The 66,658-nt window shown below is 41.6% G+C and overlaps 6 protein-coding genes across 6 annotated transcripts in view; 2 read left to right on the forward strand and 4 right to left on the reverse strand.

Moving 5' to 3' along the window:
- The window catches only part of LOC109477658 (POU domain, class 4, transcription factor 3-like), a 35,231-nt gene extending 22,347 nt beyond the window's left edge, over positions 1–12,884 (reverse strand). The window contains exon 1 of the mRNA XM_019778996.1: positions 12,816–12,884. The gene's annotated coding sequence lies outside the window, so the exon portion shown is untranslated. The remainder of the gene's footprint in view (positions 1–12,815) is intronic.
- Positions 12,885–21,640: 8,756 nt separating this feature from the next.
- Positions 21,641–23,966, reverse strand: LOC109477523 (protein SOX-15-like). Its single transcript, XM_019778810.1, has 3 exons — positions 23,682–23,966; positions 23,230–23,347; positions 21,641–22,844 (listed from the first exon to the last, which is right to left on the reverse strand). The coding sequence occupies exons 1-3, from the start codon at positions 23,824–23,826 to the stop codon at positions 22,244–22,246; spliced, it is 864 nt and encodes a 287-aa protein (XP_019634369.1). The 5' UTR covers positions 23,827–23,966; the 3' UTR covers positions 21,641–22,243.
- A 2,873-nt stretch (positions 23,967–26,839) lies between these two features.
- On the reverse strand, positions 26,840–39,064 carry LOC109477466 (probable maltase-glucoamylase 2). Its single transcript, XM_019778749.1, has 23 exons — positions 39,013–39,064; positions 37,249–37,461; positions 36,239–36,292; positions 35,450–35,621; positions 34,921–35,029; positions 34,483–34,595; positions 34,059–34,184; positions 33,657–33,788; positions 33,106–33,219; positions 32,639–32,701; positions 32,109–32,222; positions 31,743–31,827; positions 31,444–31,561; positions 30,970–31,103; positions 30,638–30,672; positions 30,314–30,430; positions 29,671–29,819; positions 29,264–29,348; positions 28,982–29,038; positions 28,382–28,530; positions 27,715–27,803; positions 27,324–27,373; positions 26,840–27,025 (listed from the first exon to the last, which is right to left on the reverse strand). Exons 2-23 carry the CDS (start codon positions 37,428–37,430, stop codon positions 26,840–26,842), a joined length of 2,433 nt encoding a protein of 810 aa, XP_019634308.1. The 5' UTR covers positions 37,431–37,461; positions 39,013–39,064.
- A 983-nt stretch (positions 39,065–40,047) lies between these two features.
- Positions 40,048–53,660, forward strand: LOC109477467 (maltase-glucoamylase, intestinal-like). Its single transcript, XM_019778750.1, has 21 exons — positions 40,048–40,106; positions 42,967–43,357; positions 43,618–43,772; positions 44,089–44,260; positions 44,823–44,934; positions 45,330–45,442; positions 46,824–46,949; positions 47,328–47,459; positions 47,777–47,887; positions 48,326–48,388; positions 48,677–48,793; positions 49,101–49,185; positions 49,361–49,478; positions 49,852–49,985; positions 50,215–50,249; positions 50,614–50,730; positions 51,240–51,388; positions 51,935–52,019; positions 52,274–52,330; positions 52,797–52,921; positions 53,516–53,660. The coding sequence occupies exons 2-21, from the start codon at positions 42,992–42,994 to the stop codon at positions 53,658–53,660; spliced, it is 2,517 nt and encodes an 838-aa protein (XP_019634309.1). The 5' UTR covers positions 40,048–40,106; positions 42,967–42,991.
- Positions 53,661–53,946: 286 nt separating this feature from the next.
- Positions 53,947–55,830, forward strand: LOC109477655. The gene is made up of 3 exons (XM_019778990.1): positions 53,947–53,995; positions 54,411–54,575; positions 54,938–55,830. Exons 1-3 carry the CDS (start codon positions 53,972–53,974, stop codon positions 55,088–55,090), a joined length of 342 nt encoding a protein of 113 aa, XP_019634549.1. The 5' UTR covers positions 53,947–53,971; the 3' UTR covers positions 55,091–55,830.
- A 2,083-nt stretch (positions 55,831–57,913) lies between these two features.
- Positions 57,914–59,861, reverse strand: LOC109477468 (alpha-2,8-sialyltransferase 8F-like). Its single transcript, XM_019778751.1, has 4 exons — positions 59,737–59,861; positions 59,298–59,395; positions 58,747–58,995; positions 57,914–58,131 (listed from the first exon to the last, which is right to left on the reverse strand). Exons 1-4 carry the CDS (start codon positions 59,859–59,861, stop codon positions 57,914–57,916), a joined length of 690 nt encoding a protein of 229 aa, XP_019634310.1.
- Between the last annotated feature and the right edge of the window lie 6,797 nt (positions 59,862–66,658).

Here is a 66,658-nt window from a genome sequence, read left to right on the forward strand (position 1 = left end):
TGTTAACCTTCACATATATGGTCTGCTCTATTAATTCTTACTCAAACACATTCATATAGGGGGTTATAGTGACAGTCTAAATCCCTCCTGCTATAAAATTGCAACATGGTGTAACCCAACACTAGTACTAGTAATCATGGTGACAGACGTCTGGTTCAGGTCATTGACCTTATTTCTTTGGAGAAGAAAAAAAGTGAGCAAAAACAATGTTTTCCTTCGGTAAACATAACTAACTGTTAGACGTATTATTTGGCCAATTTCTATTTTTTCCAGCCCCCTCTGAAATCTGGTACAGGCTTTGCAGAAAAGTGAACCCGTTCAGTACAAGTTGAAATTGAAGTTGCGTGAACTTCCGGCTAATGTTATCTTATTACTGCTGTGATGTATGGCACCCGTGGTATAATTTTCCTGCCAATTTTCCAACTTTGCTATTGTTCGTCTTAAAAGCAATAAAAAATATGTTACCACATTAGACAACGCCCTGTGATTAATTATCATAAAAAATAATAATCTAATTACTCCCACTTCCTTTTAATGATAATATGCCTACAGGTGTCGGAAGCTCGGTAAAATTTCTACCGCATGACTGGTCCTGTTTTTCGTCTACACCCACAATGGCGTAAGTCATTACACAAAGAGCCCATACCTGACAACAAAGTGCTTTTTTTCTATGAGACTGACAACAAAATTTCTTTCCACATGGTTGTGTAGCTTTGTCACATGCTCCTGTATCTTATTATTATTTTTGCTTGATGTTATCACTCAAATAGATATTACCTTACCTGTCTCATACCTGACAACAAAGTGCTTTTTCTATGAGACTGACAACAAAATTTCTTTCCACATGGTTGTGTGGCTTTGTCACATGCCCTTGCATCTTATTATTATTTTTGCTTGATTTTATCATAAAGATAGATGTTATTAATTGCCTCACCTGTCTCTCCTTTATACAATGTAACTTATAACTGTACAATTCATATTGTCGAACTTATAGAATACTCTAAGCTTAAACATCTGTTATTTTTACTTAAATTGCAACACGGTTCTCTCACAAATGTGTATGTCAGCTATATGTTGGCAGCCGCTTAATGGAGCAGTAATAGCACAGGAGGGAACTATTCACTCACTCACTCACTAGCCCGCTCACTCACTCACTCACACCTCACTCACTCGCTCAGTCACTCACTCGCCCGCTCACTCACTCACTCACTCACTCACTCACTCACTCACTCACTCACTCACACCTCACTCACTCACTCGCTCAGTCAGTCAGTCACTCACTCACTCACTCACTCACTCGCTCAGTCAGTCAGTCACTCACTCACTCACTCACACCTCACTCGCTCGCTCACTCATTCACTCACTCACACCTCACTCACTCACTCATCCACACCACACTCAGCAGCGGATTCGAACCCAGGACCTTCAGTGTTTAGTCCACAACTCCAACCCCAATACCACATTGCCACCTTGCGTTATGTAGTAGTCTAGTACTCCAAAAGACCAAAGACAAGACATGTCACCGAGTCGATCAAAATATATCTACGGCCACATTTTAAATATTCATGTGGATACAACTGCATAGCACTAATATCACAGTTGTAGCACATATGATGTCTCAGTTTTAGTTACCGTGACAAATATTACCCAGAATAAAATATTTAAGGAATTTTAAACGTGAAATTGAAAAGGATACTGTACTTCCTTAGCCTCTACCAGGCTTTAGAGGCTGCTAGAAATTGTAGAAATTGATCAAATAGACAAAAAAATATTGGCAAAGGTAGTCAGTTAAAGGAGTTTAGTTTTCCGCTACTATCTCTAGTGGACTAACTCTGTTTGGCCAATTTCTACTCTATTCAGCCGCCTCTAAAGCCTGGTATTTTCTCACTATTCACACTTCACAGTAAAAAAAACACCTTACATGTAATGAATTCTTCAAGCGTTGCAACAGCTTTGGCCGGCATCAGTACTTGATGAATTGAGGAGAGGAATAAAAAATAAAAAATAAAATAAATGCCCAAAAGGGTGTGGTGACTACTCAAACTCAAAAATTCGAAGGTTCTGTAACTAATGGACTTATGACAGTGAAATAATGTCATTACCGTTATTAATAACATCAAATCATACAAAGTGAACCGCCCATGTACATGATGCTTTATGACCTATCAAAAAGGCCGTGACAGATAGCGATACCACACTGCATAACATAACATCATCTTAATTAGCAATTAAAGTATTGTATAGGCATTTGTGGGGAAGAATACCCTCCTCATTTATGTATGTATGAAATGCATTATTAATTTACAATTGTCTGTAGAAAGAGCTCTTACCCTCACATATCATACGTGTGTATGCGTGTTGAAAAGCACGGTAAAGTGGTACACACAATGTCGTTGGGAAACAGGCTATTGTTGTAGGGTTTTGTAGGATACTTTTGTAACTGTTTTCTAAGCCAACTGGAAAAAGTTATGCATGTTTACATTTAAAGGTATCGTTATAAACTACGTGAATATATAAAGAGTACATCCTGCAAGAATTGGGGAGGGAAGGCAACGAAAAAAACAAACAAACAGTCATTTGCACCAGAAAGTTGACCTTACAATTCTCAATTATGCGTCAAAAGCAACATGATGTGGTTATACATGATGCGATATGAAATTGTAATTAAACAATGATAATACATGTACTCTATTTTAAATTGCCATCTTAATCAGGAAGAGTATTAAATAAATAAAAAAGGCACCTTTATTTCCAAAAAAAATTGATCTATCAAAAAAAAAAGATCTATCGCCTAGCCGGTGGACATATCGGATTTCAGCGGGAATTCATCGCCAACTGTTTCCCCGAACCAATCGCTTGTATAATTAATAGTTTTATGTCATTGATTGTATTTTTTGTTCGTCGAAAGTCAAAGTTTCTTTCCACACAAAATTAGTAGTATTTTCCCCGTCCGTTTGGTTCCACCCGACCCCCCCCCCTCGGGTCCCAACACACGGTGCTCATTTGCCTGCTAACAAGGTTTTCCCGGGCATGACCGTTCTCCCCATCTGTATTAATCATCTCCCATTGTGAGAGTAATATCGTGTTTGTTTTCCTGAGATGGACGCCATAGGACCTGCCAATCATATCAACGAGAAACCGCTGTTTGGAACTGACCGTGAAACTCGGGCTGATTGTGATGGATGAAGGGAAAAGCGATGGCAGAAAATGAAGCACATTTTGTTCTAGAATAGTCAACACATGCAGACATGAGCAAGTCACTTGTTAGTTCCCTTCAACTTGACCAAAAAGATGGACATTTGAAGACATCCAGTGCAATTTTCAGGGCGACAAAACTGGATTTATCAAGTCAATTTTCTAGCCATTTCAGTGCTAGTTGAATCAACCCTATCCCATACCATACTGATATCTGTTAGGCATAAATGCAATGTCGCTGACGGAAAACTTGTTCTGTAACGTAGGCTGGTTCAAGCAATTTATGGGCGGTACCAAAAAAAAAAAGAAACCTCTCACGTAGCTTGTTTTTTTGGGCTGTTTTCTTTTTATTCTTTATTTCAGGCATGATTCGCCCATATAAAACATACAGATAAAAATACACACAATAATAACAGTAAAAATATGTCTATATGTACATATGGGTCCAGATATTGCTGAATATTACATCAGATTTGATCAGAACAGATTGGATAATGTTGTTTGAGGAGTTGTACAGATGGAATATGAAAGAATAACATTATTTGCGCCATGTAGCGTCAAAGATGTCTGTCTTATTGTAAACAAACATTTCACTGGCACTGCAAAATCTGGGTAATGACTTTATAATGCGAAAACAGTTGTTGTAAGCAACTCGACACTTTGAGACAACTCTAGTACTAGCTGTGTTCCGTAACTGTGCGGCAAAAGTTGCAAAAAGTTTTAAAATGTCAATTACTGGCTGGCTGACTAAATTATGACTGTGAGCTGTCAATCAAATAGCGATCCCTTCTGCCGCCATGAAATTCTACATCTGTACGGACCTGAACCGTGAAATACGTGAAGAAGACGGCAGACGTGAACACTGATGAAGCGGTGTTCTGAGAGTTTGAAACACGTCAGTCAGCTCTGACACCTGTCAATCATTCAAGCCCCTGCCGCACACAGTCCAATAAGGCCACACCAATTTGATTTGTTGGTTCTCGGATTTTTTTTTAGAAAATATGAAGCGACAGGGCGTAAAGAAAAATAAGAAATAAAAACAGGCAACGGTATCCTATGATAGCCCCAAATGCTACAGTAGGAGCCATGAAGTCAACATACGAGGCTGGTCTGTAATTGAACTATTGAATATCAAACTTTTATTCACTGTATTGATAGATGGATATACAGAAACAACTATGAAGAGGGTGAGTTGAAAAGTTTAAGGTTATACCCATATGGGAAACAATCACGTGGTAGCGAAGGGAAGGTAGGAAAGGGGTACATGTATTTGCTTCAGTGGAAGTGGCAAAACGTGTCCTTGCTGAGAATGTTCGAAGGGGAGGGCACTAGTGAGTGAAGTTCCGCTGAGCATTGTTTTGTAAGAATTAGGAGAGTAGAAACAGAAAGACACTCCTGGTCCCAAGGCCGGAATTCGAACCCACGACCTAACCCGAGCTCCAGCTTCAACGCCGACGCTCCTACCGATTTGGCTAAAAAGTTCTAGACCCTTCGGCCGGGTCAGTTGGTAGTGCCTATGAACCCCCCCCCCCACACACACACACACTGTTACACTTTTACCGTATACGTTTTCGATGATCGTGAAAGTTTGCGAGGGGCGTCCGTCTGACGCCAGGGTTCACAATATCGTTTGCGAGAGCTATCCATCAAATAGTTAGCCTTCGCGCCACCATGAAATTCCGAATCTGTCCCACCCTGAACCGTGAAATGGCCAAAGGCAAGGATCTAGATGGAGCACTTTCCTCCCGCTGCCCACGGAAATTCACAGAGGTGTCAATCTGGTGGCCAGCTAGCCGTTAGCAGGAATGATCTGTGAAATTAGTGTCATGACTAATTCAGGAGGGGACGCCAATGCCAGCGGCTCGCATTTAATTTGCCTTCCCATCTGAGATCAGACATACACGGTCCGCACAATAGTCGGTAATGGACGGATCGTGACACAAATTATGGCAATTGCTGTAATAATGGTGGTTAGGATTTAATGATAAAAGCCACACAAAGTAAATGTACACTTGATTGTTAATCCACGTTTGATGATAGACGCTAAGAAGATATGTTGAGTTTGAATCTGTATTGAACATCTGTTACTAGTTACTAGAATTTAAGTGTCTGTCGGTTTTCTCTTGTACAGCAAAATTGCATTGTCTAGCCTTACACTGCGATCTTGTTTTGTTTTTTCTATGTATCAATGCATTCTTTGTTCGCAACCTTGAAAAAAGCTATAGCCTGATTCCATATTTACTCTAACAGTACTAGGTGAAAAAGCATTACATACGTATCGCGATCCGCAACAAAACGTCTCGCTGACATTATTTCCTGTTCCACTTTGAAATAACAAATATTACAAGCAGTATGTAGTTAACAAGAAGGTTTTTATAGGGGTTTAAAATCATCTTTATTACAATGAATATACAAGATGAAAGGTTGCTTGGATAAATCCTATGACAGCCCTTTATCTCTTGTTAAGAGGAGGGCGCAAGGCAAGTAAGAAAAAATGTTAAAAGTTACAATGTGCATTGGGTATTTTGGTGTTTTAATTTGCAATCATTTTACACATAAATTGGGAGTGCATTTTATACATATGTACAAGAAAATACGTTTTAGGGATATTAAGAAAATCGAGCCTGTTACATCAGATTCATCTTCTACAAGGGAATAGCCCTGAAGAACATTCCCAAGAAAGAATTTTAAGAAAAAAATGCGTGTTTCTAAATAAAGTCTGCATGTGAACACGGCGCGGTAACTGTGGTTGCTTGACACCGGCCCTGTCCTTGGTACTGAAAGCCACTAGAACAAGTGTTAGTGTAGCTATGGTCGATTGTAACCCCACCATAACTGTGGTTTGACACCGGCCCTGTCCTTGGTACTGAAAGCCACTAGAACAAGTGTTACGGCTACCTGCGATTTTGATGTCGTAGATCTAGTATTTTAAACCAGGCTATGACGGAACTACCCACTGACAAGGATCAAAGATAACCTTGTCCTTTACAAAACAGCTGAACATTGAGGACGACTATACCAAGAATAAGAGCCTCGGTTTTGCAATCGTATGATGATCGCACGGCGTATGTAAATAGGTAGCTGTTATATATCGACGCCCTGGAACAAATAAAAACAATTCTTGACATAAGCAAGCTAGATGAGAGTAGTTGTTAATCGTCTATAATTTCTTTTATAATTTGGAAAATAACCAACGTAGGAAAAAGGATTAACCTTCTAACGAAAGGTAAGACAGATAAGATTATAAAACGTTCATTGTACATTTTATGCTACTAAAGTGATACATGTACAGGTATAAACTGTGCTGTACGGAAAACTTCCAGAAGGTAGAAACTAGGAAGTCTTATATCAGTCAAGTCAATCTGATCATGATAATGCTGGCTTTTTTTGTATTCGAACATTTCATGACTAGACATGGTGACAGCACACTCAAGTTATATCAACTTATTTTATGCCAACGCAGGAGACGAATACAGGACAAGACAATACTCATTTTCACTTGAGTTAAGTGAGGAAAGATCGGTGGCATGCCAGGACTCGAACTCGGGATCTCTTGGTTCCGATCAAGCACGCTACTGCTACGCCACACGACTCCACATCTTGAGCATGATTCTATAAGAGCTCATTTCAGATACTATCAAGCCTTCAAAACATCCACATCATTCTTTAAAAAATCTCAACCCTGTAAGAATTGAGACACCGATTCCCGTGATGTATCCTACATTTCCCAAGGTGTCCTTACGAATGCCAAGCCGCAAATTCCCGGACAGTCTCCCAACAAGACGCTAACCCAGCTCCCGGTATCGCCCGTATAAAACATTTACGCGAAGATTCCGGAGCGGACCTGCACATCTCTCTTCGTCAATGGGCAGAATCCTCGGTCCAAACAACCTCCTATCCAGGATAAGTCACTCTGTTACTCTCCAATCTAGCCCGTGTAGTCCCCATTGGGGCCGGTTTTGTCAACATTAACCCTACTTCTTTGAAGACCTTAAGCACTGTGGGGAGTTAATTAAGACTGTGTTTGATGACTCGTCGTTCTTATTAAATAGTTATGAGCGGGCTTTGCGTGGCCGTGTCGGGAGAGCCGAGCGGAATGGGGAGGCATTACCGGCGGGGAATTGGACCTCGCTACCCGCCAGGATCTCTTCTCACGTTCCGGGGGAAAATTACCTTAGCCGGATACTTCAACTTCTATCGATCATTTTAAAGTTTGATGGAGAAGGAGCGTGTGTCTTACAGCTGGGTCTGTACGGGAAGCAGGTCTGAATCAACTACTGGTGCCGAGGTAATAAATAATACTGTCTGGGCAGAAAAATGCAAAAAAAACTATTCTTTACGCACAACATAAAGCATGCGTAAATGTTTTGTTTCTTCACTCGCGTATGCTTTAATGTTTGCTTAAAGACTTCGTGTAGTTGTGCTAGCGTTTTTATCACAAAGAAACCAATTTCTTGTATACGAAAGAACATCATCCTTACACATTTCTGTCTTTTTTTGTCAAAAGATAGATATTTAGATACAGTAAGTCTTCTTCGATATCTGAAGATAGTTTAGACATGTTAGTATATTACACATAAGTGTTAATTTTGTGAAAAGATAGATGTTTAATATATACCTCCTCTTAGATATCTTTAGGTATGTTTAAACATTACACATTGGTGTTCAATTTTTGAAAAGATAGATGTTTTTCAAATAGAATTGTTGTCAGGTTGTAACTATCAGCATCGCAATCGGTATCTACATTTTAACGTTAACATGGATTTCGTCTTATACCAGATAATTTGAGAGAAAGAATGTATTGGTACTAGATTAAAGTACACGTCTGAGTCTGTATGTATGAGTTACATGTATGATAGGAACACGGTCAGGAAATGTAACTTTGGTTTCATACCGGCCCTGTCCTTGGTGCTGAACGCTATCACAACAAGTGTTAGTGTAGCTATGGTCGCATGTAACCCCGCCATAACTGTGGTTTGACATCGGCCCTGTCCTTGGTGCTGAACGCTATCACAACAAATGTTAGTAGCTGCTATCTATTATTACGATTCAGGTTTAACAGAACAAATATAGTTATAGTTCTGATGAAAGCCTTACCTGCCTTTGACTGGCATTCCCCTCGAAAACTACTAACCACAAAGAGAACACGGGAAAACCTGGGTATCATTTCGTCTTTCAATCTAATGGCTATTTGTCCACTTGTTTTTCATCTCTCTTTTTGGCGTCCATCTATTCCATCTCTCGAACAACTGTCACGTTTGCCCCATTTACAGAGATCTTGTTCCATTGGGCAGGTATACAGGGCTATTCAGGAGCAAAGATGGCGGCGCCTTCGCTCGACAATACATGTGTGTTCACCATGACATGGAATAAACTGTTACTGCACGTAATTCATGGATACATTTAACCGTGTTCTCCGTACATGTTTTAAGTATTATCGCCTAGGTATAAATGTGTAACTGACCTCTTCGCGCAAAGATATCAAAAGACAAGAGAATGAAATGTTAGATCATAACATCATATACCGTTTTCTCTGTAACGAACATTTTCTTTCTATGTATGTTCAAAATAAGAGACATGTTCACTCATCATCAGATTGTAAAGATGATATTTATAAGATATCCCCTGTATGCATGATTCAGCTCATTTTGGGTGCAAAGAGGAAAGCCTTTTTAAGCGACGTAAACCGAAGCCATTTAGGAAATACAAAGAATACACGTAGACGTTGCATTGCCCAAGCGTATAGTCCTCCCTGTACCGTGCTAGTACAGAGACACGGTATGTCACAGCCACATGCTGTTTACATACAAAATTAGATGATTTATTTGGCTCCTGTTCACACTAAGTGGGTTTACGAGTATGCATACTAAAATAAGGAGTCATAATGCAGTATCTATGTGATCTATAACTACACAGAATAACCTTGACATTTGCCTGATAATGTTGCCTGGCATTTATACATGTATTTGTTCTATATTACCATTCACAGTACAACAATACAAAAAACATAGTAGATATGCAATCGTACATAATGATACATAAGAGACAAAATAATTTTTTAACTTGAAAGAGGTTATCTAGATGATGATAATTTTAAAACGATGCCATTGTTCGTTGTGATGTATTTCTATAGTTTTGTTTCATTTGTTTCTAAATTTTTTTGATGAAACATGCATGGGTATATGCAGTATTTAGCATTAATAAGAATATAAAGTGCAAGTGTACTAGCATAGCGTGGATTTTCAATGATACCGTATACAATCATTTTTTTCCTCTACGATCAGGTCCTATTTTGTACAACGTTTCCACCAGCAACTCAACTGTTTCCAAATGTACACATGTATGGAATGGTACATTTCTGATTGTTTATCGTTGCGATTTCAAAACATACATAAGCAGGGGAAGACATGCTGTGCTAAAAATATATTGTTTCCAATACAAGAAGGCGTATTTATAATGGAAAATATTTAACATATCCAAACACAATGGTCCTCGAAGCAGTACGTAGCATAAAGGTATGAAAAGAAAGGGTCTAATCTGTGAAGAAAATATTCCAGGTTAAATAAGTCTTTTAATAGATGTCATCATCTTTTTGCTTGTAGGTGAATGATACAGTCTGTTACTATATTTCACAAAGAATGTGTGCAGTATGGGCAGTATACGAACAACATGTAGTTGCCATATTAGTACAAATTCATGGGGGTCTAATTTCAAAATTCATCCATATCATTACGTTTTCAAAGCAATGGTGTTTCCTAACGATTTATGGCAGTGTTTGAAAGTATAGTTTGTCCCGTGCCATTTTCTGTTCGATCACTATGTGCTGCGGTACTCCTCTTATTTACAAGGTTTCCGTAGTAGGAATACAACTACCGTCCAGATAATGTAAATGGTTTGGACAAAGAAGTTCTAAATTTCAATCGTTCATTTTAAATATTGCCCCTTTCCTTCGTGTTGTTCATGATAAAAAAAAATAACAAAGTAATAATTTAACGGCTGTCGGTGGCAAATGTGCTGATATTGACACATGCATTGGCGCACCAAACCCGAGGTGTGTTTTTGGCACAGTTAGACAGATTAGCCTAAGAGGGCGTCACTCCGTGTAAAGTGTCTTTCACAAGGGCACAACATCGGGTCACGGTGAGCATCGAACTCGGGACCTATTGGTTCAGAGTCCAACGCTCTAGCCGTTGCGCCACCGACGCCACTACTGTTGTCAACATAAACAGGAATTGTGACTTTAAACAAGTTGGATAATTCATCGGCAATTGTGATCGTGAACATGCATGGTGGATAAGAAAGATCACGATAATTTTCACAATTTCTTTTGTTTGAATAAGACAGCTGCACTCAATTAAAATACCGCATCATAAATCAACAAAAACTTACAGGTGTTTGACAGAACAATGTAGGCCCCTCCCTGTAACTCTGTAACAGGATACTCTACGTACAACCCCCGGGGGTTATTCTTAATGTCCATTCCATCAAGTTTACGAGAATGCTTTTGTTGATTTACAGGCGATTCTGTGAGAAAGGAAATAATTTCTAGCACGATATTTGCGGTACAGTTTAGGGGTTATTTATCTTACTAGTGCAGTGTGCTTAGCTATATTACATGCAGCCGCTTCAAGAAAGGAAAGAAAGAGTGGATATTGTAAGGCGACTTGTAGAAGGATAATATGACGACCGAGGGATAGATGGAATTTGATTGAGGCTACTTAACTTTGTTTTGTTAAATGTGTTCGTAACGATAAATATCAGCTACTAACACTTGTTGTGATAGCGTTCAGCACCAAGGACAGGGCCGGTGTCAAACCACAGTTATGGCGGGGTTACATTTGACCATAGCTACACTAACACTTGTTGTGATAGCGTTCAGCACCAAGGACAGGGCCGGTGTCACACCACAGTTATGGCGGGGTTACATCTGACCATAGCTACACTAACACTTGTTGTGATAGCGTTCAGCACCAAGGACAGGGCCGGTGTCAAACCACAGTTACAGCACAGTGTTCCTATCATAACCCATACATGCAGACTTACGTGATTTTATTGTAACAAGACATTCTCTCTCAAGTTATCTGGTATAAAACAATATCGTTGTTAACGTTGTTAACATATAGATACCGATTGCAGTGCAGACAGTTTCAAACCGATCGGACCTCTACCGGTGACACGTTCCTTGTACATTCACATTGCTAAACTTGTTACTGTTTAATCATGACAAGAATAGCGGGTAGGTGAAAGAAACAGAGCACATGTGAAGAAGTTGAAGGACGTTCGACGATGGATGATTATGCAGTGACAGATGTCCCTTTCTTTTTGCCACGCCTTTGTGGTTAATAAATTACTGTGGCTTTTCAAGCACAGGGCTAACAGAAGTCGTGAACCAGACAATGTCAATGTCATGACAGTATAATAAGGCTGTAATCTGAGACGAGGATTATCTAGAACAAAGCGAAACTTTACTGTACACCTGTCACACTTCTGTGTGCATGGTGAGCTTCGCACGCCAGTAAGACAGTCATAGTATTCACTAATACACAAAAACATATATTATAGTGTTACATTATACAGTCACAGTGTCTACTAATACACAAATGACATATATCATAGTGTTACAGTATATACAGTCACAGCGTTCACTAATACACAAACGACATATATTATATACTTATAGTATACGTTCATAGTGTTTACTAAGACACAAAGGACAGGTAGTGTGTTATTGTACACAGTTATAGCATTCACTGATACTCAAATGATATATACCTTAGATCTTTCTCGTCTGCAACTTGCTACGGACTAGAATAACAACATATTTTGTGTACATTCCCAGTGCAGATGGAAACTGAAACTATCAACAGTGCATCCGTCTGTTTGTAACAATGTCCCTGCCTATATCAATCCTGAAGTTTCCTTTTGCATTTTTATTCTATTCTACGAAGTTTCCTTTTGCATTTTTATTCTATTCTACGAAGTTTCCTTTTGCATTTTTATTCTTTTCTACGAAGTTTCCTTTTGCATTTTTATTCTATCCTACGAAGTTTCCTTTTGCATTTTTATTCTATTCTACGGAAGTTTCCTTTTGCATTTTTATTCTATTCTACGGAGTTTCCTTTTGCATTTTTATTCTATTCTACGGAAGTTTTCCTTGTGCATTTTTATTCTATTCTACGGAAGTTTCCTTTTGCATTTTTATTCTATTCTACGGAAGTTTCCTTTTGCATTTTTATTCTATTCTACGGAAGTTTCCTTGTGCATTTTTATTCTATTCTACGAAGTTTCCTTTTGTCATTTTTATTCTATTCTACGAAGTTTCCTTGTGCATTTTCATTCTATTCTGCGACTTCCCCACAGCTTATGTAGTGTATGTGGAGGAAGACCAAGTTAGTTCTTTAATCTGGAATAACAGAGCAGTCGGATTATGTACGGGAAAAACACGGAGTCACCCAGGCTCACATCAGAACCGTTTCCCTGACCAGAGTACTTACTGGTCTTCCATTTCCTGACCGACATATCAATTATCCAAACGATCTCTCTGTAAGCCAGATCGTAAACAGGGCCTGAAAAATGAATGAAAGGCTGGGAGAGAGGGGAGAGAGGAAAGCACCACTCACTTTTAGCACGCCGTTATCCCAAAACGCTTCCACGCCAAGCTGACGTCTTCCCAGAGAACTTTCAGGTCCTTCTAGTCGCGAAGCCATGGGGAGAAGTAGAAACAGACGACGCTTTGTGTACACACACGGCTAGACTGGAGGGTTAGCTACAGCTTCAGCTAGCGGCCAGGCCTATACACCTCTGGCTTCTACAGCGACCGGGGTGCAAGTAGCAACCGCTTAACAAAAGATGCCCCAAGGCTAGAAGTTTGAAAAATTCATGTGGCAGATAATTCTGCGCGCGATTGATATGTAGGATGGATGTTGTTGTCAATACCTCGTTAAGCGCGCTACCGGGGCTGATTGGGAAACCGGGGAGATCACGTCAGCTTAGGGCCAAATGTGCCAGATATATTTTCGATATTTCTTTTCTACAGTATTGCACGGAATAGCTTCTTAATGCTGACTAAGTTTACAGTATTTCATTTCATTAATCTGTAACACAAAAAAATGATCTATTAAACAATACTTCTAGTACGCAGGGTCACATGTTGGTTAAGGTTTGACTAGGTTTTTTTTGTACTTATATTGATACGTTTTCAAGCCGTCTAATTTCGTATAAATAGTGTAAGTTGTACTTGACACATGAATTAACGTTTATCCAACCAAGATACAGACTTAATTTTACGTGACACTTTTGAAATATTTACAAGAACGCAGAAAGTTTATTGTATAGTTAGTTTTCCTGTGGAGAATTTATGGCCTTTAGCATTATTTTCTCATTCAATCCTTTATTCTTTTCCGAGTCGAATAGTCTTTCATCTTTTCTTTGTCTCCTGTTATTCTCTCATTTTATCCGTCCTCAATTCAAGGCATGGCAATACACTTGCAAATAATCTGTATTCAACCGAATGTTTGTTTTCCAACTTTTTTGAAATGTTTAGACGGCCGGTTGAACAATCTACCGAAAACAAAGGCACGTTGTACTAGCCACGAGAAGTAGAATATTATCAGACAGATTATGAGATAATTCCGCCCACATCTCGTGAATCTCTCTGTATCTGTACTTAGCCTCCGCCAGGCTTTAGAAGCGGCTGGAAAGAGTAGAAATTGGCCAAATAGACAGATGATATGCTAGGAGAGTTTGTCCGCTAAGGGAGTACAGTCTCAGAGAGGCAAACTGTACTCCTTTAACAGACCAACTCCCTTTGAATATTATCTGTCTATTTGGCGAGTTTCTACTCTTTCCAGTCGTCTCTGGAGCCTGGTAGAGGCTACGTAACCTCGTCAGTTTGAGCTCGGGAAAAGAATGATCAGAACCTCCTGAATAATACAGGCGGGCGAGTATCCTATCACACCCCGGGTACTCCCGCACAAATCCCGCGGCGCACGGCGGAACGCGCCCGGGAATGAAGAGAAGAAGTTTTCCATTAAGGCCTCATTTCGCGAATTTGCCTTTTCCCGTGAATATTTCATGATTTAATAAAGATGAACATACCCCCGCCGTCCCCATGTTAAGTACGCGGGAATTCTCCACCCCGCTATCGGGATCACACAAACACAATTACCGGGATGTCGGCAGTCTTATGTTGACAAAACCGGCTAAGCCGCACAGCGGGTTGATACCTAAACATTTGTTAGAGTAAGGCAAACGGCAAATCTTGGAATTGGGATGTCATCAACATTTCATAGGAAGAGCTGGGAAGAGTGAATAAAAACGTATGTCGGTTATGTGAGCGCAGGGATTTTTGTATTCATCGGCAAGTTTCGTTTACTATAAAGTATGCAACTGTGATATGTAATTATCAATTTCCCTTAATATAAAACGTGGGACTATTTCATATTAGCCAGTACCTCCAACACGCCAAACTTCCCTGTATAGTGTATGCATACATATCAGATATATCTATAGATTTGGCTTTTTTTTTACCTCTTTTTACTCTTTGTGTTACCTTGCAATGAGTCTTCGGGCACAGAAAATATGTACATAGGTATTATGTAATGTAGAATATGAGTAGTGTTCCCTATTGGTGTATGTTTTGTTAGTACACAGTTTGTATGAATGTATTTCAGTGGTGTTACATGTAGTATCGTTGAAGAGGGTGAAAGCATAGTGACGTGGCTTTTCTTTAAAAATCTTGTGGCCGATTTAACAAGGTTTGAGAAAAGAGAACACTTAAATCTGCTTAGTTTTATAGGTTCTCGACTCTTTCAGACCATAAAAACCTCAAAAGTTTAAGACACAAAATCCGTGATTTCTTGTGATTCAGGGGTTAGACCTGGAGTTTATACCGTCGTTCCTTGGATCTGTCTGTATCTGTATCTGTATAGCCGGTATAACCGCCTTTCGGCGTAACACACCAGCTTCGCAGGCACGCGGCGAGGCGGCAGCTGGCTACATTACACCGATCGACTTGTTACACCTAACTCTTGAACATCTAACTCTAGACACTGTTTAAAGTTATCTAATGACAATGCCCCTACTGTACTTGGTGACAGCGAGTTCCACTCTGCGATAGCTCTAGGAAAGAATGAATTCTTGAACACCTCAATCCTTGGTTGATAATTCTGCTACATGGCTATTTCTTGTTCTCTTCTGGGCTGGTATTAGGTACTTAGTAATTGGCAAGTCCACCAGTTTATTAGTCATTTTGTGTGGATAGCCAACACAACAAAGTTAAGCCTCCTTCCGCTTGTAATTTCCCAGTAAAATTCGAGCCGTAGTTTTGAAGAAGACACCAACTTTTTACACAGTTAGATTCTGACAATCCCTGTGGACTGTTGGATGTTCTTTTATTGATGCTGTTATTTTTTGGCGTGTTATCGACACTTGACATACTCTGACCTGACAAGTTACCTGATATTACAGCTGACTATTAGGGTCACAATGAAGAGGCAGTTGCCAGCAAAATCGTGACTGCAACTTTGCTAAAGTTTTCTTTTTGAGATTTCCTGCAAAACGTTAGTTTGGCAGCAGAGTCGAATCTTCGTGCCATTTTTGGAAATTAGGTGAAAAACAAAAACCTTTAAAAGTAAGTCTTAGCGCAAAATGATTAAAAAAAAGGTTCAATTTGGTAATAATTCACAAACAGCACTTGGACATTCCATAGACTGAAACGCTGTATTGTGACAGTGGTATACGAATAATCACGAACAAATAGAACAATTTCGTTGCGTACAAATAAACTGTATATAAAAACAAGTCGGGATATTAAACTAGTTTTATCTATAAAGGCACATTCTCATTCCATGGAACGTAGTATTCTATAAGGCAGATCAGTCTTATGGTATATTTGTTGTCGTATAGCAGTAGCGATATTTTGTACAATTGTTGTGAAATAAACTTTATTATTGCTATACCGGCTACATGTATTAGGGTTTAGTCCACACATTCTCCACTTCACGAACTCCCATCTTTAAGCACACCTTAAAGGCATCCAATGCGCGATTTCAGAGCAGCAAAACTGGAAATAATCTGAATAAGGCAATCGTTGTGATATTGACACATACTGCTTCACATTATATGGCATATTTCAGTCAGTATTTCATACTTTGGGTATTGAAAACTGCAGTAACAAGCCCAAAGATAAGTCCTTTATTTTTTGGGTGGTACCCTGAAAATCAGCCAAGGGCTCTTCCAGTAACCATTTTCCGTCAGACTTTTGGATATTTTTGCTCCATAAGGGCCAATATACATTGCTATAGTGTGGTTTCAACTTAGTATGTAGATAAGTGACTAGAATATTGGCTCTGAAAAGTCTGGTTTCCAATCCCTAAAAACTGCATTGGATGCCTTTAAGATGTGCGGAAAGACTGGATTTTGTACAGCTTTGTTTCCCGGTGGTAGCACTCTGACTTTGCGGGTTTGTTGTGAGTCCGTCCGACTCTCTGAAGGTGAAATCTCCCATTCCGGCCCGCCCAGGCCTCCATCTCAGACCGTCTCTCCCATCCAACTTCCAATTTTCCGCCTGCCTTCACAAAGCCGAGCCCGGGTCGGCCGCCGACAACACAACCGGTTACTGGGGCCTACCACAAGCACCATGGGGAGGGGCAGGGTGCAAACAAAACTAGAATATGCGTGCATATAACTTACGATTCGTGCACTGAGTTGATGAAAAGGACATATATAGACACACTGCAGCTAGAAAACGAACATTTTTGCTCTGAAAGACACAAATGTACTGCTAGAAAACACACAAATTAGCACAACAGAACGAGACAAGCGTAACCATTTAAACTAATGTCTAGAAAACATCCATACTGCGTCACTTTAGTATGTCTTTGTACAAAGGTCCAGTACTAGTACCAATTATGGAATGATAATAGCATGCTTATATTTTTCTATGAAAATGATAGCTAATATAGTAAAGATACGAGTACGAAACAAGCGTAGCCATTCAAAATTATTTCTGTGAAACATCCATACTACGACTGTGTCTTTAGTCCAATGGTACGAAATACCATGCATGTAGCTATATTTTTAACTTAGTTCTTTAATATTAGTTTGTGATCACATGCATACCCTTGTAATAATTTGTCTTAAGTTTGGCAAAGGCTTGGGTATTTGTTATACAAAACAAATATAGAACTTTATTGACACACCAAAGGTACAGCTACTTTCGTAAGGTCTTAAACTACATGTAAACATACAGACAGATACATAGGTACAACAAAATTGACCTACGTACAAAACAATGTATGAACCAACTCATACTACTTGTTCTAAGGTCTAAACATTCCTTGATATATTTACCTATTTGTACACAGTAAGGGTTATTACCTTCTAGAATGGAATTGAATTTATTTATAGCATGAAATGTAACAAATTCCGAACAAAGATAGATTCTTTATTGACACAACAAAAAGTACTGGGACTTTTGTATGATCTTCTACAACTTAAGGTCTAACAAAGTTAAATACATGTATGGATAACTTCATCCTACGTACAGAATATATGTATGCGGTAACAATAAAGGTTTAAATATTCTCTAACATAATAGTATGCTTATATTTTTGTATGATAATAATAGCAGTTTGGCTAATATCTATATATATAGTAAAGATACGAATATGAAACAAACATAACCATTCAAAATTATGTCTGTAAAACATCCATACTACGACTGTCTAAGATCGAAACATTCTTTAATATATTTTCCTATTTGAACACTGTATTGGTTACCTACCCTGAAAATGTTGTTGAATTTATCTATAGGATCTAACGTATTGAAATCAATTGAACAAGCGGAAAGAAAAGTGACAAAAGAACCCCCCTGCACGAAGTGGTGGAATGGACCGTCCCTTGAGTAGCTGAATAAACGAGGAGACAGTGCCTGGATGAGACTGATCAAGCTCCCTTACCGAACGGTCTTAGATAAGTTTCTCCTCAAGCCGCGCTCATACATAATGCACGCTAATGTTAGGTTTGATTACCTGGAGTTTACAGTGCGGATGCCTACCCTGGGCTTCAGCCACTAAAACTTATACCCAAACTTCTGAAATATGGATGGCGGGATTAGACTTTGTTATAGGATCAATGCAGCTTGCGCTACTAAAATTGATTGGGGGATATTTTCCGCTAAGTGACGATATTACCTGCAAACCGGGCCAGTGTAACGTTCTGTAAAGGGGGGGGAGGGTAATATAACTTAGTACCAACACAGGAAATACAACATTAATTGGCCCAATCTGACAGTCGTAGTGTTGAGTAACCTATAGAGGGTTTAACAGTGAATTGTCTGTGCCAAAAATTACAGATAAAATATTCGTGATCGCTTAACACAATCGATACTTAACAGTAGGATATCTTACTAAAATAAGATCTGTATACTCTTCTGGTTTAATATACAGACATGGATCAGTTAATTGATGCGGTTACAAAACAAGTCCTTGTCCGTGGAAGACAGGACGACTACGGTACATATTGTGAAGGACGTCGGATACTTTCAGACCAACTAGCGGATGAAAACTATACATCCCCCCGCTTAACGCCAAAGGCAATTTGTGGCAAAGATTTCAGAAACAGTCAACGATGCAGTTTTCGGTCCAACTTTTCATTCGCCAGGCGATAAATAGAAGCCCCCGGAGTTTGGGAATCGAACCCTCGACCTTTAAAGGTGACACAAACAGCGAACATCACGTTTTATGACTAAAGCTGCAATCTGATCATTCGCGGCGAGCCCATTAACTAAGTGATCAGCGTGTAGAAAGGACGGCTTAAGGACTCATTTGGCGAGGCGGGGTAATGTTGGCACACGCCGCGCACCGCCGCAGGCAAGCTTCACTTTACGGTACATCATCCAACACAACCCCGGCCGGCAGTTCCGCTCCACCGCCCACATACATCAGTCATGTGGCCCTGCACATCGGGAAAGAACGGCGGCAAAGCTAAGAGTAGCCTGTTTAGCAGGCTCTACCACCGGGGCTTTTTGTGAGGGGTGGCGGAATCAAAGTTATAAACGTGAACTATGCTGCTCTAAAAAACTTTAATATTGAGGGACGACCGCGTTGTTATAGACGTCAGTTAGCTTGAGGAATGAATCTACTACTCTGCATTATTATATCGCTTTTTTTCTTAGTTATGGAATTTCACCTCTATTTGTACTCGGACTGTGTTGGCACAACGTAGCGGCATAAGAGCCCGAGTACAAATGGAAGCGATATGTTATACGAAGAACAAACGTATTGTAAAAGCCCCGATCGTAGAGCCTGCTTGGAGGCTAGGCACAAGAGAACGTACAGGTACTAGGATGATGTTCAAACTAGGAATGATGCAAATTGAAGTCTGAAATTCTGCATTTTTCAAGGGTAGTATGAGATTTCTTCTCTGCAAAAATCAAATCAAAATCTTTATCATACACAAACTGAACTGTGTTGAGAACAACCAATTTGTACACCGTCATATCTGTGCATTGTCGAATATTGAGTTCTATAAAATTAACATGAATTGAAAACTAATATAGTACAATATAAAACAGACGGGTGTTACATTTGCAGTTATTTCATGGTCATAAGGCTTATATAGAGAACATTGGCGGACTTTTTATCCACCTTCAGTACTTGTTCTATAAGTGTGCCGTACGTAATACTGATTGTAAGATGGAGTCGACAAAACTACGTCACAGATGTTGTCGTCTCGCTTGAAAGTTCTGGCCTGAGGCAGTGACCAGTCTCTGCCACATGAGCCCAGTGTCCAGCCGTGGTCAGTACTAAAGTGGACACCGTGATTACGGACATGTCCAGTTGGCCCTGTCACCAGGGTCGCCTCTTTAGTCATGGCAGGGGTCATGGGAAGTAATGCATGATCGCAGTTCGTTGTTGCACGTGTGTTACAATAGTCTTTGCCAGGCAATGTGGTTTGTTTAGACAATAATATAGAATTGGAATAAATTGCCATAGAGTTACCATTTCCAACCAATGAATGTATAAAGTGTAAATCTCTTCTTGCGTTATATGTGTGTGTTTTTACTATGTTATTTGCTAAAGGGTATATCAGAATAAAGAGAATAAAGAGAACGAATTGGTCAACATCGCAAGCTCAGTTCCAGCAATAAATTTCTAAGTTTCTGAATTCTACAGCTTTTGTTTTCTAGGAGCTCTGATATGGACCAGTACTAGTGTTACAGGAGATAGAATGGAAACTGTTAAACATCTTATATATAGTCCTTTTATTATCAGTGATTCAATGTATATTTCTAAAAATGGCAATACGATGTATTTATAGTACTACCTTTTACATGCACGGACCTTCCTGCGATTCATGTGTTTTCTAGATATCAACGTCATCTTATGCACAATGCAAATATGTTGATTATATTTCTAAGTTATTTTTTTTAACTGAAACTAAAGTACTTTGTAGGAAGTAAACGCCAGCACTCTTTTATCCCCACTTTTGAACTAATATAATCGTATGGCTGATGCCTCCTTCGGTGCTAAATCATAGAAATAAGATGACAGTGTGTTGATTTTTTTACTGACACATACTGCTTCACATTAGCTCATTTCAATCACTATTTCATACTTTGGGCATAAAACTGCAGAAAAAAGCCACAAGATGAGTCCTTTATTTTGTAGGTGGTATCCTAAAAATCAGCTAAGGGCCTTTCCAGTAACCATTTTTTGTCAGAAATTTGGATATTTTTGCTCCATGAGGATCAATATACATTAGGATAGTGTGGTTTCAACTTAGTATGTAGATAAGTGACTAGAATATTGACTTTGAAAAATCTGATTTCCGATCGCTAAAAACTGCACACAGACACCCCTGCTTGGAGAGAATAGAACTTTCAATACAACTGGGAAAACGCTACAGAAACAGCCGGATGGAACCCAGCTAGGGGGAGGGTAATGTTTACGTCCTAATGAACTGTAACAACATAAACGTTAAACAGCCGCCACGGGAATATGTGTAGGTTTTTACCGTTCTTGGCGTGTATAATTAGCTTGTGATGTATTATTGAAAGATTATACGGTACATTTCAGACAGCTGCCAGCTGATGACAGTAAAGACTTGAAAGAATGCTTTGCCATATGGCATAAACACAATAGGGACATGCATTTTTTTGAAAATCCGCACGGAGCGCTCTTTACTAAAACACAAGTATAACCTCGAATTGTTGAAAAGCGGTGTCAGCGTGCTCTCGTAATGCAAGAGGAGGAAGCTCTATAACGTATACCATTGACTCATCGGAGGATTGAGCCTTAAATTTAATAACTTGTTTCAATTAAACAAGAGATAAAGCTATCTAAACAGAGTAACAACAAAAAAAAACATCACAAAAGGTGAATGATACAACATGTATCTTTATTGTATCTCTCTGTTGTTGTGATGCATTCTAGTGCCTTCCTCAAACGATTAACGCAAATGCTAAATCTAAAGAGTTTCTCATATTTCTTTCTGTAAGAAACGATGATGTTCAATAGATATTCTTTGTGTATGGTTTAGGCACAACTGGCACTTTCATTTCGAATTCCAATACAACTTATCAAACCGAGAACCAAATCAAAATAAATAAACATCAGAACAGCTTTTGATATTCTTAAGCATCAGTTCCACTCAAATCTGAAGTGACTGCCGATGTGGGGACTCCCACGTGGTTCTGCGATAGAGACAGGCTCGATGGCTGGGACCGATTCTACGATGACTTTCTCCTTGGCATGCCCCCCGCCGGCCGCCAATGGTGTCGCCCAGAACAGCCCGGTGCAGCTCCGCAGGTTCTGCAGTCGGTTGTCATGGCAACTCCCGCCTTGTTCTTCCGGTGAGGAACAGCTCTCCGTGTCGCTGTCTTCGTCAGTTTCCGTGCAGACGAGCTGAGCCGAGGGGCTGCGTTCAGAAGACACCACGGGCTGCAATGGATGGCACTTCAGCACCGGGCCGCTAGGAGCGCTGGCGTGCGGCGAGCTACCGCCAGGCGTCTTGTTGCCTGCAGTTGATCGATGGATCAGTGACGTCAGTGGAGGCAGGCAGTGGTGCGGTGGAGCTGCAACGGAACATTCCGGCGGGAAAGCGAAACCGACGTCAGAAACATCGGCGTCACGGCTGTCACGGCAGGACGTGGCGCCAAACGTTGTCGGCTACATCCGGGAAGTGACATCACAGTCTCGGGCTCAACCTCAGGAAGTGACGTCGGGATGTAGTGTAGCGTTCCCGAGCCAGAGGGGAGGGTTAGGGTAAGGGGTCGGTGGTAGGAGTAGGGGTAATGGTAGGGGAGGGGATGGGGGGAGTAGGCATAGGGGTACATGGTAGGTTTGTTATGGGTGGGGCACACTTGAGTAGTGCTACAGGCGGTAGACGTAAAGACCTGTTGGCTGGGCCGAGTATAACCATAAGGAAAGTTACAGAACAGGGCAGACGGGACAGGGACTCCGGAGACCCTGGACACACAGGCGTTAGGTGGACCGGGCGGGGACGGATGGACCGGCGGGACCGGCCTGTACCCTAGCCCGACGGAGCTGCGCTGCGGTTCCCTCGACCTGGACGCCTGCAGGATGTCTGCCACGGGACGGGGCCCGGTCACCGGTCCAGACTTTAACTTACGCTTCGGCCGATACCTACAGTACGGATACAGACACAACAGGGCAGAGAGAACAATACATCAGTATGAAAGTCAGGACATAATCACTAAAGTGTTTTGTATGAAGAAATGTCATTGAAAACTCTATATAACACTTGACACCAAAAGCTTTTTCACGGATTTATAAGATCGCATGTACAGATGCATTGTGGGTGAAATGTCAATGTTGAAGGCCCCTTCTACAATGTATCACACAATGAGCTAGGTAATTTAGTAATTATCTGTAAAAACAGGAGAGAACCAGATCGATTTGTTATTTCTGTCTAATGCACAGTAGACTAGAAGCCTTTTTCCACAATATTGTATTATACAATTGAACACATCCAGACTGAGAATAAGCAGGAATGTTTGCGGTGCCTGACCTGTAGTTCGGGTACATGTCGAAGTGTTCTATCCTGAGCTGGCGGGACCGCTGAATGTGGGGCAGTTTCTGCTCCGCGGACATCTCTCGCCACTCCGCACCCAGCCGACGGCTGATCTCTACGGAGACCATACATATGGGCTCATTTTGCAATACATTCAAAGACAGCAAAAGGCTCAAGATATTTATTTGCAAGACATTCTTTACACACGTATCAAGTTTTGCTACGACATCAAAGTGCGATAAAAGTCATTTTATCTCAAGTTCACAAAGTGAAAAAACTATCTGTATGCGCGGATAGAGAATTCCTAATCCTATTCAGCATGTCTTTTTGGTCAGATTAATTGGGTTATAGGCTTACAGCTGCTTGTAGGATCAATTTAAAAGCCAGGAGGGCCATTGACCGCACCACCACAAGACATACGCGGTGTGAGTGTGACTCGCTCGCCGTACCTGTGTTCCGTAGATCCGGCATCTCCTCCCGTAGCTTGGCCCGGCGGACACGGGACCACACCATGAAGGCGTTCAGCGGTCTCTTCACGTACTCCCCGCCGGGCTTCTCTCGTCTCTTCGGTGGCGGTGCGCTACTGCTTTCCATGCTTGTGGCCGGCAAATTTGCAACTCTTTGTCAGGGAGAACTCAACGGCAAAACATACATGTACAAGACAAAGGGCGGCCGTGCAGTATGGCGTAGAGAGAAGTTCGTATCTGCCGTGAGGAGCACATGGTCACCACAGGTGTACCGCACACAGGTGAGACACACACACCTGGGAATGACTCTGCCAACACTGACTACTTGTTAGCGTTAATCATAGCTTGATAGGTAATGTTGTTAACGTTTATAATAGCTTGTTGTCGATCATTATGTCTTAGCAGTATGGTAGAACTAATCTAAATGTACAAAAGAGAGCTACTGGGAAAGACAACCAGGGCTAGCTGGAAATCCTTACTTCTGATATGTTTAGTTTTTTTAGTAATTTTTAGTTGTCATGTCAACATGGACTCACTTTGTGATCGTTCACTAGCCTCTACCAGGCTTGAGGACTGGCGGCGAACTGTTCTCTCAATGGCCAAACTCCCTTGGCATGCTTATCTCTCTATTTTGGCCGATTTCTACTCTTTCCAGCCGCCTCCTCAAGCCTGGTAGAGGCTAATCGTTCACAATCAATCACAGCTCGGCTGAAGTAGAATTATAACTAAAAGACTGAAGACAGTGCCCCATATAGAAGTTGTTTGGTACCTTTGGTAGCGAGGTATGGATACAGCTGGTTCTGTATTATGACTATGGACGATGTCACAACACTTTAAGCACGAGGTGGTGGCCTGTTATGCTACTGTACCAGAAAAGACAGTTAAGATGTCTCAAATCGCCATGTTTTACCGGGAGCTCACATAGCTAACCACAAATCAAACTTTCAAACAAATCCACCAAAAGGATCGTGAGTTACACGTGCGAACACACAAACACAACTGTAAAACAGTACCTCCTTGGGAAGAGAAACTTCTACACTAACCATTCACAAATGAAGAGAACAGAGATATACAGGAAAATACTTTCTATTTCGAATTTCTTCTTCGTATAGGAAGTTTCAATCTAAGAATCCAGTGCAAGCAAACAGCCTAGTTTTAAAATGACATGACTAATATTGGATTTCCTTTTTTGAAACATAAAAAAACTACTTCAGAATCTAAAAATATATTGATCAGACCCGATATCGATGTAGAACATGGAGTTTAAACATTGTGCAAGTAAATTCAAGGTTTTCATCCAGGAAAATCATTACGTAATACAAAATAAATAATTTTATGAAGTCGTTTGATTTTTTTGTGTTGTGTTGTATTGTATTGTATTGTATTGGATTGTATTGTAAAAAGAATGAATATAAAATCCAACATCTTTAACAAAAGCACGACACATAACGTGTCCTCTACGTGAATTATGTAGTTTATTGGATTAATTTTTCAAACTAACCACCAAATATCACTCTACATGTACCGTCGCCATTTTAAAAAGACATCTGGAGCTGCATAGGGCCATCTAGAATTTTGTTCAGCCCGCCACGACCGGTTTCACCCTGTGGGCTTCTTCAAATGTACAGACCACGTGCCAGGCTGAATCAAAGTTCTTAAACGGGAACTCTGCGGCTCCAGATGTATTAGGCCGTGTTCATGTGAAGTCAGTGAAGGCGCTTTACATGTGGTTTCCCCCGAAGCCGGTTTCAAGTGGCTCCATCTGAACGCTCCAAATCACATTGAAAGCGCCTCGATCCCAAACCACTTCTAGAGGTGGTTTCGAATCGATTTTCCCGCATCGCGATTTGCGTCTGAACGCAATGTGATTTTAATTTAACTTCGCCTGGTCATAGATTACAGGGTGATATTTATTTATCTATATGCAATACCAACTTTTACGTGGCAGCAACTTAAAGAGCAGTAACGGTCAAATAATGTGTCCGTTCTAGGGCGAGATTCACCGCATCTGGCGGGACCACGTCGGCATTCGGCGGAGATACGCTGGGAGGGGGGCATCAGCAAGCAGGTCGTTGACCTCTGACATCAATAACACGCTACCTTGCGTGTTTTCATCAAACAATAATAAATGTAGCTCAAACGAATTGTGATCGGACACGGTTTCAAAGGACTATATGGCACGTTGACCAGATGTGAGGAATGTGAGTTACCCGAATCGCGGTTTGGGTGACTTCACATAAACACGGCCAAAGTTCTAACAAACGGGAACTCTGGGGCTCTGCAGCTCCAGATGTCTTAGACTGCTAGATGTCGGTTAGCTTGAGGAATGAATCCACTCTACACGGTCTAACATGTCCTCTACGTCAAGAAATGATCGTAGATCGTGACCAGAATCACAGCTATAGCGGCGAGGATGAGGACCGGTAGGCGGGCACGGGCCGCCTCGGCACCGGAGGCAGGGGTGGTCCACGTGATCTTGTGGTTCTTTCCCATGGAAAGGGACAGACCTTCCAGGTACCATACCTGTAGACATACAGCCGTATTGTTTACTTGTTTATTTATGTTTTGCGCAATACAAATAAAATAAAATGTAACAATTCAAAATATAAATAGACATGCATGCATGGGATGGCCGGAAACCTAGTGGTTTATCTTTGGCCCTCCCCAATACTACAAGATAAAAAGGTAAATTACCATTACAAAAACAATTTAAAGAACTAATGAAATTACACAGACCATTTATCTAAGCAAAGAAAGAACGATCAAACTAATTAGATTATACATGTATTCGCATGAGAAGTCGTTAAAGGGGCATTGTGTAACATTTTTGCACCAAAAATTGAAATGCTGTAACTGCAAAAAATCTTCGTGTGATTGTAATTTACTTTTCAACGTATTAGTGTAATCATCTCACATTTCTGACATTTCTGGTTGGCGCTAAAACAGCACACACATGGCGCACTCAGTTTGTGGTACCACCACAAAGTAGAATGTAAACATCGCTGATAGCTATATATATATATATAGCGTTTCCGACTTTTAAACACACTCGTCATATTTTGAGACTTAGTGAATGTTATTTGCAATGTTTCAACTCACTTTGATAATAAATTTTTAAAAAAATGTACTAGCCGGACCGGCTAAGTTTTGCCATAGTCCCTTACCTTGTCTGCAGTCTTCTTGACGATATTTTCCGACGCGACGCTCTGTCCGTTCACCGTGACGTCAGTGGGCATGGTGGGTGACCCGAACACCTGAATGGTCTCGTACCGAAGTTCAGGGTCAGGCGTGTAGCCGTTTCTTTCCACGGTGATGTCAAGTGTACTCTTTAAAAAAAACATGGTGACATCGTTTTATAGTTGTCAAAAAAAAACATATTAAAGCACTATCACAAAATATTAGACTGTAAACAGACATGGCTGAAGGCAGTGTTTACTGCTTTTAAACACTCGCCATATTTTGGTACCTCCCATTCCTGAATTCCTACTTGCAATGACGTAGGGTTGATTCAAGTTATATATGACCTTGTGACTCAGAAATGACAAGAAAATTTACTTTTTGTCTCGTCATAATGTTACATAATGCAGCTTTAACAAAGACTGTGAATATTAAAGCCAGACTTACCTCTGCCACATTGAAGGAAATCATCCTGTAACTGTTGCTGCCGATTGTGTCTGTATCCACGAAAGGAAAACATCTAAACAAAATGCCTTATATCAGGCTACTGGAGGTCCGTTTTCACAACAACTTGAAGTTTATTTTCTTGGCTTTATGACAATTAATGGTCCTTAGCAACATAACAGCATAAAATTAAAAGAATTACAACCTACGCATAAAGTTACAAGAAACAAGAAACAGGCCTAATGTTCATCAATATCTCATATTTGACAAGACGTCTACGTAGATAAAGACGGTGTGCCACGGGTCAACAAAGCATACAATTCAACAATAAACACGAAACTGTGGAAAGATAAACAAAATATATCATAGATCAGATAGAAAATTAAGGACGTACCTATATCTTCTCCTTCGTCCCAGAACAGACTCCCGGAGGCCCGGCCAGCCTCGTCCAGGGCCACGATCAAACCAAGGGGCTTCCTCCGGCTGTACAGACAGGGGTGAAGACATGTAAGTCTCAAATGTTGTTTATGTGAATGAACCAAGAATGAAGCCTCCTGTGCAGGCCTCGGGGGGGGGGGGGAATAAAAACGAAGTATCAAAACCCCCACCCGTCCGGAGGCCTGCACAGGAGGCTACAAGAATGATCATAGTAGAAAGTTAAGGTAGCATATTTTGAAGTTAACATAATGATACCAAGTATGTTTCATTTATTTTCTAATTTTTGTTTATTCATTTACCCGTTTGTCTGTGAGAGACTTACACTACAGTCAGGTCTTCCAAACTAGGCAATGGCTATAACAAAAACGCCAGGCTTGGGGACGGTAAAAAATACACAAAGTACAGCGAAACCCCAACATTCGTGTTGAATACGTATACGAAAAGCAAGAAGAGTATCAGGTATATAACACTGAACGACCTGTTACACCCAACCCCTGGACATATAAATGTAGACGTTATTTAAATCTATCTAGTGATGATGACCCAACTGTACTTGGTGGCAGCGAGTTCCACTCTACGATAGCTCTAAAACTATGTATATACGAGTGGTTTCATTGCCTAACCTGTAGACAGTAGTGTTGGCGTGTTCCTGTGTAGGTATGACGTGCCCACCCCGTATGTGTACCGGGATACAGTCCATGTCACACGGCAGCAACAGACTCCTCCCCTGGTCTGACCCGGCTACCTCCCGGCCCTGTCGGTCAGAGTTCACCTGGAGAGGAAGCAAAGTGGAACATTTTTCTTCTAATTGAGCCTGACTAATTAGCTACATCTTCCCTTCCTGCCAGCGATCAGTTCCTTCCAACTTGACCTTAGGAATCTGTGGCAGTTGAACCTCCTCTCCCTTTTCTGTCACTTTGGTTGGTTGGTTGGTTGGTTGGTTGGTTGGTTGGTTGGTTGGTTGGTTGGTTGGTTGGTTGGTTGGTTGGTTGGTTGGTTGGACTAAACAGTACGTCGTCATTTTCTCTAAGTCTACCAGCCATCAGTTCCTTCTAACTTGACCTTAAGGTCAATCTGCGTTAACCAAATTAGAGGCACAAATTTTGTCCATCGAGACGCAGTAGGCAAGGAAGTAACAATTAGTCTAAAACATTTGTCTATCTGGGATACTGATTACTTTTTTGTCAAAGATGGCGGATGAAAGAGAACAACAAACTACTTACAGAGTAGTAGTCGTACCACCTCCCTTTGGGAAAGTAGGCGTTGACGTCCATCTCCCCCTAGCGGAAATACAAATTATTTCAATCACTATGGACTGTCTACAGTGTCAAGGGAGTTCAAATAGATACTTGCTATAAAAACTGTATTGAGCCGGCCATGATGTTGGCCATCTATAAAAAAACAAACAAGTGGATTACGTAATTACACAATAGGCTATATAAGCATTGTGATCATCCACGGGAAATAAGCCAAGAGATAACTGATGATGAAGAAGAGTCTTATACCTGATCCAGTACAGGTGAGACGAGTAGGGCGGGGCCCCACAGGAACTGTCTGTCAATGGACCAGGTGAGCTTGTCCTCAATGAACCTGAAAAATATCATCATTACGGCTATCACCTAGCAAGATAATACAGAGAAAAAGAAAAGCGTTGTTCACAAACGTAGACATAACGACAGACGACCCAGTTCATGGCAAACCAACCATCGTTAGCTCAACAGAGACGGCAGACGTTATAGACTTCCTGGCATTTATGGCCATTTGCTGTCCACACGATGATGTGAGCCTGTTGTTTGAATTCTTAGGATGACTGCAGTAGGGCAGGCAAAATTTTTCAATGCGCTGATATTTTGTTTGTATTGACACAAAGTTTCAAATTTATACTTTGTATCATAAAATGTACCCAACTTACTCGTGCATGAGCGACCGCACGACCGTTGACCCCTGGGTGTGTGCCTGGTAGAAGAGGGTGTAGAGGAAGGGTAGGAAGGTGTAGCGGGTCTGCAGGGCGTCTCGGGCCGCGTCAGCTATGACGCCGTCCCAGTGGGTCGGGTGCTGGGGCTGGGGAGAGTAGAGATGAAAATGCATCACCGTCTATGTTGAGCTCACACAGAATTTGATAAGCTAGCAAATGTATGCCTGGTCACACTCCTACATGTGTAACGTTATATGTTCCGAATGCTTGCGGAAAGCTCCTATCAACACCTTGCTGGTTGCCAGTTGTGTATCTGTTTCTCAGCACTTACCGCACCCATAACCCAGCTGTGATACCTGCTAAAGGGATATATGAATCTTTATTGCATGTTCTTGCCCAGATGGGCTAAATGCACAAGAGGATATGCAGTATACAAACCATGAGTATTATATACTACCTATCATCTACGTACTGTTAGTTGCCCTTTCTTCTTTCTCCTTTATAATAATGCGCTCCTAACTACATCTAGCGCCGACACAGCTCTGGCCAGGCATCGAAGAAGAACGTTAACCCGCAAATGTCAGTGGACCGACCTGGGAACGAGAACGGCAAAAATCAAAATGGCGGCTGTTGAACTTACCGCGCCTCCTTCGTAGTTGTGGTTGCGGCTGAAGGGGTAGAACGCGCCGAGCTGCATCCAACGGTGGCACATGTCAGGGGTCGCATCGTCCCAGAACCCACAGATATCTGCACCGACCTAGAAACGAATAAAAACAGTGGCTGAAAACAGACGATACCCTACATTACGCTTCTAGCAAACATATTCCACTGGCTAGGCCTAGATTTTGTCTGAGCTTGATGACCGATACTTCTAAGTCAGGGGAATGGGGAACTTTACCTTACATTGGTTTTACGTTATAAGTGAGGTTACGTGATTTTAGATACTGATGAAAATGTTACTTACGTATGGCATACCGAAAAGGCCAAAGTCCAACATTCCTAGAGAAGTGCGAAAAGAAATTGTTAACTGTTTCTTTCACAAAAGGCATAACATATGATACATTTTAACTATGGAGGGGATTGTATGATGTAATTCAATCGTGTATCAAATCACTTCCTGGATTCTTGCACATACGCCCTGTCAGCTTCCGGCTTGACCTCCCTATCAGCTGTCAAAATCACCACCCACCCACCATGCAACCGTCGCTACTTGAACATAAAACAATCACAGGTAAGTCAACCAAATCAGTACCTCTGTACCCTGCAGTAACAGATACCATCTACCAATAGTAATACCTATAATGGACTTGTGTAGATGGTCCCACTTTGCCGTGTTGTCGCCAAGCCAGTGGCCCTCAAAGTGGCCGGCGCTGGGGAAGGTGGAGCGGCCGAACACGATCCCGCGTTTCCCGGTCACTTCCCGCAGGGCCCTGCACGAGAAACACACAGCGTGTAGTCTTCGTGTCATCATCTCACCTATCCTTTCGTGTCATCATCTCATCTATACCTTACTTCAGATGATCTGACTGGCAACCAGTTTTCTGAACTCTTTTCTATTTTTTCTCTAACGTTTCTATTAGTGTTGTGCCTCTCATCTTTTCCATTTTCGTTTCTTTACCATGTTTGGGAGGTTAATCACAGTCTAGATAAGCAGGGGTGCATTATATTGGGAGTAGGGATGTTGGATTGGAGGTATCTTGCATTTTCCATGCTGGTACGTAGATGTACGTGGCCTAGTGGAATTATACTGGTAGAAGCACATTTCCTTACCTCTGTGTAGGCTCGGCCTGGCTCCACCCGTACAGACTGTGCGTGTTGTAGTGTTCCGTTCCGCCGTGAATCGAGTTCATACACAGGGTCTTGGAGTAAATGTTAGGGCCCAAGATCTCTATAAGTGCATAAAAGATAAAATCGCTTTACGATAGTGAAGAACTAGGTGAAGAACTAGTTTTTGACCACCTCAACTCTTGGTTGGTAGTTTTGATACTTAAAGGCATTGCTACTTCTTGTTCTTTTCTGAGATGTAATTAGATACTTAGACTTAGTAATCCACCAACTGTCTGGCTTACTTGGCATGTAGGGCGGGTTGTCCCACTTGTTGTCGGAGCAGCCGGTCACAGATCCGTGTACAAAATTAGTGGGCTCGTTCATGTCCTATAGATACAACAAACCACATCATTTATAACATGCAGTACAAGATAAATCCGATAGGTGACGCTACTACATGTTCGCTACTACAATGTATTAGCTTAAGTATATAGAATGTGTGACAGTTATAGTAAAACATAGTGTAATGAACAGTTAAAATATAGGATGCACATTTGCTTATTCTACTACCCAAATTGAGGGAAAAGGACCTACGAGACAGTTTAACAGTTTAATAGAATCGTAGTCAGGAGCCATGCTTCTGAATGTTTAAGGAAGTTGATACGTACGATCCAGAGCCCGTCGAACTTGAGAGTCTTGTAGAAATCCTTGATGAACTCTCCCCACCATCGGTCGATATCGGCGTGGAAATAGTCGGGGAACACGGAGTAGGCATTGTAGTTCTGTGGTAGGATAATGCAAATGGTTAGACATCGGCATATTATCTCTGCTTAAAGGAGATTTCTCTCTTTTGCATGTTCACGCAAATGTACTGTACTCAGACCTGCAGCTAAAACCTCTACAGTTACAGTAAGGGTCCAAATGCAAAATTACGGGTTGACACGGGGTCTGTCCTTGGTGCTGAACGCTATCACAACAAGTGTTAGTGTAGCTATGGTCAAATGTGATCGCGCCATAACTGTGGTGTGACACCGGCCCTGTCCTTGGTGCTGAACGCTATCACAACAAGTGTTAGTAGGAACGAAAATAGCGTCTTCTGATTGTAGTTATGATGGAAGAGAGAAAGGGAGTATATCTTTCTCTTCAACTTCACATTTTCGATAAAGCAGCAACCCATGCAGCAAAAAAACAACCTTACCTCGACTTTGTAGTCCCATTCTGCGTTTGGATCAACAACAGTACCGGGGTAGTACGGCCACACCTATGTGGGATAAAGTGTAGTGTGGTCTGACTAGAGATGTGAAGCACAAAAAGCCATATCACTACATAGTTAAAAAAAACAAGTAAACGATCGTACAAATCTAGATACATCAATAAAATGAAATAGAATAAAATAAAATAAAATAGAATAGAATAGAATGAAATAAAATAAAATAAAATAAAATAAAATAAAATAAAATAAAATAAAATAAAATAAAATAAAATAAAATAAAATAAAATAAAATAAAATAAAATAAAATAAAATAAAATAAAATAAAATAAAATAAAATAAAATAAAATAAAATGGTAATTGAAGTTATGAGTTTTGATACCAGGCTAACCACATGTAGATGAAGATGTATGTATATTTGTTTGGAAGCATTCAAGGTCATATCAGGTTTTTACCTTCCCTGTGAGCGGTTGTGAAGTGTCCTCTCCACTCTTGATCCAGACGTCCAGTGCCGTGCCATTAGTGTAGGGTGGGTAGGGTGCAGTCTCGTTGGTCGTGATGGCGGGGTCCTGTAAAAATGTGATTAGATTGTAAGAAAACAAAGCATTTCGACATACTTAGTGCGATGTGCTTGTCAATAATTCATTAATAAGGACGGACAAAAACACTACTCAAATCATCCAAGTTCGTCCTTTTTTTCAAATTCATTCTTACTGTTATTTAAGACAAAGACTATAGACAGGGTATACTAGTATATGTCACGAAAAATAAAATAGTAAAATCACAGTAGCAGCAACAAAACCTATAAGTAAAACCAATTGACAGTAGTACTGAATGTTAGTCTCCGGACCCCAAATACCGTTTCAAAGAAAACTAATTAGCTCCATACTTGGTTAAAACTGAGGATGGACGTTATCATTTGTGTCTATTTCATCAGAAGTTTAAACATGGTTGAGAAATTGACATATTTATTGTGAGTATACGGAAAGGCAATGACAAAGATTACCAGAATGATGACGTAACGCATGCCGTCTCGTCTGATCTGGTCCACGAACTCAGGAAGTCCCTGGTAGTTGACGGGATCTATGGTGAAGTCCATCTGACGCTCCATGTAGTCAATATCACCGTACTGTACGTCCTGTAGGATGAACATCAAAGCCAACATTTATCTTCTCTTCTAGTCAGTGTCACAAACTCGTTCACTGTGCTAGTGGCTGTTTTGGTCCACTCCCCGAGAACTCCAGTCCTTGGTACTGAACGCTATCACAACAAGTTTTAGTGTAGCTATGGTCAAATGTGACCCCACCATAACTGTGGTTTGACACCGGCCCTGTCCTTGGTACTGAACTCTGTCACAACAAGTGTTATGAGCTAACCACGCCGTAAGGAAGAACATAGTGTGACTTACGTGCGGGATGTTGTATTCCTGCATCTCCTTGACGACGTCCTTGACCACATCAAGACTCCCGTAGCCCCACTTGCACAGCTGGAAGCCCAGTCCCCAGTATGGTGGCATGAACGGGCGGCCTACAAACTGGCAAGATGGCAACGTCCAACAACATCAATGCATATTGACATGTGTTGAACCCAACCAAAGGTGTAGCCGTATGTCTTTTCAACTACAAAAAAATCGATTCTTCACGCAGACCTTTGACAATAAAGGTTACGTTTCTTCTCCTACATGTACCTTTACGTATATGCGCATATGGTTTTGAGCAGTACTATATCAGGAGAAACAGACACACAATCTGACGGCTCGGCCATCAAAAAAACAACAAATCTGCGACGTAAAACTGTAGACAGGGTTCAGACAAAATTTTTCCTAAGTTTACCTCAGTGTACTGCCGCACCACGTCCTCAGGCCCGTCTCCCAGGAACATGTAGAAGTCCAGAATCCCGCCGACAGTCCGGAACGTCATGGCAGGGGTGGGCTGCAGGACTACCTCTGTACCGGGTAGGATAGAAGAAATATAACACACCTATGAATTGTACGTCTCTTTCTCTCTTTCTTCTCCCCTTCTATACTCTGTCTTTCTTCCCCCCTCTCTATGCATGTCTCTTTCTAGCTATCTTTCTCATTCTCAGTCTCTTTCTGTCTGTGTCTCTTTCTCTCTGTCTATATCTCATTCTCTCTCACTCTATCTCTGTTTGTGTGTCTTTAGCTCCCCAAGCTAGGGCGTAGATGACATCACGTAGTGCCATGACGTAAGAACATGAAGTAAGTGCCATGACGTAATTGACATGACGTAAGGAGTATGACGTCACTTTACCCATTGCATTGGAGTTGAGCAGCAGGACGCCGTGAGCCTTCCCGTCATCCTCCACGCACAGGTAGAACGGGTGCATGCCGTACAGGTTCTTGTTGACACCGTTCGAGGGCTGGAAAATAGCGGTGATTTTGATCAACTTATCATCAGCAGTTAAACTTTTTCGTAGCATTTCTCTTCCACGAAAAACTTTTAAAATGTGGTATATCGTATGCCTGTTTCGGCTACCTATTCTGATAACTGTCAATATTCTGGATTTTTTGCCTGTTATGATTTCAGGTACATACATTTACATACATGATATTTGAAGAAAGCATGTAAATGCTTTTGCGCCGTGTATATGTGAATATGTGTATAGGTTTATTAAATGATGTAATATGTAGACTATGTCTCTGTTACATATTTTGTCTGACCCTTACCTCTTCCGTTATGATCTCAATGGAAAATCGGCCTGCAGGTTTTGAGCTTCTTATGAATAAACAAACGTTCGAACAAACAAACAAACAAACAAACAAACAAACAAATTCTGTACCGGTCCAGGCGCCTCGTCCCGTGTGAACATGCCCCAGGTCCACCAGTCCATGTTATGGCGGAACTTGTTGCGCTCGTGCTCGCCGAACCCGTACACATAGGAGGACGGGAGTTTGGTAGAAATCTGCAGGAACTGGTCCGAGAAGGTGAACCCGCCTACCGACGTGTCCCAGCTGAAATGTAGGTAAACGGTTGTGTGGCGTAACGGTGGAATGTTCGTCTTGGAACCAAGAAGTCCCGGGTTCGAACCCTGCCATGCCACCGATCTTGTGTCCTTGGACAAGACACTTTACACACACGGGTCTCCTCACTTCACTTTACTCAGGTGAAAATGAGTCCTTGTATTATGTTGGTGGTGGCATAAAAATAAGTTTTGAAAAACTTGAGTGTGCCCTCACCAGGTCTTGTGATTAGCATGTTGGAATAAAAAATCTATAGTACATTTGGTCAAACATGCCCGGGAATATTACTTATACCATGTCCATGGTGGCTGAGCTTTGGAATTGTGTATATAAATTTGTCCGAACAGAGTAAGCTGAAAACACTTGGGTGGAGGTTCGAAGATTGACAGGCAGAATAACGGAGGGTCAAAGGTCTCAGCAGGATTTAAAAGAGGTCGACATGGGGAATACAAGAAGCCGAGGATTGCATACTTTTTTGCGGACGATATTTAAAAAGACATAGACAGCCTCACCAACCAACTCCCCATCACGACGAACTTCTAACCGTGGTCTGGAGAAGGTCGGTAAGGGAGATCTTGATCTGGTGTGCTACAGAGGTTTTTACTTACAGCACTGTCCCTGTCGCCGTCCTGGCCACACTGAGAGAGAAGGCCGCATCGGGACTGGATTGGGTGAAGCTCACGGTGTACTCGGTAGAGGGCGCTTTTCCCGTTGCCTCAGGGATGTGTGGCATCTTGTTCCGTACTTCGAACCTCGGATTGTCACTATCGGAGAACTGTACCGAAGGGAAATAAAGAAAAATTTACGGCTCTTGGTGGCAAATGTGCAGATGTTGACACATTGGCACAGCAAATCCGTAGTGTATATTTGGGCACACAGATTAGCCTAAGAGGCTCGGAGGGCGTCACTCCACCGTACTGGTGGGGAGGTCGTGTAAAGTGCCTTTCCCAAGGGCACAACGTTGAGCCACGGTAAGTATCGAACACGGGACCTATTGGTTCCGAGTCCAATGCTCTAACCGTTGCGCCACCGATGCCACGAGAAAGGAAATAAACATACCACGAAACGTTCGCAGTTCCAACTCCAATGCTCAAAAGTTTACTTGATTATCAAAAATGTCTACCCTGGTCACAGAAGAATTGGAATGCGTACCTTGAATCTCAACCGCTTGGCTGTATGCATTTCCACATCCAGAGTCACGGAGTCCACCTCAGGGGAGTTAGCGTACCGAGCAGGCGTGCTCAGGCGGCGGAGGGTGGCCCTATGCCCGAGGTCCGTGTCTTGGACTCTACCGTTCAGCTGATATCCATAGGGTGCCCTAGTGTACGAAAGCACATTTAAGAAAGGAATTAAGACAACGTTAAAATCTAAAAAAAATCATCTGAGTTCCAATAACGGACGGTTTTGGCATCATAGTCAATATAATTAGGAAACCTCAATCACGCAATTAGCATTTATGACTGCACAAAACCCTATCTTTAAGCAATGCGTGAAGGTTCCGTTTCTCTAACATTTAAGGATGCTTTAAGATGGGGTTTTGTGTAGTGTAGTTAACGGTAGCCAGGAGTCTAACTGTTGTAAGAAGTATCTACGAAAAAAAAATTATATCTCTATGTACCAATAGAAGCATTTCGGCGCCTTGTTGTTGTTTGTCTCTTCCCACATGCAGCCCCGAGCCTCACACAGCTGCTGTGTCGCGCCGTCATCCGGGTAACAGTCAAAACGGTCGTTGTCCTCGACGGCGTCCAGTCCACAGGGAGTGAGTGCGATCAACAGAACAGCCAGGTAGAAGGACGCCATGTTGGTCCACGCCTTATAAACCGTTTAGAAGCTGCAATGTTTAAATGTGGAGAAATGTTCAGTGACCTTTGCTGGGCAATAGCTTTGCAATGTATGAAACTTGTGTCATATCAATGATAATTTGCTTAGCTATATCATTTCAAGTCAAAGTTTATTGCATAACGATTCTAACAATGTAAGGAGAAGTGTTGTATAAGATAAGGGTATTGACAATTTAAGGCGTTGTATAAGACTGATTACATACAATATACACATCAATTCTAAGCCATACAATATTGATAGAAGATAAAGAGTAAAGTGTAAGGGAGAGATCTATAAGACTGCTGACTAGTTACATTGTGTAAATCGTTTTTCGTCAGCCAGTGACGCCTCTGGATCCATGAATTCAGAAGTTATACATTAACCATAACCATTGCCCCACAGAGGTCTACCAACCTTATAATCTGTTGTTCTATTAAACACACTCCTACCTAATCCCACAGCGTATCAATTGGCCAGTACTGTTTTGCAGTACGGCGATACAAATGTTCCCGCGATTTTCTGATGATTTTATCTCGTACCAAACGTTGGCGCAGGGAAATATGAACATTTGAAGCTATGTCCAGGCGTGCCTGTATGTGCATACAGTCGCTACACATGAGCGATATGCCAGAACCAACTTCTCGATGCATCGTCACATCTGCTATCGTTAATCATCATGTTTGTTTTCCTTGGGGGTGTGTGGTCACATTTAATGGCATTCTTGAGATAGCCGGTGCGTCCTGTAAAATTCATTCATCTCATTGTGTCTCTTTATTTTCAGTACGTGTTCAGTCTGGCACTCGGCACTGAATCCTGTAAGCACATGTCACATTGGCAGCTAGTCAGGTCTGAGTACATGTACACGAGTGAACTTTGCCCCGAACATTTTGGCACCTTGGCTTCTGTCCAGTGTGCCAAGTCTACGCGTCTGATAACATTTGCAACAATAGAAGACTTCAAAAACATTTTTTTTTCAATACAGGCTCGGTCACATAGGCCGTGGTCGTATACGATTTCCAGCTGAGAGAATTCTTGGGATAACCATACATATGTCCTGGGAAATTCAGCTTACGGAATGGCTGTCAGATCATTCCAGCAGTGGCTTTTTTCACAGCGTTCGTGAAAGATCTCTACTGCATCAAAATCGTACGACGACCTATACGACGAATGTGACCGTGCCGTAACATAACGTCCAATGTCTAACATTGCGGCGGCACAACCAGCACTGTGTCAGTGACCCCTTGGTGACATAGGAGGGCGTGGCTCATTCTAACAGTCTGGCATGGGTTTTCACACATCGCATCTCAACGTCAAGTACAGTCCTTTTTTGTTTTGCTTACGCATTACGTGAAAGTTTGGACGTATTTTGTGTGTTCTTATTGGTCTTCCTTTTTGCACTGGTAGTAATACTAGTACTGCCCCTGCCTGGTCAAATTATTTGATACTGTCTTGCCAATTTAATACTGTATGGCGGCCACCCAGAGACTGCTTGGAGATTAGCACCAGTATCGTCGCTAAAAAAAATAGAACAAGTTGTTGTTGAAATGTAGTTTGTACTCACCACCTCCGTGTGTCGCCAGTCCCGTCTGTTGTACCGACTCTCTGACACTTCGATCGACACGTGTGTGAACGCGTGACCTTTTGACCGTAAAGGCCTCCAAAAAAGTATTACTTGTTTTGAGATAATTCTTTTCGTTGAAGACAATTCTTTGTTTTGAGGGATGTAATCACTTGAATAATAAGACATGATGTTGGCAGATTATACGGGCCATGCCATGCCTAATATGTACAACCAGACCAGATGGTTCCCAACAAAAAAAGTATAATTCCTTAAAAAATGTTCCCTCTATACCTTGTAAACAATAACTGAAATCTGTGAACTGTTACATCTGGATGTGTTACGTTTGACTTGTATGAGCAGTACTCGCGAGCGACAGTACTGCTCCGAAATGTTCTTTTATACAAGTCTATCTGTAGTCTACTAACATAAAGAACAATGGACTCCAAGCATCGGTAAAACCTTATGCAATACTTCTAAAACAACGACCCCCAAATGGCCTTAACTTGGCCCCGGTTAATGATTACAGAAACGGTATTATTCTTAGCTGGCGGCTTTCTCTAAACGGACTGCTATCTTCTCTGGTTACTGGCCCTGGCAAATTATTAACCTTATCATAAATCAATTTCTGCCCTATTGGATAGCCTTGTCCATCCCTTGTCCATCCCTTGTATGTCCCTGGAGATTTTCGTGACAACCCGCATCCTATATATACAACAATAAAGTTAGCCTCTGAAATGTCATACTTAAAAAAAAGACATAAAAACAAACATGAGTGACACCAATAACAACATGTCATTTTTGTGCGTCTTTTCAGATTTTATTTCATTATGTGTAATAAGGTGTAATGTAGAAATGCCTCGAATTCAATGAAACTTCGATTTATAATACTTAATAGTCTTTATTCTCATGCTAGTAAAGCTCATTGTTGTTAAAATGACGAGATGGTTTGGGACAGTTGTTCTCACAGTGTTCCATGTAGAGTTTGCACAGTTAACAAATGGAAACAAATTGGTGCTGTAAAACGCGTCAGCTGCTGTGTTGACCACTTTTCAAAGGTCAAACTGTCAGACAAGAAAGGAGGAAACGTGGAGCAGGTAACGCTACCTTACATTTCTCCAGAGTTTTGTATTATAGTGTTGCGTAGTGAGGCCATGTTACGTTTATTTCTGCCATCTAAACCTTTGTAACATCTGCAACAATATATTTTGTCACAAATTGCACTCTTATCATAGATCGTTGATCATGATAGCTAAAATAACTATGATCATAGACCTGTTTTGTCAAGTCCTACAGCAATTGGAAACAATTCTCTGTACAATTAGAGAGGTAATTATGAAGCAACATTAAAGAATTAGGTATAGAACGTATGGAGATGTCTTGTTGGGTAGACAGACCTGGAAATGTCGTAAGATACAATGGGAGAACATTGGGTAAACATGTTAATGCAGTTGTTTTGCTGGTGCTATCTTAGTTGATAAATGGACAATTGAAGTAATCTTTAGAAAGTAAGAAAGAAGTAATCTTAAATAAACGTTAGAAAGTCTTCAAGACGCGTGACAGTTGTATACCATAGCTCAATGAGGCCTTTGTCACTGCCAGACTATTGGTAAATTCCAGACTTGACTCGTCATGACTTATTTTAAGACACGACTCCTTCCTTCTAAAGACAAAGCCCATTACTGTGTACATGTAGCTGTGGGCAGGACCTAAAGGGGGTGTTTCAGGGGCGGTGTCCTGCCTTGAAAGATTAATGTTCCGCATGTTTTGTTCGCCACGGACTCGGTCCTGTAGCTATGGGACATTTTGTTGACACAGTGGCGGACCAGCATGGCGCACCACGCCGCGTGCGTCGTACCGTATGGTACCCAGGGGTGCCAGAGTATACAGTGCAATTTTACGGAATACATTGAAATTTTACGGAATATAGTGAAATTTTACTACTATACAGAATGCAGCACAATGGTATTAGTATACAGTGCAATTTTACGGAATCACTGTGCAATCGTATTCGTATACGGTGCAATTTTACCAGTATACAGTGCAATTTTACTAGTAAATTGCACTATGTACTAATACGATTGCATTGTATTCCGCAAAATTGCACTGTATACAAACACGATTTCACTGTATTCCGTAAAATTGCACTGTATACTAATGAGATTATACTGCATTCCATAAAATTGCACTGTATTCCGTAAAATTGCACTCTGGCACCCCTGGGTACGCGTGCAGGCATGTTGGATTATACTCCCCCTCCCCTTTCTAGACGCCACCAGGCTTCTGAAGCGGGTCGAAAATCGCCAAATAGAAAGATAACATGCCAGGAAAGACAGCATATTGGGGGGCCTCAAATACTCTTTTTGTGGACCAACTCCCCTGGCAAGTTATCCGCCTATTTGGCCAATTTTTACTCTTTATTGCCGCTTCAGCTGAAGCCTGGTATTAAAGAGCTGCCCACTTTTCTTTAGAGGAACGATTCTTTAACGTTTTGTGTTTGGTTGCTTGTTCCTTGTGTAAAAATCTGATTTTCATATCTTGCATAATATCTAAATTATGAAATCAAACGCAAACGTTTGGTCAATCGCTGTCTAAACAAATAGATTTTGGTCAATCGCCGTCTAGTGCAGAGGGTGCTCTTTTTGCTCCTGGGAGCACGTCGTCAGAACGTTCTGCGCCTGCGCGAAGCCCATAATGCATTGCGCACAGCCCTTCAGCATAACATTTCGTCTCGTTTAAGGTCGTGTTCGTGTATTAAAGGATGACATCCCGCCTATAATTTTCAAATGCTGTGTCCGAAAAGATATCGTCTGTGACGGGCAAAATTCTTATGCAACGTTGACAAAACATCCAACGGATACCGTGAAAAATCCAGATGGCGGTCTACCGACGTGATCATGATCTTCTAGGCATTTAATTGCTGACGTGTATCATGAAATTCCAATTTACTTGTTTGCAGTTTCCTATCGCATTGGTGTGTTTGTACAAACAGCTTGTATAACGTCAACATTTGACTAAGAACCGTACGATGTTTGAACAACAAGACGCGCTAACTTTCTCTGCTCTGACTGCAAGGCGCAAAGTCCGGGTTATGTAACACGTACCCAAGGTCATTCAGGGCGTCTACAGAACTTTTTTTACAGACTACAGAACTTTTTTTACAGTCTACAGATTTTTGCCTTCGACGACAAGGCTATGAAATCGTTTTGGCACTGTTTGGCAGATTATGCACGATAAATTTTGAAGGCATGGCCCGAGGTTCACGATTTTTGGCAGGCAGGTTGTCTTAGTGATGGGCTCTGTCAAGGCCAAAAATGGGCTTCGTGGGGGATTCTTACGTGACAGGAGCTGACCTTTTGTGTTTGCGTTTTTTGTTGTACTCCAGATAAAACGTTGCATAAGAAATTTGCCCGTTGTAGACGATATCCTTTGCGACAATTGACGAAATGTCTGCCTTAAATACGCCTAACACGGCACGGCCTTAAACGAGATATTCTGCCATAGTGCTATGCACCATACATTACGGGTTTTGTGCAGGCGCAGTTTTAAAAAATACTGCCGACGTGCTAGCTCATCCAGGCTGCTCTGTTCAACCAGTATATACCGTTGTGCACTGAAGTTAGTTGTTTCCTTTTAGCGATGCTTTATATACTTTGAACATATTTTTCCTATCTAGTCTCGTAAGTGTAATTACCTTCTATCATGAATGTTCATCTGTCTTGGTAGTTACATGTTTTAAGTTAAAACTTTTGGTCCAACACAAAAAAAGTCTACCAGATAACTTTGACCCAGTGTTGACGTTACACTTCAAAGAAGCCACGTGACAAGCCTCACTGGGTCAGTGTACTGAGGAAGACCAGAGTGACTGGTCGAAAGCTCTTGGTAAGGGGGCTTTTTTTGTGTTGAACCAAAAGTTTTTACTTTAAACATGTAATTACCTTGGGTTTTTTTTTTCAGAACATACTGACAGTGACACACAGCTATGGATTGGCCCATATTGGCTCTTCTGACAATTGTCCTTACCCCCTTGGGGACGGCGCAGCCCCGTGTTGACGTCACCAAGCGGTTCGACTGTTATCCCGAGGCGTTCAACAGGCCCCTTACGGAGGGCGACTGTACGGCCAGGGGGTGTCTGTGGGCGGAAACACACTACCCAAGGGAGCCGAAGTGCATCTATGGCAACAACTACGGCTACGCCATGGTTGCTGGGAGTAGGGAGGAAACGTCAGCCGGTTTCAGGGTAAGGTTGAACAGGAACAACCTGCCCCCGAAGTACAGCAGTTCCCCGGATGTGCAGGAGGTGACGCTCGATGTCGAGATGCTGTCCGACAACGTGCTCCGATTTAAGGTGAGACGGACAATTCCAATGTATGGGTTCCCGATCAGATTGGTCGTAGAATCGTCGTACGAAAGTCGTATGGTCGTCGTGCGACCGTCGTATTTGATATGCAGTAGAAACTTTTAAATACCGCCTCCTTTTGAATCCTGTCGGTATTACAGATGATTATATCTTTTACATCCCAACCCCACCAGATAGCAAATCACATGGACGCACACGTAACATGAATTGCATGCATGAAAGTAATGTTAGTATTGATGTCTTTTTAGTTTTATGACGCATCCACGGCGCGGTACGAGGTCCCTGTCCCGGTAAACAGGCCCGGCACGCCCGCTACTAACCCCGCCTATGCCGTGGAGCTCGTCACTGAAGACGGGAAACCTTTCGGCATCAGGGTAACCAGAACAGCTACAGGAACCATTCTGTGAGTGTCTCAACAGTTATTTTTCTGTCGCCATCTTTTGATATCTCATTGAAAATTTCAGTGCTGGAATGAGTAAATATTGGCCAAATAGTTAGACAGATAGCATGCCAAGGGAGTTGGTCCGCTAAAGAAGCACATTTGCCGCACCCCTTTTGCGGATCAACTCCCCTGGATTGATGTTACATGTCTACTTGGCCGATTTCTGCTCTTTTCAGCCGCTTTTAAAGCCTGACAGAGGCTGATGCCTGGAGGCAAAATCGTTTTTCTAGCTGGCCGTTTCCGTTACGTCTTTGAGAACAATTTGAATTGGTTTCAGCTGGGACTCCTCTGTTGGCGGTTTCACCTTCTCGGACCAGTTCCTGCAGATCTCCACCCTGCTGCCGTCCCGGTACGTGTACGGCTTCGGCGAGCACGAGCACGCCACCTACCGGCACAGCATGGATTACAGGACGTGGGGCATGTTCTCGCGAGATCAGCCACCCGGCCCGGTGAGTGATAGAACCTTCCATACCTTTGTAGGAAAATATGGTTTAGTCTAGCTACTAGTATTTGATTACCCTACGTCACACAGCAAGAAAATAGCTCTCATCACGACTCTGTGAGTTTAAACATTGAAAACAGCTGATAGGAGGCACAATACTGTTTTCAAAATGTTTAATTATGCTGTCATGAAAGTTCAGCTTTGTTGGTAGTTAGTATGGAATCTTATATCCATTGCAGCATCTTTCTGGAAAACCTCCACACTCCGATACTGTCATATATCATTCGTCAAAACGCAACAGTTTTCATACACCCGACACTGATGTAATACGACGTCGAAGTGGCAAATATACGTTCGAATTTACGTGTTTAAAGTTAAACCTTTTGTTCCAACATAGGGAATTGTTCTCATCTAGAGCTTTTGACTTCTCCGGTCTTCTTCAATAAACTGCCCCAGTGAGACTTGTCGAAAGCTCTAGGTGAGAACAATCTCTTGTGTTGGAAGAAAAGTTTTTACTTTAAACATGTTTAGTTATGAGATATCAAAACTGACATTTTATCTATCCATAGCCCGGTGATGACGGCACCCCGCCCAACCTGTACGGCGTCCATCCCTACCACATGTGTGTGGAGGATGACGGGAACGCACACAGCGTCCTCCTGCTCAACAGCAATGCAATGGGTACGTTTGGTGTGTTTCATGGATTTATTGACTGAAGAATGGTCATTATTATTAGGCCTGGCAACGTCTTTGACGATTGACACGGGGTTCTGTGCAATGTATCTATTTATCTAGAGCTATCCAACACGTCGGCAAGGTTAGACATCCAGGTAGATCAAGCAACATGATAAATTCCTTGAAGAGTTAGATATTTCAGGTAGCATCCTACTGTGCTGATTCTCAGCCACAGATCAAAGATACTGGATGCTATCTGAAACGTTTCACTTCTCAGAGAATTTATCCAGTTACTTGATTTGTTTTGTATTCCGCAAGTAATAGATAACTCAGAGATCCTGCTACTTTGACAAAGAGGTAATAAAACTTGTCAAGTACCTTTCTCGTTGTTTTTTCACCAGACGTGACCCTGCAGCCTGAGCCTGCCCTGACATACCGGACTATCGGCGGCGTGCTGGACTTCTACATGTTCCTGGGACCCAGTCCGGAGGAGGTCACTCAACAGTACACACAGGTAATGTCACGCCAATGTTTACCTCTTATGAGGTAAACAAACGAACAAAGAAACAAGAGTTCCACGATCTCATACCTTCGCCAAATGATGTTAACCCTTGCGGGTGACGAATTATACAATTTTAATCATTGATTTTGTAAATAAGAGCCTCATTTGTATGGAATATATCAGTTGATCATATTCTCCATCCAATGACAGCCTTATCATAACAAAAAGGCTATTATAGCACTTCCTCATAAATTATGCAAATCAGGTCAAAATTTGAATAAATTATATTTATTGATGTTCACCTTCACTTAACTTCCAAATGTGGCAAGTATGAAATTCGGGGTGCGGCAGTTACAACTATGGAATTATAAGAATTTGCCATTAATTATGCAAATTAGGTCCTCATTTACATAATCTATATCCTCAGATGTTTTTCTCGTTCTCAAGTAGATGTCACAAGTGTTTCATAGTTCTATTATCGAACAAAGCAGATTTATAGAATTTCCTCATTAATTATGCAAATTAGCTCCTGATTTGCATAATTGCCATCTGATTATGTCAAGCATCACTTCAACTTCCTACATACCAAAAATCACGACAATACGTCAACCGGTTCTTGAGTTATCGTCCTTCAAATTTTTTTCAACAAATGCTCCTGCAGTTCCAGAACAAGGCGCTAGGGGACCCAAACTCATGTCACTTCTTCCCTACCCCAAGAGCTATCTACCAACCAAAATTCGTCACCCTAGCATGTCCAGAACACGAGATATCAAAACCGGAAGTTCAGCTGCAGTACCTAGGAAAGCCGCAAGGGGTCCCAAAATCTAATCATTTCTAGGTCTCATGAAGACCTACCCACCTACCAAGTTTCATTCCAATCCATCCACTGCTTCTCGAGTTATCTTGCTAAACCACACACACACACACACACATACCCACAGACAAACGCTACTGAAAACATAACCTTCTTGGCGAAGGTAACAAATGAGTAAACAGATCCCCAGTGCACAACAAATGATCAGTTAGTGAAAAGGAAGGTGGAACTGCAAATGGTCATGTAGATCATCTAGAAGTACATCCGCACAATAAATAAACAGACAGGCAGACAGACAGATAGACAGACATGACATGTTTACAGACAGGCAGACAGACATGTTTACAGACAGGCAGACAGACAGACATGTTTACAGACAGGCAGGCTAACATGCTAGCAGACAGGCAGGCAGACAGACAGGCCGACAGACATGTTAACAGACAGGCAGACAGATAGGTAAACAGACAGACGGGTAGACAGATAGACAGACAGACAGGCAGACAGGCAGGCCGACAGACATACACACGGACAGACAGACGGAGGCGTTTCCGTCCCTTTCACTGCCTTTTCCCTCCACAGCTCATTGGCCGTCCGTTCATGCCGCCATATTGGTCCCTGGGTTTCCAGCTGTGTCGCTATGGTTACAACAGTCTGGACAGGATGAAGCAGATTTACGATGAAAACCGACAGCATGACATCCCGCAGGTACGTACTATTACAGGAAAGATACAGCCACTTATAAACCATAAAATGAACATTTCCTTTATGACTGGACAATTACTCAATCTCCAACAAGATTTTAGAAAATCGCACATTGTAATGTTTGATTCCTTGTTCTTTATCTTCGCAGCACGGACTGGAAAATAGTAAAATTTTACCAAATAGGGAGTGGACACCAAGTAAGGGGAGTTTTGCAAAAACATTGACTTAATTTTAAAGGGGAAATGCTACCGTTACCGCAACCCAACTAGATTTGCAGAACCTTAATTTCCATACCCCCTTAGGAATCGCTAGTGGAGTCTACCTTATTCCATGGCAGTACCACTTGCAATTCTTTGCATTCTTAAATACTTGTTTATCCAGGATATTCAGTACGGAGACATTGACTACATGGATCGGCAGATCGACTTCACCATAGACCAGCAGAACTTCCCAGGTATGAACGACTGGGTACAGTCCATCCGGCGGGACGGCACCTACTACATCACCATCCTGGTAAGGGCTTGGTAACTTAAATATGTCGTACGCAAACGTAGGGCATTCTGGGGATAGTCGCAAATATATCGTACAAAATACGTTTGTCTCACACCGACTATGTCCTTGGTGCTGAACGCTATCACAACAAGTGTTAGTGTAGCTATGGTCGAATGTGACCGGCCCTGTCCTTGGTGCTGAAGGCTATCACAACTGTTCATAGTTAACGACGAACGCGACCGTAACAGCCCCTTTTTATACGTTTTTGCGTTTTGTGTGTTTTGCTGTCTTTTATCTAAACATAACTAACTTAAACTCTTCTTTGCAACGTACGTCAGGATCCCTTTATCAGTGCAAACGAGACCGACTATCTCCCGTACACCAGGGGGACAGACATGGACGTCTGGATCAAGGACGGAGACAACCCCGGCCAGATCATGTTTGGCAAGGTAAACGTGACACCTTTATCTAACATGGCGTCCAGTCTACCGCAGTTCGAGCGGGCTCTCTTCCCCACCTCCCATCTCTACTTGGCTCCCAGCTCTACTTGTCTACCGGGGGAACTTCACCAGGCCCGAAGACAAAACTACGATGATCGACTGGGCACAAGGCTACCTTTCTCCAGTCTTGACTTTATTGATAGATCTGCAATAATAAAGTCTTGTTGTAGAATTAGGAAGTCGTAGATGAAGATCCAGATAGACTTTTACACAAAAAATAGATAAATGAACGAATTTATAAAGACTCGAAGTATTTAAGAACGATTTCCCTACAATGTTGACCAAACATCCAACCAAAACCGAGAAAAATCTGGGTTTCAAATTTTCGCAGGCGCGTTACGTCCTATGCTGACATGCCATGGATATGTCTCGTTTGTCGTGTTCTAGGTGTGGCCGTATCTACCTAACATCACCATGGATCCAAACGCTCCTTGGGAGACTGTAGTTGGGGTGAGTATACTGTATATCAGATGCAGAGTAGAACAACAAAGAGGATGCGGAAATGGTCTGTTGTTTTCGAAAAAAAGCTATAGTTGTACCGATATAAAGCATTTCTTTTCTAGCGAATGCTTATTTTGCTAACCGTGCGTTTTTAAGTAGGTACAATTAGAATTCAGATTCCACCAATCTTTTACATATGTTCATTGTCTGAGCTGAACAAAGACCCAAGGGTTTTTGCGTAATGTTGATCATCGTAGCAAGTTTAGTTGATTCTGCGGTACATTATACATCACTCAGGAGTACGCAGCGCACACAGCCTTTCCTGACTTCCTGCTGAACAGTACCAAACAGTGGTGGGTGGACGAGATACAGAAATTCTACACCGAAAAACTTCAGTTTGACGGGCTGTGGATCGTGAGTCACTCTTAGTCATGGCATTTATTTTTGTTAGAATTTGTGTTACATCAAGTATCCATTCCATCCCCGAGTGCCTTTTTGATAATTTGTATTCTTTGATATAAATGAAGACATGAGTACTCCACTAACAAATAAATACTTCAAAAAAATAAACTATCTAGTAAAATATTGTAGGGCAGTAAGGGCATCAAAACAGTTTCGCGCCTACGGGTGGTATTCTACCCTATATTTTAACTTCTGGTATCACTGGCGAATCACAAGGTTGAATGTAATACTGTTGGAATGAACATTCTATTACCCTAAGGACATGAACGAACCAGCAAACTTCATCCTGGGCTCAGTCAATGGCTGTAGCAACAACAAGTGGGACCAGGCGCCCTACAAACCTAGTAAGGAAATAATTACATTTCACTTCATATTGTATTATTAGTTTGTCCGCTCTTTTCTACGCATATCTATTCCCGTGTCATTTTTCCTCCTTCCAACATTGTCCAAACCGTTCTTTCTTAAGTATAAGAAATTCTTAAGTACAGACAGCTAACGAAGCTTGTTTGTGTTGATCAGGGTTCTGGGGAGCTGTCCTTGCCGACAAGACCATCTGCATGAACTCTCAGCAAGGCGGGACTGTGCACTACAACACCCACAGTCTGTACGGATGGAGCCATTCAGTACCGTCACAGAGGTATGCACAGTGAGAGAGAGAGACAGACAGACAGACAGACAGAGAGGGAGAGAGAGACAGAGAGAGACAGAGAGAGATGGAGAGAGAGAGATGGAGAGAGAGAGAAAGAAAGAAAGAGGGAGAGAGGGAGTGAAAGAGTGAAAGAGAGAGCAATGTATAAGCCTACGAATTCCATGTCGTTGACAAGAGATGCCAAGATGGGAATAGCTGGTTAAGTAGCGTGAGAGTGATGACGATGTTTGACTCATAAAACAATCACAAGGCAGGAACTCTTCTGTGTAGAAGTTATTCTACCCATCTAGCTAGCTATCTAGCTACCTATAAAGAAAGGGTACAATGCCGTAAGATATTGTACTTATCTGTTGTGTTCCAGAGCCATGCGGCAGGCCACGGGGAAACGCAGTGTCATCATCTCCCGCTCCACGTACCCTGGGAGCGGCGTGTACACCGGCCACTGGCTGGGAGACAACACCAGTAAATGGCCGCATCTCCACACCTCCATCATAGGTAAATGAATGGCAAATTCACATTCCTTCAAAGGCCGTCACACGATTTCGACGAATTTTCAAGCTACGTATACCCGGGGTGCCATCCGATTTGTAACGGGGTTCGGCTTGCGCTGGGTGGCCCGAAATAATCTTTTCAGAATTACGTGGGCATTTCCCAAACTTTTGTTGTTAGAGATGTTGTCTGTAACTGTTTGCCATATGAAAGCTCGTGTTTTTTTCTCTTCCAGGCATGTTCGAATTCAACCTGTTTGGAATTCCATACGTAAGTATGATATGTATTGTTTAAGTTCAATGTGAGGTGTCCTATTGAAGTAACCAATCACTGCCACGGCAGTTAGCAGGTAAACAGTAATTTGAACTGGATTTTCTTTCTTTCCTTCCTTTCCATGCTTTATTCCTCCACTAAGAGAGCAGGATAACATGACATTTGCAACGTTGACAAAACATCCAACACAAGTCGTGAAAAATCCGGGTTTTGCGCAGGCACATAAGGTTCTGCCGACGCTAGACACAAACGCTTTCTTTCTTTGTTTCCTTCTACTTCTTTCACTTAAATCTCTACTCTATGAGTTATAAGAATACAATTCCTTCATTCTTTTCTTCTTCATGTTTTGTCTCCTCTCCAGGTTGGTGCGGATATCTGTGGCTATTTCAATGACGTGACTCCAGACATGTGCCAGCGGTGGATGCAGCTCGGAGCCTTCTATCCTTTCAGTAGGAACCACAACGGGAAGGGCTATCGGGTCAGTTCAAACTTCGGTCATCTTAAAAGGGCATTATATGTAACATTGAAAATGAAAATATGTGAGGATCATTATTTTTATCGAAGAAAAACATATTGTTTTTGCTCTGTTTCTTCTTCCGTTCCAAACACTGACATCTGACCTGGTCAATGGCCTGAACCAGACCGTCTCTCACTGGTGTTGGGTTACATAATGTTGCAATTTTATAGCAGGAGGGATTTAGACTCCTGTCACCACATATATGAATGTGTTTGAGTAAGAAATAACAGAGCAGACCATATGCGAATGTAAACATTATACATTTGCTTTGCAAATGTTACCTTTGTAGTTAGCATTGTGTCTTATGTTGAAGTTTTGTTAGCCTACATCTGTAGAAGGAACGTTTGAAGAATGTTTGGTGTTCTAAATTTGGGTTTAATTCTTTTCCTTAACGATTTACAAGCACGGTTGTTTGATGTTATGCTTTATAAAATAATCCTCCCTAAGTGCAGAAACTTATATTCTGATAGCGGCAAGACCCTGCTGCGTGGGACGGGCAGATCGCAGCAGCGTCCCGGGCGGTGCTGCTGACCCGTTACCGCCTGCTGCCGTACCTCTACACGCTGTTCCACCACGCTCACACCGCCGGCTCAACCGTCGTGAGGCCGCTCATGCACGAGTAAGGCACTCTTGAATTAATAAATTTACCGTCGATGAATGTTAGACATCCAGGCAATGAGATACGCAAGAAAACTGTTACTCACGCCACTGGATACATATAGAAAACTGTCTGACGTTTCACTTAGAATCCGTTTTGTAGTGGATGCAACTGATTGACAGTCACTGACGAAAAGTAGTGGATGCTACTTGAAACTTCTGAAAGTTATCGATTTCGAATTCTATCCAGTTGTTTAACTAACTTTTCTTGAGACAGCGAAGCTCCTTGCAAATGTTTGCAAATGCACGAACACTAACTGCAAGTAAAAATCGCGTAGAACAATACAACATCAAAGAATGATATAATGACTCTCATTAAAATGCTAACTCTAAATGTTAAGTCAGTGTTTGGATTGACTCTTTTCTGTAATATGTGGTCCCTGTGATTCAAAGAGGAGAGTAGTTTCCATTTTGTCTGTACCTAAACTTTTTAAGACCACGTATAGGGTACAGTTGAATAGTTGCCACTTTGCTCCAACGACCTATAACTTATTGCTCCAATCTACAGGTTTATCGATGACAAGCTAACATGGACAGTTGACAGACAGTTCCTGTGGGGACCGGGACTCCTCATCTCACCTGTACTGGACGAGGTAACAAGTATTCTGTCTGCGTGTGTTTATTTGTTTGTTTGTTTATTTATTCACGCATCAGTAGTGGAGATATGTATATATATGTATATTCATGTTTTTATTATTAGTGACTATTTTGAAGCAACACCAACGTCGCCATTTGGATAATTTTGTGCTGGAGAGGTCACTGCAAAAAACACGAAAATAGAACAATCGCTAATTTGAATGCTTTGTTCTTCAGCACGAGTAACTGTTGTGTGATGTTGTCCGTACAGGGCGCCCTAGACGTGACTGCGTATGTCCCCAAAGCCAGGTGGTACGACTACTATACGGTAAGTAATATCACAATCCAGTCTACATGCTTCGATATGTTAGTGCTCACACGTGGGTGGGGAATTCCCTAACCATAGACCACAAAAGGTCAGACACTGGAAGTTAGGTCCATAAGCTGGTCGGGAGCCAGCAGGAACTGTTGCCCTGGAGTCTGTTTGTTTGTTTGTTTGTTTGTTTGTTTTTGCATAACCAGTAAACCGCCTTTATAGGCGTAATGCACCAGTTTTGTACATGTAGGCACAAGCTGCGTAAGACCGAACTATATGGTTTGAACCACTCACACCAGGAAGGACCCCCACTCTTTTCGATAAGTGGAGGGTTTGCTGGCTGAAAGTGGGAAATAAACGTTAACTCAAGAAATTCACAATAATGAGTAAAATTTGAAAAGGAAATTCCCCAAAACGCATGAAATCGCCTAGTAGTTTTTAGTACCTAGTAGATAAAGTATTTTTTTGTCTATCTTAGGGCGAAGAAGTGGCGGAGACTGGCCGCATGGTAGTCTGGGATTGCGACATGGACTGTATCCCTCTGCACCTGCGCGGTGGTTACGTCATACCTACACAAGAACCTGCCAACACTACTGTGTTCAGGTAAGGCCATGTTGATTTGATTATATGGATGACATTCATCTGGGGATCCCAAAATTGATGCGAGCGTGCGAATGAAAAAATATTCCACAAAAAAGTTGCCTTCTTTTAATATCAAATATACGTGGCCAAAGGCTGACCAAAAGACTAAACACAAAGTATGCTATAGTGAATAATAGACTCTTCATTTTCATTCCTTCAATTTTTTTTCTTTGGCATTCTATGACATTAGTATCGTTTTCCAATATTTGTTTTGCAATTTACGGCATATATATGCTCATTTTGCAGCTGCTTTGTACCATTTACAGTATGGTCGACAACTTGTTTGAAACGGGCGAAAATTCATGGGCGCGCGGAATCGTCATCCATATAATCAAATATGGTCTGAATACAAACTAAGAAGAGAAAGATGGAAAGATCTGCTTGGAGATTATGGTGAACTGCCTGGCAAATGGATACTGCATGTCCACTTTGATACTGTCTTATCAGCCATTCATTCATTCTTTCATCTATCTATTCATTCATTCATTTACCCATTCATTCATTCATTTATTCATTCATCCATTTCTTTAATATTGTCACTGACTTCCTCCCCAGCCGAAGAAACTCCCTTGGCCTGCTGGTTGCGTTGGACGCCGAGGGGAGAGCGGAGGGCAGTCTGTTCTGGGACGATGGGGAAAGCATAGGTGAGTTTATTTACTTGAATCAAGGAGGTTTTTCTTTTGAACCTCCAGTTGCTTGAATCCGTTGCTAGCTTAACAGTTTTAGACCTGAAAGCGATTACATAGCTGTCAACATCAGGATAAATTTTCAAAGCAGAAAACAATTGTGTGCTTGAGTTAAATTGACGAATTCAAGGAACCAATTGCTTGTGTAATTTTCTATACCGCTACGTAATATAGCAACAATATTTTTTTTTCAATTTTTGCTTTGTACTGTCTGTCTTTCTGACAAACGAAAAGCTTATGTCAAAACAAAAAGTCTCTGTCAATTCATGACTTCTTTCTTTCCTTCGTCTGTTTCCCAGACACCTACGAAAACGACCAGTACAGAATGCTGACGTTCTCAGTGGACCAGGTATGTTGTAGTTTTAGCAGTTTTAATGTAGTCAATTGTTGCTGTGAGAGGGTGTTGGCCTGTTGGGTGAAGGATGAAATTAGACTAAAGTTAACTTGATTTATTTTTATAATTTACAGCTTCCAAAAAAAAAGAACTCAAGGCATTTCTCTTTATATATGTTGTACACATTGTATGCTGCAATTAGCCTTCGGGCATGAATAAACTTCCTCGTAGTTATTTATCTATTAGGATTGACAATTAACAAGTGACTGTCCCATTTTCGAGATGTCAAACCTGAGACCAGACTGTAAGGTTTGAACCACTCACATTGGAAAGGTGATGAGGAATGCTTCCACTCACATGCAAGCCATTGAGACATAATTATAGGAATATTTCAATTCAAACCTGCCTCTCGTCTCTTTAAAATTTCCAGGGTGTTTTGAGCATCAGTGTCGACCATGATACCTACTCTCCAACTCCCGAGCTGCATTTCGCCACCGTCAAGGTTATGGGGTCAGAGGGCATACCCGATGACGTCACTGTTGACGGTAACAAACTGTCAGGTTCTTTCATCAAGACAACAGGAGGGGTGGACAATGTGAGTGCTAGGTTTAGCAGAGGCAAATTTAAAGGAAATTTTCTGCTCATTTTTTTAAATGCTGTAAGTTGCATATATCCCCATACATGTAGCATACTCATATCTGACGGCAAACAGTCGCAAGCAATGTTTCGTATCATAGGCTGGCTCTATTTATTGATGGCTCTTCTTACATACATGTAATCTGTTTCAGGACTACTCCAATCGCTTCGAGTAAATTGTCATTGTCAAACAGATTTTTCTTGCACGAATTTCATTCTGTTTTGCCACACTAAAATTGCATTGTGTTCCTTTAACCGCCTTTAAACGCTGGATGTCAGAATATACTCTAAAGTCTCTGCCCCCCCCACTCCCCTATATAGATGTGGTACCTAGAAGACCTGACCCTGGCCATGAACCAGCGTCACACCATCAGCTGGCCCGTACCGGTGGACCCAGCGTCAGGCGCGGTGTCTCCCAGGTCTACCGTGACCCTGATGTTCGCTCTCATCACCACTGTTTTACTGATACTTTAGAAACCAGTGATCTTAACAAATATTAATGGTTTGGCCCAGTCTGGACTGGTTCAGACGCAGGGTCCACACGTGTAATAATGCATTCTGCACTAATGACCCTTTGGCCGGTTCATAAGAATGAATGAATGAACTTTATTGCTCGACAATCGTACATGGTACAATGTGTGACAGTAATACAACAATACTACAAAACTTAACTATCTTATTACATTTCTTACTACAAACTATTATCTAAACAGTATATGCGTTACAATATGGTCATGTATTGATGATATGGTCTCACTTATAAAATAAAGTGTATAGAAATAAGGGAGGATGAACCTTACAGACCCGTCCAGATTGGTTTAAACCTCAGTCTTAGGCCCTTTTCCTACAATGATTAAAGTGTCCGGATCGAGCCGAATTGATTCGCTTTGATCCGGCTTCGATCCTGCTTCTAGCCGGATCGGAGCCGGACGAAGCCAGATCGAGCCGGATCAATTCTAGTAGAATTGGGGCCAGGTGGGAACTGTTTGGGATGCTCTTAATTTCATATATTCGTAGATTGTTTGTCCAAACTTGACTTCTCAAGAGAACAGGAGTTGAACACTATTCGAATTCCTTCTACATCTTGATTCAAGGATCGCCACGAAATAGAGCAAGCTGCAGTATATGTGATGGAGATTCTGACGAGTTCAATCTGTAATGACTGCTAACGTCAAGATTACTAATCCTAAATATTATTGTAGAAAATTGTATGCTATTAACCCTTGTCCTGCTGGCATTCCTGGCACAATATTTTTCAATATTTTCATGTCTTGATTAGATAAAAAAAAAACAAGATTTTTTTGCCCTGCAGTGGCATAGTTACTTCCGCATTCGTTGCGTTTCTCTGCGGTGTAATCCGTTGCACGAGAAATACCCCCAAATCGTACCTATGCAGGGTGCTATATAGATGGTACTGTATGTGCCGCGCAACATATGTTGCGCACAGCAGGACAAGGGTTTTAATAGTCAAGTAGTGACTATATCCAGGTTTCCTAGGAAATATTATGGAGGTAACAGTGTTAAACACGAATAACCATGTAGACTATATAGAGTAATGTAACCATTCTCAGTAATGGGTAGTGGATGCTATCTGAAACGTCTGACTCTATATAAGCTAGATAACTTTCCTGGTTGTTTGATTTATTTTGTACCACAGAAACGTACGCTATTTTATGTAGCAGCTATGTGACATACAATAAAGTTTCACACCAATGACCATTGAATTTTTGTTTGAAGTGTTGTGTGTGTGTGTGTGTGTGTGTGTGTTTGTGTTTGTGTGTGTGTCTGTGTGTGTGTGTGTGTGTGTGTGTGTGTGTGTGTGTGTGTGTGTGTGTTTATTGGAAAGGAAAGAGAGATAAATGTAGACAGACCGATGTGAGATTTGTATATACTTAGCTATACTAGAGGTACGAAAGAGGTACGTTTGGAACCGCCACACAACGTGCACAACAATATAATATTGCCCTATTTAATAGAATAACGTTAATAAAAGGATAGGATGATAACACACGAAGCAAGACGCTATGTCAATAATGTCACCATAATTTATCAATGTGACATGGCTGTGAGCTGATACATTTGTACATGTAGTTGCTTCATTATTAGATGAGATCCTCATATCGGCTTGGAGATTACGGATAAGTGCTCCAAGCAGATGTTGTGGTAACTGTTTTCCGAGTAAGAACCGAGCTTATCTGACGGTCCCATACCCCTTGTAAGCAGGTGGACAGTTGAGTTAGAGGGCAAATGTGCTAAAGACAAACGGATGACATCCAGATATAGCATTAACCTTCTTATAACGTAAAAGATACGATAGACATAAATGTAGGCGGCGCTTCGATGGGCAAGCATGGTATCAAATGGGCTCCTGCCGCGGCGCATACAAATCAGTCTTTTATGTGTCAACTAGTGTTTAAATGTAATTCTGATTGTATGTAAGGGTGTCTGGGCATATCTAGGAAAGCGTTCACTGTCCTTAAGGATTGTTTCTTGTATATTTTTACCATTTACAGGTCGGCACTAAATACCCTATTAGAGCCTAAGCTGCAGTACCGCTCCCGGCCGCACCCAGAAAAGTCCCAAAGGAGACCGTCAAATTGCCAAATTTCGGTCTTTTCGCGAATGGGGAAATGGCCAAAGGCTCGCAAAGGGGTTTTGAATTATTAGACTTTTCTCACCTTGACCTTGAACCTACGACCATATAAAACCGACAAATATGATATGAAAGACATATGAAATTTTCGTGTGTTTATTTCCTTCAAATTTCACTGTCTGGAAAGATATCACATCCAAGTTTTGTGATGCTATACAGCGTACATTGTACTTGATCAAGGGACAAAGTTAAAGGCGAGTAACAATAATGCATGTGAGAAATCACCACCAGTCTAAGTAGAAAAGGGCTTATGAAATTCCTTATTACAAAGAAGAATTTGAGAGCCTGACCTGATCTGTAAACAAGGGACTGCTTTGGGGAATAAATAGAAATACTCAGTAGGGAGAAATTTTTCGCTATATGGAAAATATCATAAGGTGCGCTTTGCTGAACGCTATTTTAGCTATGACTAAAGCGGTATAGACTTTGAGTCACCTTTGACCTATTTTAGTCACCTTTGACCTATTTTACAGTCCCCTTTGACCTATTTTACAGTCACCTTTGACCTATTTTACAGTCCCTTTTGACCTATTTTTCGTGTCACGTGTCTGAAGCAATTGGGTCAGTTTTGAAGAATGAAAATATTATTTAGTAAACAGCAATTTTACAGTCTTTCGCCAGCTTTGATCTAAGATATGGTCGCTTCACTGACAGGCGTGGGTTGTGAGACGGATGACACCTGTGTTGTGAAGACGCTGCAGCTCTTTGAACTCATCCGTTATCTTGTGAGAGTTGGAGGGGAGGGCGTTGTCGTAGTAGTGCTCGGTCAGACGTGTGTTGTTCCTGTCGGAGTGGAAGGGCCAGAAGCCGTACAGGCGCACCTCCTCACACATCTGTGTCGCGACAGTGACCACGAGCAGCCCTGGATAAATCATAAATTAAAGATGAAAGTTAATAAAAACTATCACCATCGACTGAATGCTTATTGTATGTGGTGTTCATGTAAAATAGTAATGTGCGGTATTGCAGTTTTACGCTGTTCCTAAAACTGATTGAATCAAACAAATGATATGTAGATGATGTCAATGTTTTAGGCTCATGCCATGTGTATAAAGAATGCATATGGGCCAGTAGCCCAAGCCGTTGTCACGCATATACAAATATTGCCTCCCGAACACTAGCAGAGCGCACCTCAACCATGATTCGTAGCAAAGTCGGCTGGTCGTCGGTTGGACTTCAGCTACTTTTCGGCTGCCATCTGTATGCGCTTTAAAATGTTTAAAACATTCGGGGGTTGGTCGGGGGCAAGTCAACAGAACACCAGCCAACTATTCGGGAGTAAGTTAGCAGTTTTCGCTGTGTTCGGGGGTGGGGGGCAGATTTGACTAGAATTTACCTCAAACTCGTTTCGATTCGTTATAAAGGTAGGCGTGGCCTGAATCTGGCCAGACTGCACCCGAAACCTGGTCTACTGATGGTTGGGGCAAGATCGGGGGAAGGTCCTGAATGTGTGACAGGGGCTTTATGTACATTGTACCTGTAGACGCCCTTGGAGCCTTCACACCACGTTCTTGCCAGTAGGAATGCGTCGATCTGACGAAGTCAGGATGAGGAAAGATGACCGTGTTCTTGGCGTGACTTTCCCGTAGAACTTCGTGTGCTAAGAAGGCCCGCTTTGCGTTCAGCTCATACAGGAAGGCTTCTATGAAGAGGTAGCTATCCGCGTAGACAGAGAGGTCCCGAAGGAATTTGTCTCTACCCTCTTTCATAGCCTTACGCTTTCTCGGTAATGTAGCCCTTTTTATCATGGAGTTCCCTTTTTTAGACTTTCCGAAATTATCGTACCTAGGTGAAATAAAAGAAGATATCAATAATTAACATTTACAATTATTAATAGAGATCTGATCATGAACAGGGAACAATTAAGCAAATACACTTAAGATGATAGATAAAGAACCTTATATGAAATTAATGTTAACGTTTTTAGCAATATTTTGTACTCGACATCATGCATATGCCATGTGCTGATAGCTATGTTGATATTATTCTTGTTGGAAAGTTGGAAACATAATTATATTAGACATAAATCGTACCTATAGCTGACCATACCAGGATTCATTGTAATAAAATTGGTTCTCTTGCCAACGTCCTCCCAATATATATTGTCCAACGGAGCCGTGTTACACCTACAAAGGAAAACCAAAAGACAACTAGAAAGGTAGAATCTGCAAAGCAAGGCAAATGAATAATATTTACCTTCACCTGGTCTAGCCCAACAATCTACTACTCTATTTATTCTCACTCAAGCACAGTCATAAGTCTGGTGAGCAGCCCCTCTAATTCTGTTATGCTACATTATGTAACGAATACAACACGGTGTATTCCGTATCGCCCGAGGTGCCAGCCCGACCGTGCGTCGGAGGGAGATCCGATGCGCGTGAGGGTTGGGACCGAGGGGCAATACGGAATATCGGTAGAAGGGGTGCGATGATTCTTATCTTACATATTGTATGTCAAAGTTCCTCACCTGAACACAAACTCAGAGGCGTCTATTTCTTCTCCACAGCCGCTTCCTTTAAGTATGCCGCCATTCCCCACTACACTACAGGTGCTGAAGTGCCTGGTCTTAAACGGGCTTTCCTGTGTGACCATTTTAAAACGAGTTGGCGAACTAATTAAGACCATAGCTGCAAGTTGCAAGAATAGTAACCGGCCTATCTATCCAGGCAGCAAGATTATAGTTTGTGTTGCGTTTAATAGTGAATTACATCATAGAATGCATATTATTACTCATACGATTGTATGATGAAACTTACTCCATTATTCCACCATGGCTATGTTTCATACATTCCTTGCGATCACATCCTTGAACCCAGAGCATTTCGGGTCAAAGCCATATAAACCCAATTAAACCCAATATAAAGTGGGAACCCAAACATACAAACTTTTCAAATTAGTGCCACCCAAAACAATACTTCCATCCCAGAAGTAATTCTTAAGCTACCAGAGTGTTCCTTGCTCTTTGAAATATAAGCAAAGCATGCTTTTTTTTAAATATTCATTGATGTTAAGGGAACCAAGATGTAACTGCTTCTTACCCACCTTCGGAAATCGTCTACGATCTTTTGGTTTTATTTTGATTTTCTTGGGTTTTCTAAAATAAGTCCTGAGGACAGAGTTCACAGGTGTGTTCTCTTGCGTGACCAAGAAATTACCGTTGCCAAAGCGACCACTTATTATTTTATTCCTGTGAAATTAAAGAAAGAAGCATACATGCTGGGTCTTGGTTTGAAAATATGACCTTACTAGCATAACAGGAAAGTGGTTGGTTTGTTGTATACTCTTGGGTTTACCTGATATAGAATTTAGACGATTTTAGCCCCGCAAAAATCAAATAAATGACGTCATAATGGCAGAAAAGACCGATCTGAATAGGTTTGAAATAGACCGAAGATACACAGAGGCAATAGCAAGTCTGTTAGATGAAGTTCTAGGGGAAAACAAACATTTTCAACCGCTTTTCACGTGTATTTAACCCCCTCCCCAACATGGCGAATGCTAGATTACGTCATAATCACGTTACTTAAAACCGTCCAATGAAAGGTAACTCTTACCGAAACATATCCGCGGCGGTTTTGTTGTAGACCCATCCAGGTGCTTCTGTTGGTATGGACCGCAAGGCTTCCTGGTCGGCCTGGAACTTTTTCTGAGCAGCTAACTCATTCGGCACGTATTTTTCTTGGACCCGCCGCTCATATTTAGTCAACTTCCTGTGGAGAAAATTCGATTCCTACATGTATGTCAAACCATGATTGTTCACGGATGTGACTATCGATTCAGTGATCCCTTTGCTATGTTTGATAAAGATGGAACTTTGGTATTGTCCGTATTGAATAAAGGAATTCGAAAGCAATTTAATGTCAAGCACACTTTTATATTTTAATGTTTTATATTTTCAGGTTAGCAGAAAGTTCTGTTAATGTCTTCCAATATACGTATATATCCTGATAAATGTCTTCTGATGTTCTCCAATATGCGTACATATCCTGATAAATGTGGCGACGTCCGGCATTTAAGAAATCCACCCTATACAAGCTTAAGATGAGAAAAATTCATGTATGTTGGCTTAAAACTCATGTGTGTTGATAGAACTTATTCTGAAACGGGTTTGGACTGTAATTTCGACAAAAACACCCACATATTCAACTGTTTTTATATTGTGTTTGTCAAGGAATGAACAACACACTGCTGACTTGACGTCACGTTGTTCAGATAAAGCACGTGAGAAATGGATCAGAAGTAACAGAAGATTTGGCCACGGAACCTTTTTTTGTGTGTGTGGAAGAGGGCATGCCCTGCCCAACAGGACATTACAACCATCTCTCAACCGAGACGGGGGCGCCACAAACTTTCTGTTATTTTTTATCCACTGTTCACCGATATCCACGTGTTCTATCTGCATATTAACGTGAAGCCAGAAAATCACTGGATTGCTCATTCGGTGACTAAGAGTGAAGTTGAACAGTCTAGAATTTAGGGTAAGTCCAATTTTTAGTGTTGGATTCAAACTGTTTCAAGATAAAAACTGCCAACTGTACCTGACTATCACGTTTTGTGGCATTATCACGGGTGTGTTTTTTAGTCCTACGGTTGTATTCGTGGTACTGTTGTGTTCTCCACTTTCCAATTCTTTTAGAAGAGAGCTAGGAAAAGAAAGGAAAAAAAGAGAAGTCACTTACATGAACAAAAGAATACTGTAGGGTATTAATTTCGATGTAAGCCCCAATTCGCTTAATCACCGTTTAGGAATCGAGCTCTACATAGAAGAGAGTTACACGTCACCTGTACCTTTATCTTTGAAAAATGTTCCGTTTTTTTTCATTGATCATTTGTAGTGCAAGTGTAAAATATTCTAGTACGTGATAAGTAAGTACTCGTATATATCACACTCCTGCACGTTTGGGTCCGCATTTTAGATACAGCTCCCTGCAAACGGGTATATATTTAAATACAGTGCCCAAATAAATGTTTGAGAAGCGTGTCTTTCTATAGTTCTATTTCTACATATTAATAATAAAGCAAGTAAGAGTTAGGTTCAGGCACGGTTCTGGATAGTGCCCGCGTTTCCAATAATGTAGATTTGCCCGTATTTATAGGGAACCATGTTCATGCGCGTGTTATAAACATGGTTCTGGATACGCGTACGACAGTTCTATAAGGCAGACAAGGTGGTGCACAGTGGATTCCTTACCTGTTGCAGAGTACCGGTAGTTTCCAACGCACCGGCCGCGGATAACCACTAATAACAGTTTCTGACGGGTTAAACAGGAACAAAGGCACCGATACCAAAAACATTAAAAACACGGCCCAGTATCTTCCCTTCATGTCGTTTTGTAGCAAGCTGTAAGGCACAATTTGACGAAAAGATCGAATGTAAACATTTTTGTTGTGGCAGAGTCTATTATAAAGACGTTAGCAAATGAAACTGAAAAGAGACCTGGTACATTTATGAAAATATTTCGAGCTTTTGTGAATGTTTTTATTTGTCTCATTGATTTAGCATTGAGAAATGATATTGTATAATCTATTTTAATTCTTGGTTTTCCAAACTCAAATGACATGTATTTATTGCGCGCAAGTCCTATTCTTTGGCAATGTTTCATTTTATGCAAACTGACTGGAGGGTCTGCGCCATGTTATTAATTGATTGATTGATCGATCTAATATAACATCCACATACCAAATATCATTACAATCCATAAAGGTATTTTAAGTGATGTGTTTACCATATGAGGAAGCACAGACACATACCACACACAGGCGCACGCGCGCGCGCACACACACACACACACACACACACTCACACACACACACACACACACACACACACACACACACACACACACACACCACACACACACACACACTCACACACACACACACACACTCACACACACACACAGAACACACACTAACACACACAGAGGGAGAGAGAGAGACAGACAGACAGACAGACTGACTGACTGACTGAACAAAGAAACACTAGTACTACATCAATTGTATGGAGGTAACACAATGTCAAAAGGCCTGCGGGGAAAATAAGTTGTCGCCCTTCCCAGATAACTTGAATCCAAGAATTTGATACTGAATCTCTTTATTTTAGCGGGAGTTCGCGATGGGAGGGTAAAGTGAGTTTTTGTGTTGTTTGAAGTTCATAGTTGAAACGTTCCTTAGTGCATTAGTACACGGTCGACAATAAAACCACGTATAGAGCGTATATATCTACATGTACGTATACAGGCGCAGAGCACACGTGCACCACCCAACCACACCCAGCCGGATGTTTGCCGTATTTGTTCAGTATTTTGAAGCACGTATGTCTCTTCCGTAAGAGACAGACATTTTTAAAAGACACACAAGACTGGACAACTTTACGCGTAAAGAGTAACTCATTTAACATTAGATCTAAATGTTTGACAGAAGTTCAATATTTAAACAGATACTTGATAAACAAAAACAAAACAAAAACATATGGACGAAGGTGAACATTCACTCGAATAGCCACACAACCAACGCAAGTTAGATATTAATGGTTTCCTACCGTTTACTTGAATACTGAAATTCTTCTCAACTGGACATGTACTTCTTCTGCAGCTCATAAAACTAAAAATACTCGTACCCTGTCTAACAACTCTTGAGGCCTGTAGGGGTAGTAACCAAAAAGACATCGGTTTAGGTAAGGTCCGGTCCTTTAGCACAATATTACCTCAAAGTCATCTTGGCGCTACAACTGAGAAGGGTACCGTTTGTGCAAGGTTAAGTCATTTGGTATCATTTGTGTACACGCTATTCCTTGTATTGATCTCATTTCAAAGGATTGAATAAGACGACTAGCTAATATCAGGATCTCCCCACACTCTACATTGGTAGCTTCTGTATCGGGGTTTCTCTTAACACTGAATTTTTTTCCCACCAAACCCAACCTCTGCCGGCACTCACCCCGGGGTGACTTAGACCCTGTTCAACAACTTCTGTTGACCAAGATGACCCTAGCTAAGGACATTATAATATGTCCTTGCCCTAGCTAATTATGCGAACAAGAGTAGGTCGCCTTGTTTCATTGGATACATACTAGTTACTCAGTGAAGTAACAAAATCAAAATTGACGGAGTCTAAACAGTATCTGTACTTGTATATCTTCGTATACAGCCACAGGACACGCCACCCAACCACACCCAGTCGGATATTTGCGTACATACGATGATAAATAATATAAATGATAAATTCATTGCATTGCGGGACGTATCAGGACTTGTGTATTGTGCCCACGACTGCATATGATATATGGGACTTTCAACATGGCGGACGTTCCTACAGGCGCATAGCCTGGGTACCAAACCTTTGGTCGGCTTGGCGGTAATTTTTCGGCCAGGCCCTTTAACAAGCACAGGCGAGTTATACCACGGTGTATCCTGATGAAATATTGTTCTTTACCTCTAAAACTGCTACGGTCTAAAAATAAACGAATAAAAACAACGTGCATCTTCCGGGGCATACTAGCAGACGACATGCCAAACTACACACCAATGCAGCCAGGGGATAGTGAGTTATAGTTGGGAACACATCGGCCATTTTTCGGCGGTCCGCCATGCCGCGACTACCCTGATCGGAACATCTGCTTGAGAAAACCACACATCCATAACATCGACGGATACATGGCCTGTACCAACATTTCACCAAAATAGGAATTTCGCTAAAATATTAATTACATGACCTATGAAAATCGCTACGGTATAAAAAAAATAACGTGTATCAACTAGACCATACCAGCAGGCAACGTACCAAACTACTCCCTACAGATACAGCTACAGATACTGTTCAGACTCCGTCGATTTTGATTTTGATAGCGTGCGGGGACTGAGGTCCTGATATTAGCTAGTCGTCTTATTCAATCCTTTCAGGCTAATATCAGGACCTCAGTCCCCGCACGCTACATTGGTAGCTTCTGTGGATATATTTACGGTTCAACAACTTCTCATAACCTTAGCTAACTATGCGAACAAAAGGAGGTCGCCTTGTGTCCTTGGAGTTGGATACATACTAGTTACTCCGTGAAGGAGTATCAAAATCGACGGAGTCTGAACAGTATCTGTAGCTGTATCTGTAGGGAGTAGTTTGGTACGTTGCCTTCTGGTATGGTCTAGTTGATACACGTTATTTTTTTATACCGTAGCGATTTTCATAGGTCATGTAATTAATATTTTAGCGAAATCCCTATTTTGGTGAAATGTTGGTACAGGCCATGTATCCGTCGATGTTATGGATGTGTGGTTTTCTCAAGCAGATGTTCCGATCAGGGTAGTCGCGGCATGGCGGACCGCCGAAAAATGGCCGATGTGTTCCCAACTATAACTCACTATCCCCTGGCTGCATTGGTGTGTAGTTTGGCATGTCGTCTGCTAGTATGCCCCGGATGATGCACGTTGTTTTTATTCGTTTATTTTTAGACCGTAGCAGTTTTAGAGGTAAAGAACAATATTTCATCAGGATACACCCCTACTTTTGAGGTGTGGACCAGTCCTAGACATTCCTCCAAGCAGATCTTAGGCGCGCATATAACCTCCGTATTTCGAGCAATTTGACACCCTCAGCCCGACGGGCTGTCATTTCTGTACTAAACGCGGGTCGGAATTTTTCACTCTTTTGGTGGAAAGGGGTGCCGTGCCGCTTATCAATACACTTGATTGATATTTTCTGCGCCCAATTTATTTAGGGGTAAATGAGGCACATCAAAGTACATTTTGAAAAAAGGGGTCATTTTTTTCGTCATTTTTAACCATGGCTGCATGGAAAAAACGAATTTTCCCAGGGTAACGGCTTAGTACTCGAAGAAGCTCAGAACCTAATGTTTCCAAAATTTGAATTTAATTAAAATCGATGCGATAAGTTTATCGATATCTTCGATGGCCCGAACACACCCAGAACGCATATAGAACGTACCATCCCGGCGGTCAGGCGAAAAGGCCACATAACCATCCGCGCGGACGAATACCAGGAAGTCTTAGCTGGACCACCAACATTACGCCACCTATAAAGGCTACAACTAACAGGCTTTTCAGAAAATACAAAGATATGTACACAGATATTACGATTTCAGGGATATCGCGGCCAAAACATACCATACAAAGTCACGTTTCCGGCGATTTACTGCGCACTTACTTAGACTCTGGTCAGAATTAAACTCCGACCCGGAACCTTTTCATCATTTTTGGTGTGTATGTTACTGAGAGAGAGTTGTGCATAATTAACTGCAAATTATGCAAATGAGGACCTAATTTGTATAATTAATGAGAAAATGCTATAATTACAGTGTTTTATATAGTACTACTTTTATACATGTAATCTATTTAATATGTGGCAGGCAGAACATCAATAGATACCAATTATGC

The sequence above is a fragment of the Branchiostoma belcheri genome, unplaced genomic scaffold, assembly GCF_001625305.1.
Source record: "Branchiostoma belcheri isolate BF01 breed outbred unplaced genomic scaffold, Haploidv18h27 scaffold40, whole genome shotgun sequence".
NCBI classification, from domain to species: Eukaryota; Metazoa; Chordata; class Leptocardii; order Amphioxiformes; family Branchiostomatidae; genus Branchiostoma; species Branchiostoma belcheri.

What these genes read in the sequence shown, in the direction of transcription:
- LOC109477466 (XM_019778749.1), bottom strand. Translation starts at nt 37,430, where the DNA reads ATGGCGTCCTTCTACCTGGCTGTTCTGTTGATCGCACTCACTCCCTGT. An exon ending in AGTTCGACGGGCTCTGGATC is followed by an intron (nt 31,828 to 32,108) that starts GTACGTATCAAC and finishes TTGTATCTATAG; the next exon opens with GACATGAACGAGCCCACTAA. An exon ending in ACAACTACGAAGGAGGCGCG is followed by an intron (nt 29,820 to 30,313) that starts GTAAGTTCAACA and finishes TACTCTCCCCAG; the next exon opens with CCCCAGCACCCGACCCACTG.
- LOC109477468 (XM_019778751.1), bottom strand. Translation starts at nt 59,861, where the DNA reads ATGGTCACACAGGAAAGCCCGTTTAAGACCAGGCACTTCAGCACCTGT. An exon ending in GCCTCTGAGTTTGTGTTCAG is followed by an intron (nt 59,396 to 59,736) that starts GTGAGGAACTTT and finishes TTTCCTTTGTAG; the next exon opens with GTGTAACACGGCTCCGTTGG. An exon ending in GGCTCCAAGGGCGTCTACAG is followed by an intron (nt 58,132 to 58,746) that starts GTACAATGTACA and finishes TGATTTATCCAG; the next exon opens with GGCTGCTCGTGGTCACTGTC.
- LOC109477467 (XM_019778750.1), top strand. Translation starts at nt 42,992, where the DNA reads ATGGATTGGCCCATATTGGCTCTTCTGACAATTGTCCTTACCCCCTTG. An exon ending in GCCAGATCATGTTTGGCAAG is followed by an intron (nt 47,888 to 48,325) that starts GTAAACGTGACA and finishes GTCGTGTTCTAG; the next exon opens with GTGTGGCCGTATCTACCTAA. An exon ending in GCCAACACTACTGTGTTCAG is followed by an intron (nt 52,922 to 53,515) that starts GTAAGGCCATGT and finishes CTTCCTCCCCAG; the next exon opens with CCGAAGAAACTCCCTTGGCC.
- LOC109477523 (XM_019778810.1), bottom strand. Translation starts at nt 23,826, where the DNA reads ATGGAAAGCAGTAGCGCACCGCCACCGAAGAGACGAGAGAAGCCCGGC. An exon ending in GCCGGATCTACGGAACACAG is followed by an intron (nt 23,348 to 23,681) that starts GTACGGCGAGCG and finishes TGGTCTCCGTAG; the next exon opens with AGATCAGCCGTCGGCTGGGT. An exon ending in GACATGTACCCGAACTACAG is followed by an intron (nt 22,845 to 23,229) that starts GTCAGGCACCGC and finishes TCCGTACTGTAG; the next exon opens with GTATCGGCCGAAGCGTAAGT.
- LOC109477655 (XM_019778990.1), top strand. Translation starts at nt 53,972, where the DNA reads ATGCTGACGTTCTCAGTGGACCAG. An exon ending in TGACGTTCTCAGTGGACCAG is followed by an intron (nt 53,996 to 54,410) that starts GTATGTTGTAGT and finishes TAAAATTTCCAG; the next exon opens with GGTGTTTTGAGCATCAGTGT. An exon ending in CAACAGGAGGGGTGGACAAT is followed by an intron (nt 54,576 to 54,937) that starts GTGAGTGCTAGG and finishes TCCCCTATATAG; the next exon opens with ATGTGGTACCTAGAAGACCT.